At 38.9% G+C, this 72,089-nt stretch overlaps 1 protein-coding gene across 1 annotated transcript; it reads right to left on the reverse strand.

Moving 5' to 3' along the window:
• Window positions 1-21,586: 21,586 nt before the first annotated feature.
• On the reverse strand, window positions 21,587-51,803 carry GABRG1 (gamma-aminobutyric acid type A receptor subunit gamma1). Its single transcript, XM_076337592.1, has 7 exons — window positions 51,757-51,803; window positions 35,145-35,365; window positions 32,218-32,300; window positions 30,807-30,944; window positions 30,528-30,680; window positions 27,251-27,462; window positions 21,587-22,236 (listed from the first exon to the last, which is right to left on the reverse strand). The coding sequence occupies exons 1-7, from the start codon at window positions 51,757-51,759 to the stop codon at window positions 21,958-21,960; spliced, it is 1,089 nt and encodes a 362-aa protein (XP_076193707.1). The 5' UTR covers window positions 51,760-51,803; the 3' UTR covers window positions 21,587-21,957.
• Between the last annotated feature and the right edge of the window lie 20,286 nt (window positions 51,804-72,089).

Here is a 72,089-nt window from a genome sequence, read left to right on the forward strand (position 1 = left end):
TGAATCTGCTTCCAAATCTATGTCCAGTGTCTGAGCACTATCTCCTTCATATACACGTGCAAATCCTCTTCCTCGATGACAGTTTCACTGTGTCAATGGAATACAGCTGTTCTGGAAGGAAACACCTTTAGGAGGAAGCACATGTAGATCTTAAGTTCTGAGAACAGCATCCAGTAGCGGAGAGAATACCAGGAAATTAACACTGGCATCAAGTTTATATAAATTGTTTACAGTATTTGCCATGCAAAAATAATTGAACCTTCAAATTCTTCTAGAAGTCTTTGCTTCATTTCCATTGTTGCAGTTGTTAATAAAACAAGAAAACGTAGCTGATGCAAGTCAACTCTGTGCTATACTTCTCAGTCTATAATTCAAATGGTCAATACAGCATATGAGACAGGTGATACACAGAACGTAAAATAATCTGTATTCATGGAAAAACTACAGCCTGCAGTTGGACTTACAAGATACCTAAGGGAGCTGAATGCCCACTGTTCACTGTTTTGAGGAAGTGCTTTTCCATTGTAGGCATGTTGCAGCATGTGCAGTTAATAAACATTTTGGTACCATAAGCCTTAGACCACATCTTTGAACCCCTCCAGATGAGGGGTTTCTTCCTTACCCACCTCTAAGTTCTGGTAAGAGCTCCACTCCAATTTAAGTCTGAACATAAAAGTATAAAATGAACAGGAGTTTTAAAAGTATCGCGAGGCAATTCAGAAGGAAAGAATTGGTCCCATGTGAATATACAAGGTTAATTAAAATACTGGAACTAGAGGTTTTCTCTCAACTAGACCACTGATTAAGCTGATGAGAGAATATTGTACTCGTCCTCAGCATTGAAGAGCTCTCACGAAGAGTTCCAAATACAATTCAAAGCCCAAAGAAAGGTTCCTCTGAAAAAGAGAGCTTTTCTTGATTATCATAAAGAGGGTTACATTATATAATGGAGTAAAATGTCAAGTTCCCTTCCAGGTAGACGGTATTGTGGAAGGTGTTCCTGCCTATGGCAGGGGGATTGGAACTAGATGATCTTTAAGGACCCTTCCAACCCAAACCATTCTGTGATTGGCTACTCACAGGTTCATTAATTCTTTAGACGCAAACATTACAAATACACTGACTAGTACTTTAAACCACAGCATTCACAAAGAGAACAAGCGACAATGAAAAAACAGTGAGAATAACTGTCCTTTTTTCTACATTACCAAGTTGGTACCAAATGGTAACATCTCCATTTTCTGAGTTTTAAGTAATGAACAGACACCCTTTTGAAAGCCTGATGTAGTCAGACTCGTGTTTTTTCGCTTCTGTATTCCTATATGAACTGTATGAAATGTACCACTTTATGATATACAGTAGGTCCAGATAATCTCCTGGAATCTCCTCAATATCCCCAGACATTGCTTATTAGAGCAACATCTCTGTGCTCTGGAAAGCAATACCTAAAAGAACATAAACCTTTCAGCAATAGGTGTTATTTCAGTCTCAAGTGAAAGATGGTCTTTACCAGCTGTTTACCCATGTTATTCACTGACTATGGATTTTATCTCCTTAAACCATTCTTCTGAAGCAACTGCCTTCTTCATTAAACTAAAAGTGATTTGTCCAGCTGTTCTAGACACAGTGAGTATACCTTTAAGACATTGCCACCATGAAAAAGAAAAAAATTTTCTTTGTAAGAAAAATATAAATGGAAGATACAGACTTTCTGGAAAAAAAATGTATTGTGGTCTTGCTATAAAGAAAATTAAGGAGTCCAGCTTATAAACAAGTCATGTAATTAGTCTTTACTTCTGAACTGAATCAGAAAGAATAAATGTACAACCTTCTTTCCTATACCTCAAACATCTCTGTGCTTCAAGTCAGGCCAGAACTTAATTTCCTCGAGACTCTAGACATCTTTGAAGTAGAAGATACTGGATACAGCTTCTATTTTCTGAGTCCTGAGTTTATAGTTAGGCAGTCATTTAACTCCATTGCTTTCAGAAGGAACCTACTCAGAACCTTGTTGATAAATGCAACATTGTATGCATTATAAATAAAGAAAAGCATTTTGAAACAGTGAGACCTAGTAAATTTTTAAACAGAAGGTTTTACACAGTTGATCTTCTAGGGTATTCCTGTTTATTAAGAAAATTGGTGTACATTATAGGCTCTGAACATCTCCTTCCCATTCATTAATGAAGGGCTGATTCCTCACTTACGTCATTGGCAGAAAAAACTTCTTCATAGCAAAAATTATTGTTACTGGTGTTTTCAAGTAAGTCCAGCTCTTGGCCTTGTGTCACTTTCTTCAGATAACAGAGGCCCTTTCCATGGGCCTCTGTGCGCCTTCACATGGTGCACAGGACTGTGGGAGTAGAGATCCCCCAGGTGACTGCATGAGTGTGTACCCCTTCTCTGAGCACAGTGAACAGCTGCTGTCCCAGGAGCACCACAGTCACATTGCCACAGGGCTACAGTCTAGTTAGCTTTAATGCAGAGCAACCACCTTACTTCTAGTTCTGGTGTTTGCTATGTCAGCAGTAATTTGAGGGTCTGTGTGCTGTGTAGACCTACTAGCACCATCTATAACTGAAATTAGTGAGATTCTTGTCAATCACTGAGATCAAAACTGACAAATAATAAAAACTCATATTTGACTGTTTTTTTTTACTTCATATGACATTTCTAAACAAGACAGAAAGACAAACCTCTATTCAAAACAACTAAAATTCATCAACTATGAAATTTTTGAGACTAGTTTATTTTTTAATGAGGTAGCTCTGAAGATATTTTGACTTCCTTCCTTCCTTCCTTCCTTCCTTCCTTCCTTCCTTCCTTCCTTCCTTCCTTCCTTCCTTCCTTCCTTCCTTCACTTCCTTCTCTTCCTTCCTCCCTTCTCTTCCTTCCCTTCCTCACTTTCCTTCCCTTCATCCCCCAGCAGTTGAAAGCAAACATTTGAAACATCTCCCATGAAATTTCTCTGCAAAATCCTTCATTTCTCCCCAGAGAAGATCTGAACAGTTCAGCTGTCAGGTTTAGTTTATATCCTTTATCCAACAATTTAAAGCAACTACTCACAGTCCCTTAAGGTATAGGAAATGTCTTCCATAAGCTCTAACCTTTGGATCCTGAAATACTTGTTCTCTTCTTCTACAACCAATTCTTACCTCATCTCTCTCTTAGCATAGCTTTCTCTGTTCCTCTTTGGCATAGTCTCAGAAAACCTTCCTACCCTATTTGTAAACTTTCACAGGCTTCTTCATATAACCTTCCTGGTTATACTGCTTTGGCTTTTTCTCAAGTCCATGCAGAGAGACACAAAACTAATTTCTGTTTCTACTTTTCCTGTTGAGGAACTCATATCTGGGAAGGAGAAGGCATAGACACCAGTCTCTACCTTTTTCAGTCACTCTTCAGGCACTTTAAACAGAAAGAGCAGGAAACTGTCTCATTCCTTCTTTCCTTCACTTTCTGTAATAAAACTGTTCACATCTGTCATGGTTTAACCTCAGTCAGCAACTAAGCAACACACAGCCACTCGCTCACTCCTCCCCGCCTCCCGGTGGGATGGGGGAGAGAATTGGAAGAGTAGAAGTGAGAAAACTCGTGTGTTGAGATAAAAACAGTTTAATAATGGAAATAAAATAAAATAATAACAATAATAACAATAATAACAATAATAATAATAATAATATACAAAGCAAGTGATGCACAGTGCAATTGCTCACCACTCGCTGACCGATGCCCAGCCAGTTCCCGAGCAGCGGCCCCCCCAGCCAGCTTCCCCCCAGTTTCTATACTCAGCATGACGTCACATGGTATGGAATATCCCTTTGGCCAGTTTGGGTCAGCTGTCCTGGCTGTGCCCCCTCCCAGCTTCTTGTGCCACCTCCAGCCTTCTCAGTCGGTAGAGCATGGGAAGCTGAAAAGTCCTTGCCTAGTGTAAGCACTACTTAGCAACAACTAAAACATCAGTGCGTTATCAACATTGTTCTCATCCTAAATCCAAAACACGGCACTGTACCAGCTACTAGGAAGGAAATTAACTCTATCCTAGCTGAAACCAGGACAACATCTAATACAGCTTTTATGCTTTCCCAGCTGTCACGATGAGAACTACTACACCAAACATACTTTTGTGAGTAGTCTCTTGCACTAAGACTGTGCTGGCTAGACAGATCACAAAGGGATCAACAAAAAAATCTGAGTAAAAGGTTTAGAATACAGTTTTCTGGTAACAAAGGTTCTACATTAAAGATATTGCAGTATTTCAGATTATTTGGGTTTCATGCTAAATCAGGAAAAGAAAAAAGGTTGTAGACTGTAATTCTTTTTCCCATAATATTTAGGATTCTCAAGATGCAGTTTACTTCAGACAGTTTGAATCGGCTTCAACCAGTATTTCCCTGATCCTAATATTCTTTGAAATTAGTCCCTGTAGATAGATTCCCCAGCAGCTAATCATACTGTTCTCAAACTTTTATTCTTGAAGACTAAAACACCTGGTGATGCATTGAAAGGTACAGTGTCTTCCACTGACATTTAAAGTTTTGTTTAGCTCCTTCACTGCTTGGATCTTTCTGCTTTCTGTTGCTTCCTCTTTCTAGGGAAATGCCCCTGTAGAAGGAAACTGTGAAGAGACTATTCTTGGAAAGCTTTATTTGGGTAGCAAAAAGGAGTAAGGAAGCATCCTCAGTTTCCATCTCACAGTGAGGGTGTCTCCAGGTAAAATGTCGCCTTCGTATGGCCTTTCCCAAGAGAATAATGACTATTAGAATGCAGCTTTGGTTTACCACACAGAAGACTATCGTTCCTCTGCTGGACTATGAATCATGAACTAGTGGTTTACTTTCAGTCTAAATTGTCAGCTAATTATTATTTCTCAGGCAATCAATAATCCCCTTCATGAGGGAAAGCCTTCAAAGGGAATATTTTCAATCAAGAACACAAAGAGCTTAGAAATACAAAGTAAAAAAAGGTTAATCTCAGCGTGGTGCAAGCTTTCTTCCTTCTCTAAGCAGTCCAGAGTCTCAAGTAGTTGGAAAGGCCTCGAATACAGAGATTTTCATTTACCCTTCTGCTATAATCTATTTAAAACGTACAGTTGTGAACCTGACTGATTCGTATTTTAAGGGCAGCAGTCTGAAAGTGAAATGGTGACGGGCAAGATAAAACAGAAAGACAGAGAAACAGCAGTGCTGGTAAAACTGAGGCAAACACATAAGGAAAAACACAACTTGCCCAGGAGAACAGTAAAATACATGATTTTGGGTTAGCTGATAGCACTGGCCAGGAGATATTCTGCAGAATTAATTCTACAAATGAAGTTAATCTAGTATTTTTCACCAAGCAAGAAGAATATAGATATTGTCTCAGATATTCACTTCTGGTTTCATTCTGAAGTACTGCACCAACCAGCCCTGAAAAAATGCCAATATGGGCTGTGGGATTGGTGTGGAGGAAGAAAGATAGTAGTCTCCTTCCTCCCTCTGAGCTATTAGTCTCTGAGCAGAAGGCACTGCTGCCTTTCTCCCAGAAGGCAGGAGAGTGGAGTGATGTCGGGAAGTCTGCCTGTTCGGTTTTAAAGCTTCCTCTTTCTTGTTAAGCAGAGATGCTGGAAAGACTCACACTAAGCAGAGCAGCTGATCACTAAGGCTATGTATGCAACACAGGGCAGATGTGCCTGCAGCACACTACCAGCCTCAGGCTGGACACCTGGGGAGCTGCCCAAAGCATGCTGATGGTCCACCTGGGCCTCCCGCCCACAGAAATCACCAGACAAGCAGCAGGGTTTATTTGGGTCCTGTCACAGTCTCCCTTGCCTGTCTGATCCCAGTACTGAGTCAGGATGCAATTATGCCTTAGTCTGGGAAAGAAAAAGTACTAGCATAGCTGTACCAAGGATCACGGTGGTCGGGAAAGCACATCTCAGCGGAGCATGGCAGAGTATTCTTCATAATGCCAAGGGGTCCTCAGGAACCCACATCAGTTCCTCTCACCCCTCCAAAATTTTCTTTTAAACACAACCTTTTTGTCCTTCACTGTCATACTTTGCTAAGCAAGGATCAAAGGAAATTATGTAGCTGCCTTTTTAGTCTGTTACAAAACAAGAATTCCAGGATTTTAATTTTATTTTAGTGGTAAGTCATAACTTCTTGGTCCAGTCCTGCCTCTTTCTTTATCTTTGAACTTTGTTTGGGTGCCTGAAATTTTGAGCTGTTCATCTGCCTGGCTGATAGCTCAAAATGCCATACAAGCATCACTGTATAGTTTGATGGTTTTTTGGAGTATTAGTTCAGCTGATGCAGCTGAGTTTCCCCAAGGGGGGGGCGGGGCAGAGGAGACAAGAAAGAACAAAATAATGAAAATCTCTAATGCAAGTGAGGGATGGGAAGCAACGGTATCACCAGATGCTAGACCTTGCTGGGATAAGGAACTGAAGGGATTGTTGAGAGGTGAGAAAAACATTTACAAAGTCAAAATACAAACTATTGGGGAAAAGAAACTACTAAAAAATAATGTGAAAGCATTACAAGTTTTTACTCATTTTTAACTAAGGATTAGAATTTGAATTGTAGCAGGTGCCCCTAATCTCTCAGTTGTTGTGTTTTAGCCATATAGGCTATTCTACAATAGTGGCAATATTCATTCACTTGCATCTCTTTTAAACTCATTAATTATTGTATGGCTTCTAGTTGTTTAACTCCCTACCTGGCATTGAAACTTGTTTAGAAAAAGGGAGCTGTTTCAGTGAACAAAGACAATCCAGGTTGGTCCTACACAGTGGTATAAAATATCATTCTCTAAAACTGGTTTGTAACAGAATAAACATGCCTCCAGTGAAGAGTTCATGGGCAAATACGCATTCAGCATTAGCAAACCTGTCTTAAAATCTAAAGGAGGTAGCTAAGGATATTTCTGTTGTGTGTTCCCTCTACTGCAGTTAAATCAACAATTCCAGTCTCTCACTGGAAATTACAATGATGCTCTTGATCAAGTTCTGAGAATAATGTCCGGCAAAGTGGCTCCCATCCTCTTTCCTAAGGCAGCAATACGGTGGTACTCGTTCCGTGCTAACAGAGATATTAAAAGGTTTGCTCCTGGAGAGGAGCAAACAGAAATGCTTCAGGACACGAAGGCGGCAGAGTGTACAGAAAGCTGATAGATCTTAAAGGCAATCATACACTGAGGAATTCGTAATTCCCACTGATTGAATCACATACTAGATGGTCCACATAGTCAAATACCATTTATTTCTACATATCTTCACAACAACCAAGTTTTTGCAAGTTCGTAACTGCTGCCTGTATCACAGGACACTCTGGCTGATAGCAAGTGGGCGGGAGTGTTGATCTGCTTGAGGGTAGGAAGATTCTACAGAGGGATCTGGACAAGCTGGATCAATGGGACGATTGTATGAGGTTCAACAAGGCCAAGTGCCGGGTCCTGCACTTGGGTCACAACAACCCCATGCAGCGCTACAGGCTTGGGGAAGAGTGGCTGGAAAGCTGCCTGTCGGAAAAGGACCTGGGGGTGCTGGTTGACAGCCGACTGAACATGAGCCGGCAGTGTGCCCAGGCGGCCAAGAAGGCCAATGGCATCCTGGCCTGTATCAGAAATAGTGTGGCCAGCAGGAGTAGGGAAGTGATCGTGCCCCTGTACTTGGCCCTGGTGAGGCCGCACCTCGAATACTGTGTTCAGTTTTGGGCCCCTCACTACAAGAAGGACGTTGAGGTGCTGGAGCATGTCCAGAGAAAGGCAATGAAGCTGGTGAAGGGTCTAGAGCACAAGTCTTATGAGGAGCGGCTGAGGGAACTGGGGTTGTTTAGCCTGGAGAAAAGGAGGCTGAGGGGAGACCTCATCGCTCTCTACAACTACCTGAAAGGAGGTTGTAGCCAGGTGGGTGTCGGTCTCTTCTCCCAAGGAGCAAGTGATAGGACGAGAGGAAATGGCCTCAAGTTGCACCAGGGGAGGTTTAGATTGGATATTAGGAAAAATCTCTTCACCAAAAAGGTTGTCAAGCGTTGGAACAGGCTGCCCAGGGAGGTGTTGGAGTCCCCATCCCTGGAGGTATTTAAAAGACGTGTAGATGTGGTGCTTAGGGACATGGTTTAGTGGTAGACTTGGCAGTGCCAGGTTAACGTTTGGACTTGATGATCTTAGAGGTCTTTTCCAACCTAAATGATTCTATGATTCTATATTCTATGATTCTAAGTGCACCATTAATGGTTGCCTGCACGCTTCTGACTCTGCTGCCCAGTTATTGACCACTAATCCCCAGTAGTCTGGAGGACAGGTCAGTTTTGATGTATAACTTCCCTTAATGTGTTTTTTGGAATACTGTGACGATAACACATGCACATTTATCTTCATTATTGCTGCTGGGAAATTTGAAGGTTGTCTGTAACAAGATTTTCCCATTTAGTTAAATAATCATATTAGGATTTTAAAGCACTCTGTGTTATCAGAAGGCAGCAACAAATCTCTAACCTAACAAATGGTACACGGATGAAGATATTTTAGCAAATAATATTTCAAAGCCCTTCTGCACATTGCTGCAGAATTCCAAATACAGGGAATCAAACCCAGTTCTCAGTAGAGATGACGCTACTGTTAAGTCATGAACATGCATACTCAATGCGATTGACTGCATAGATTAAGTAGCAGCTACCGTTGAGAACAGTGCTGAATGTTCATTGACAGTCTGAACAATGATGGTGTGATCTCACTACATGCTGAGAAGGCTGCAATTCCAAAACCAATACTTCTTTGATGCAAAACACTGGTGATACTTCTCACCCATGTCAGAACATACAGCTCTTAGTTATAAAATAATTTTGGTCATGCAGTTGCAGCTGTAAATCAGTGTAATTCTATTGATTTCAGAGCAGCAATACTGCCTTACACTGAGACTCTGGTCCTGCCAACTTTTAAATGAAATTAGATCAGCAGTCTCGTTACACAGACTAAACTTTGTTACTAACTTTATTCTCTGGCAGATTTTTTTTTCCCACTTGTTCAGATCTTAGGCAATACTGAGCTGCACTTGTGACTACAACTTAAGTTACTGCAACTATGAAGGTCTTAGAGTCCTCCAATACTGCCTGTAGGACAAACTACAAATAAAACCAGTATTAAGATAGTGTGCTTTGTTATCAGCAACAGACCTGAAACAGGCAACAGATAAGCAGGATAAAATTGCTTTTGTGTATTATCATTAATAACAACAGAAAGATATCACTGTACTTAGTTTCACACCTCTTTCCAGAGAGTTTTCATATTCAGAGGATACTGGCCAGGTAGCTCTGCGCCTGGTTACTTCTTGAGGTGAACCCTGATCACTAAGTTCTTCTGAGGATCTATCTTCATTAATGACCATTTTATTTACTTTTTAATACTTGTGTCAAAAATATTTGTATTAGTAGGGAAGTTCCAGGCACACAACTATCACCTGTCTCCTTAATCAGTATAGTTCCCGCTAAAGAGATGCACACATTTTCCTTCTCAGAATTGGAGGTCAACAATGTCATTTGTTCTCGTTCTCTGACAGGTCCTTCTTTACAAGAAAAGCTGAGTACTTTGCATTCATTAATTCAGTGTTAATTTTAACAGCTCCATCAGTAGCATTATTGACATCTTATGGATATAAACTGAGGCACAGGGAAACTACTTATCTCAAACAAAACAGAAAATATTTGAGTCACACAGATTCAGTGGTAGAATAGGAAAAGGAGAACCTTAAAAGTCCAAGTGTTAAGGCTCATATCTAACTTTTGATTCATGCTCTGAGCATAGCCCCCAGCATCAATCTTAAGCTAGGGCTTCTCGTAGTGGTCTCTATGGTAAATAACAGTTAGGAACAGGGAAACAAGGTCAGTATTGAGATATCAGTGTCCCTATTTGTTTATCCATTGCCGGTAGGAAGCTTAGTAAAGTATCTGAACTTTTGCCAGGTTATCCATCTTAGCGTGCCATAGGGAAAATGCATTCAATAACCCAACCAGCTTTGAAGACACTGCTGCTGAGAGCTCACTGACCTCAACAGCAGGGCCATGTAAGAACATCCCAAACAAAAATCATTCTCAAGGATGTTTTGTCCTTTTTGTCTTTTGACATTCTTAAGAGAGTGCTAGGAAAGATCTGCTTATTTACCATTTCTTGTCAGATGACTTCACACCAGACAGAAGTCTCTGAGGGGTTCTTCAGACAGCAGGAGGCTGATATACTGCATCATCAGACTGCTGGTGGTGTGCAGGGAGGAAAGGTCTCGTTTCTTATGTCAGCGTCACTTTCACAGCCATCATCTCTCACCTTCCACAGTTCTCGTCTGTGAATGTGTGAATTAACCCAGGACTAAACGGAAAATGAGAAAATGAAGATGCAGAAGCAGGTAAAAGGATGGATGGTACAGTGGAAGTTCAGGAAGACACAGTGATTTCTAATGCAAGGAAAAGAACCAGGTATCAGATTTGCTGAGAAAAGTTATGAGAAGATGGCAGCTGATAGCTCTAAAGAAGGAGAAGGGGTAGGGAAACCTGAGGTGGTGTTTCTCACAGGAGGGAATACGTGAGAAAACAGAAGAGCAGCAGCTAACCTGGCACAATCCACCAGGGACTAGTAACAGATTATGAAAATTTTCAGTTTTCAATATGTACCTAACATTAGCTAGTCAGGTCTGAAAGCTGTTACCGTATGCTGGCTGCTCACTGGCCTGTGTGGAATGACTTCAGTGCTCACAGTCCCCTTCCCAAAAGAGAGGTGAGAGCATCACAGAAGTCAGCCTTACCAAGGGCAGCTCTGTTGGCAGTCTCAGAGCATGCGGACTGGGTTACTCCCTCCCAACAAGGCACAGTGCAGGACCTTAGGGCGTGAGAGGGAGTGCAGAGACAGCTTAACCCACTACTTTGGAAAGTAGCAGTTGCTTCTTTTTGACTAGGATTTTTAAATATCCACAGGTTTCATTTGGACACTTTGAGCTCCTAATCCACATTTTAAAAGAGCTATTCAATTTCTACTGCAGGTATTATTAACAAATAACAATATTGGATATTACGAAGAAATATTTATTTATAATTAATTTTGTTTCCTAATTATTACAAAGTAAAATCTAATATTAGATATTACTAAGATAAAGTAGTTAGGAACTCTTAAAAATTTACTGTCTTATTCTGATTCTGCACTGACATTTAGCAACTTCAGTCAGCAAGGCTTGTGGCCACCCCAAGACTTGGCAGTCTCAGTTTTGCAGAAAGTAATATACTTTGGCCTGTCAATGAGAAATGAATTCATTTTAGCTCCTTGCAGGCATGTATTGCTGAAATTCACCCTATTGACAGTAATAATGAAAAATGTTTACCTTAAAAATGTAGATGACAGATTTTACTTTGAAGTCTGTACATAAAGGCTTTGCTTAATTCCCTCATTCATCAGTTACTTCAATACTGTGGAAGCTAAGGGTTCGATTCTTTTAGGCTAAAAAGCCATTCAAAAACATTATGCTCTCAGAGGTTTGGTGTTATGTAATACCACAGTTCATTGTACCGTTCATACAATGGAGAGGACATCAACAATCTAAAAGAAAAAGATAAATAGATTCTGTTATACCTTAAGTAACCTTAATAATTTAAGTAACAGCTGGCAAGACATAATACCAGAGGTTGTTACCAGGGAAAAAAGAAGATAGGATGCTAAACAGAGTGTAGGTATTGCTGGGATCCCTGACTTTAATCTGAAAAGGGTGTGTAAGAGGCTGCAGAAATCTGTGGCATTTTCCAGAACTCTTTGCTTAAAGCATCTTTGACTCCATTCCCAGAGTTTTTATGTTGACTGCATCCCTCTTTCATTGCCTTTCCACACTCTGTTTAGAATGAATTAAAAATATTTCCTGGGACTGACCACACGAAGAAGCTGACGCTTACAGGCAGATCCTCCTGTGGGCCAGCAAGGCCAGAGAACAAAATGTATTTGAGGAAAATATGAGTGATTTTTCCCTGGATATTTGCTTTCAGCATAAGCCCTGCTCCTTGTCCCCTGGCACGTCTAATAGAAAGTTACAACCTTTTCTAAAATGACAAACAAGACAAAGAAGAGGGAGCCACACATCGTGGCCACGAGGGATCCTGGAAGGGGAAGGAGAGCAGGATTAGCCAAGCACCAGTGCTGGCAGAAGTGAAGGTGTTGTGGGGGAGAGCAGGAGCACTCCTCTTGGCAGTAACAAGCAGGAGATCTTTCATTAGCTCACTCCTATAAAACTGGTCCCAACCAAAATGGCTGATAAAGTGGAATTTTAGCTCCAGAGCTTTACTTCTGTGAGATGACTGATGTTCTATTTACATTATTATTTCAGGAAGGAAAAAGATGGAAAGAGGAGAGGAAAGGAGGGGGGAAGGAAAAATTTTAAAGCAAGTAAAGGCATTGCTCTCGGCCAGAGCAGTGTGCTCTATTTTTACCAGAATAACCATTATCATCATGGTCCTAAAGAGAAAAGAATGTATGGCATGCAGAAAATAATAAATAACACCAGAAAGTAAGTAGCCAGGCACTATTTATTTTTTCACAGTGTAACCAATCAACTTCACAGCAGATTACAGTAAAAACAATGCATTACAACTGCTTTACAAAGTTCAGTGTTGAAACTCTCTTGATTCTTATCAGTTTAAGAGACATCAGAGCACAAACATCTAATCTGTTCATTTTGCACAGAACACATGGTATTCAACGGTGGTTTTTTAAATTTATTTTTATTTTTTTTAAGACTATGGCTTTCAGAGTTTTACATTTACAAGATTACAGGCTACATCTCAGAAACATCTGTATGAACCATGCACCAGAGTGCAAGCACATTTCCATTCAATGCACAAGGACTAGTGCAACATGTATATGAAAATTCAGTAGACATTAACATTCACAGTACAGTCATGAGCTATGAACCTATCCTTCAAACTACTGTCAGTCTTCTCTGGCAAGAGGTTTCTGAGATTTTGTTTTTTCTAGAAGTCCTTATAACCCAGTTCTCTCCCATAATCTTATTTCAGAAATTCTGTTTTCAAAGCCTTGAGCAGCCAAGCCCCTTCTGATAATGAGGGCCAGAAACACCTCCTTTCTGAGCTTGTTCATATTATTCCCGTCATCAGTCTCAAAGTCTCATCAATCCGCAAATCAAATCAGCTTTTAGTAGCTGATGTACTGTTCTGCATGAGGTATAGTGTTGTCAAAAAATGTACATAGGGTGAAATCCCTCCATTTGCTTTCATCTCTCCCCAGACCTCAAGAAAATAAAAAAAAAAAAAAAAAAAAAAAAATCCCACAGGCAAAAGAGAACAAAAGGCTAGAAAAATCTAGCCTTGAACCATATTTGAATTTTCTGCAATATTCTATAGCAATCTAAACTTGACATTTATTTAAAACACTACCAGTGATGCCTAGTTACTCACTTTTGGAGTGCTTTAAACTGAAAGCTTAAGGGATGATTTTTAGAAAGGGCTAAACATTCACGATCTGAAAAGCAGGTTTTTTTCAGATGTCTTAAACTGCACATCAGAAAATGAGGCATCCAAAAACTAAGGGTATACTAAAAAGTGTAAAACTCTGAGTTGATCTTTTACCATGGTAGCAATAGAGTTCTCAAAATAAAGAGCAGAATCCATCTACTCTGCAAATGCAATCACAGTAACTTCCCCAGCACTGAAGAAATTTGCTCCTACCTATATGTATAAATCAACTTTTCACCAAAGAGGGAATTTTCATGCTCACCTTCAGTGATATCAATGCCTATCTTTAACCTGAACATTTGTCTTCTCCCTTTCTTCTTTAGTAAAAAGGAGTTAAATTAAAAATGAATCCACAAGACCCATCAAATGGAGCCATAATTATTTTAAGCTTCTGAACCACTTCTGCATTCTAACTGTGCAAATCTAAATGGGGTTTTTTAGGACCTTTTTGGTCACATGTAGAACATAAACTTTAGGGGGAGGGGGAGCTTGTTAAAATGACAATCAGAAATTGATGTATATGTAAAAATTTTCAGACCTTGCTCTCCAGTGTACACATGGATATATATACATATGTCTTTGCCATTGCCAATATCATTTCTACCACACTCACAAAGTCTCAGCTGTATGGGATATAGCCAAGAGCAGCATCAGTTTATCATCTCTAAAGTCTTCTGGTTCAGCCATGCTCATTAATAATGTTGTCAAATATTAAAATGATGATATCAATGTTTCACTCTAACCTGGGAGACAGACTGTCAAAATGGAGAAGCGAATAACATTTAATTTAATACCTGCAAATGCTTTAGTTTTGGCATTGCACACAAAAGATTATGGTATTTTAAGAGATACTGAAGAAGTCATGGCTTAATCACATTAAAAGCCTGTGAGGATACCTTGATGTTTCTAGGTAATTGAATATAATAATGGATGAGTGCATACCAAGGCTATTGGAAAAGTACCAAATAACTGAGTAGAACTGTAAATATCAGCACACTTGTAATAATAATATTAGCCCAACTGAGGAGGCTTCTGGAAGGAAAACTGAAATGGAAGAATAAATTTGCATCAATATTGTGTATTTTATATATACTCCTTAGAAGCAGCACTGAGAGTTACACAATTTATCTTAATGTTCCATATTTTTTTCAGTAAGTTATCCACAAGGGCTTTAATAAATAATTTTAAAAGAAACACTGATGCACAATATTGTAACATTGTCCACTGGTGCCAAAACACCATCAAATTAAATGCATGGTATGAGTGTTCTCTTAGGTAGTTAAAAATATCAGCATTTTTTAAAAGCAGAATGAAAAAAAAGGATGCGCTAGTAACGGGCAAACTGTGAATCACTGAAACACTGTGAACTATAGATGCTGAGACAGAGACTTGCATTAAGAGTGCATTTGAATAATGGAACCTCAATACAATAAATACTGAGACACATAATAAATCAACAAGTGTTATTTTTGAAGGATATTTCTGTAAATTTAGTTTTTAGACCATACATTGTAATTGTTTATAAAGCTTCAATGAAGGGGAATACAAATTATAGCAGTATTATTCATTTAATTGGAAACAGCAATTAAGAAGAGAAATCAGATTTTTCAAGACAGGAATCACTGTGAGATTGCCAGATTCTGATTCCTCAGTTTCATTTAAGGAAGTATTTATATTCTATAGCAATTTAAACTGTAAGTAAAGGTATCATAGTGCAACCCTTCATGTTCAGAGAAAAAGTCTAAGCATTCATAGTGGACAACAGTGCGAAATACAAAAGATACTGTGAAGACATACAAACCATTAAGATTTTTTTCAGTGACTAAAGCGTGAACACAGACTGTATATTTACACTGGGCCTATGAATATGCAAATGTCCACATTTACCTATCTTGGAAAATCTGAGCCATAGTGCAAGCCCCTTCATGCAAGCCCCCTTCCTGCTTCTACACTGTCAGTGGGCAGAGGGACAAACATGACTTTGTCTGTTTAAAATGACCATGACATGCTTTCTGCAGACTTCACAAGCCGAAAGATTCCTACTTACCATCTTCCTAAGGACAAAAAACAATTCAAGGGGAGACAGACTTCTTCAGTGAAATAATGACTCATCCTCACTTCCCACCCACAGTAGCTGGTTTTGGGTTTTGTTTTTAAATATCAAATTGGCAAAGGTAATATATCCTCTGCAGGGCAAGTACTGGTCATCGCTGTTAACAGTCATCAACCTTTTCAAATCTAAATGACAAAGCAATCTTAATGCTGCCCTACAGAGCCAGTCTGCCTCCTCAGCTGGATCAACTGAAAATCACTCTTCCAGTGTTTGGTGGCAAGACATCTCATACCTGCAATGCCCGGACAGTGAAACTTCAAGGGGAAACCTTTTCTTCTGAATTCAGCAAGGCTCAAACCATGATGATAAAGATCATTCTGTGAAACTAGAAACACACAAAAAGAATTGCTTCCAACCTGAAAAATGTTTGAGTCTCAGGTAGGCATGCAGAGATGTATGTAAAAGCAGCTACTACAAAGAATTACAAAAGAGAAGCCTTATTACTGTAAGCAGACTCCTGTCTCTCTTGATCCTGTCAGCTATTGGGACTCAGGCCCTGTTGTCAGTAGCAAAACTGTCCTCACTTACACACGCCATACACCTACTCTTCTGGAACTCTTTTCTTGACTAAGAGAAGGGACTAAGAGGAAGAACAGGGCAGAACAGTTTACAGGTCTTCTGTCCTACATCCCCTGTGGCTCTCCTCACACAGCTCAAGTAATGTTGATCTACCATAAGCAAAATTTGCAGGCAAAGCAAGATTTTTCACTGTGAAGGGGAATGAGATTGCCCAGGAATTTTACAGGTTTTTTTTTCCTTGAAGTGCCACGAGGCTTTTAAGATATTTTTAGAAACAATATACTGCTCGCGGGCAACAAGACCCACCTATGGAAAAAAGGGCTAGATCCTTTAGCCTATTACAGTTTTAGCTAATCTGTCTCCATGGGCTGTCTGAGGTTTTCTCTAAAGCCTTTGTAATGTTCTGGCTTTCTCAGTGAGATTTACTAGTAAATAGCATCAAAAGTTTAGTACCCACTGCCTTTTCACTAGCATCATAACAGAGCCAAAAGACAACTCCAAACCCACAATACTGCGCCCTGTGACAAGATTTAGACACCTTGCCCAGGAGTGCAATAAAAACTCTCCCCTATACCACACGGGGAATACCTCAGTGCCTCATAACAGGACACTCAACTCAATGAAACTGCTCCTGTGTAAAAGTAAACATCAAGTGCAGGGATGCTTTTCCATCGTTCTGGAAGTCACAGCTCACATCCATCTTCTGAAGGGAAGCATGTACCCTGTTTCAAATTATAGTCTAGCAAGCAGAAACCACCCTTCCTTTTAACCAGAAACTGTTACCAACCTCCCTGGAGTACACCGGCTATCCTAGTTCACGCCTGACGTGATCAAAATCCACCTTTCCCGCTCCCTGAAGGAGAGAGGGACTCAATGATTGAATGCAATCTGGGTCAGGTTTCCATTCCCAGATGCTGTAGCTCTCAAGGGGACTAACAGTGGTATAGACACCTGGGTACTGGCTCTTTCCCAGTGTCTATTGTACTAATTAATACTCAATAATTTTAAAAATAGTTTTATCATTCATAATAAAAGGAGAAAAAATATAACCTTTTTCTGATTTAACCTGATTTCTGATTTTCCGTTTGACATTTCACCAGAATCATCACTCAAGATAACTGTCTATTGCTCGTTCAGTCTGTAATTGATGTATAGGAAATGCACAGTATTTTTTTTTTTTTATTAAAAAAAAAAAGTAATTATGTTGCAGGAAAATCAAGAGCACTATCACAGATACCAGTGAGAAACCTATTAACTAAATATAAGTCACTCAGATCCACGACACCGGATTCTGGAATCACTTCCCCCCGTGACCTTTTTTCCCCATCTTTCCCCTTCCTCCACACCAGCTTTCAGTGCAGATTCTCAACGGAATGAAATATGCCCATCATAAGAAGCCAGCCCTCTGCCTCCAGCTGTAAGCTCCCATCACCTTGCTTGGACCAGAACAAATGGTCATAGCCTTGCATGTTCAGTCAGATGATCCCACCCATCTAGTTGAAACATTAACTTGCAAAAGAGTAAAATAAAGGTAAATTTTCAGGTTTTGATTCATCTGGCAACATGGCTTTACAACTGCTATTGCTGGCACAAGTGAAGCAGAAGCAAGAGATGACTGAAAAAGGAAGGACAGATCTATTCCTTTCACTGACCTAAACCACTTGGGTAGCAAGCCCATGGCATGAACCAACGCAGAGGCCTTTTCTAAAGCTCAGAGAATATTCTACCTCTCCCCATGAGTCAGTCTCCCCCACAGCACATTCATCGGGGCATGCAGACATTCACTGACCTTTTTCAGAAATGGAAGCACAGCAATTCTTTCTAATTCCTGGCCTGGTATTCCTTAGTTGAGGAATTCTACATTAGTTTCTACTTTCTATATCTATTATAATGATATACATTATAATACAGTATTATTTCACAAACATAAAAGATCACATTTAATGTATAACCGAGAGAAACTACAATGAATTAAAAAAATAATTATATTAACAACTATTTTAAAAAAATTAAATTAGATGTATTTGCACTAATTCTCAGGTATTTAGAAACAGTAAACTGAAATGATGACTAATGCAATTAAACAAAACATATCTTACTTTAGGCAGATAGATATTTAAATCCAGACTCCTCCTGTTGGGCTTTCAATTGAAAGGCCAAAGGTGTTCACAAATTACAAAGCACAGTTCATATTAATATTTCATATTAACAATTCATACCAATTTCAAACAAATCTTTTACTACCATAGCAAATAAACAACAGAAAATTATAAAAACAATGTTGGAGGTGATTCTCCTTCAAAGTCTTATGCAATCCTATGTCTCTGAATGTCAGAAAACTGGATAAGGTTAAAGCCTTTGAAGCACATCAACATGTGAATATAAAATACATTACCCAGAGCTCATGCTTTGGTTGCACTGCCGCTACATAAAACAGATTAATTCAGACACGGAAGACATGCACTGAAGATCAGTGAGGTACAATCATAGACAAAACCTTACCAAAAAATAACACACTGAGCTGTACTCACTACCAAAACGGACAAGTGGTAAACACTAATACAGAAATATCAAGGAAAAGTCTCTTTTTTTGAAATATACATGCCTAAGATAGGTGCAGTATAAAACAGTTTCCCCAGGCTTTCACCTCTCTGCCTTTATGGCAATTTCTCCTCTTGTGTCCCTCTCTTCCAGTAAGAAAACTTCTTACTGAAGAGGCTCTGGCTCACATCTTTAATGTTCAATCATCTGAGCTACTGAATACTCATTATTGAAATTAGTGCAAATTAAGCATGTGTTAGCAGCATCAGTTCAAGATAGCATCACTCTTTATGACAGTACATAAGCACACGCTTTTCTGAATTCTGGTCTAATTACAGTACTGATTAGGAGCAGGTTTAAGCATGTGCTTAAGCAGTAATGGTCAGAATAATGTAACTCTAAATACTGTGATCCCAACTATCAGTAAATGAACTTTTATCCAGGTAGGTTTGAAAAATGATTGCAGCATCTAAGTCCAAGTAATTATAGTCTCTTTTTCTTGCCATTTTTTTATCACTTAGATTTCTTGGAATCAAGTGCTTACATGCAGATTAGAAAGAAAACACATAGGGCTAAAATAACACATTTATTACATGCCATGTTACAGTTCACTGCATTCCCATTTCTATTTGCGCTCACAGTACTATGGGAAACTAAAATTATTTCATCAGAAACAAACGAAGTACACAGAAAAGTTTGTCAATAGACAGAAGCAAGTGTATCCATAAGCCAAACAGCCATAACATCCAATAGCTTTAATACTCCATTACATTGTTTCATAGAAATTAGAGATGAAAGACTTCTTATCCATCCCTTGCCAATTCAGGATGTTTTCTGTTCTCCAATTCAGTCACTGGAGGCTGATTGGCAACTGACAACCACATGAATAGAAAAATCTAACTAGATGTGCCAGAGGAGAGCAGGCTGTGAAATTTGTATTTCCCCTTGTGAACTGCCAAGTTCTTTCAAGTTCCTTTTGTTTAAAGGTAAATTAATGAAACTCAGGAGCTCACAAAATCTGGGCCTTGTATTGTATAGCAAGTAGACTGCTTTTCAAGTACACATCCAACACACTGCTGCTGAAGCCACCTTCTTCCTACAGAGGAATGTGTTTAGTGTGCTGTCAAAAAGCATCAAACTGCACTATGGAATAAAACTGACACATTTCCATTGTACTGAACATTTTCTGAAAATGAGACTCTAAAGAAACAATAAATTATAGTCGATCAGTGTTGTTAATGATGCCACACTTCTATGCTCAGTATAACAGTCAGAAGTTGGTGCTCAGAAAGGTCACGCAATAAATAATGTCAGCCAACCTTGACAGCAGGCTTTCAGATTCTCTCAACCACTTTCATATTTCATCAGCTAAATACTGAAATAAAGTTTGCATTAAAATGGGATCTTCTCTGTCACACTTTCTTCCAGAATCACTGCACATAGTCTTGCATTCTCTATTAAACTTCGGGGCTGAACACCGCAGTAACATTTCATCTGCAATGTGTATTGCATATCATATTATGTCTGGTACCAACTAGAATATAAAAATACAGTAACCTTTTCTGAGAAATTCAGAGGAGGGAGCACATTCAATAGATTTTTTTTTTTAGGGGGGAGGGTCGTTCATGTATCATTTTCTATTATTAGCCATTAATCATGTCTTTATCTCCAGTACCGAACATCCTTACCTACAGCCAAATGCTAATCCCATTAATCCTCTTTAAAGATCTGTAAGGTCTTCTGTGTAATTCTGACTTTTACTTAATGCATATCTTAATTTTACAGTGATTTTTGCAAGCTCACTTGAGACCAGTTTCTTTTTGAGACAGGAGGAAAGACTGCACTTTTCCATAATAAAGACAATGGATTTAAAAATAGAAATGAGATACTAAATGCTGCCAGCCAGCAATAGTCAACACAGAGAAGTCAGTCCAGAAAGGCTACTACTGAAGAATTGCTACCAAAGTGAATAGAAGCTCTGACCACAGAAAGGCTAGAGAACCAGTCCTATGATTTTTGGGGGGATACATTCCATCTTGGAGAAGGATCTGCAATGCATAAGGATTATTTTTACTTTCCCTCCACCCACCCCCCACCCCCAGTAACAGGGCTTTTCCATTAGAAACAAACAAATATCAAGGAGGTAATTACACAGCAATTCATACACAGGTTCAGTAAATTCATGCCATTTGGCTTTGGCTCAGTGAGTAGCATACGCAGTAACAAGCAGAGTCTACAAAATTATACTGTATGCAAAGTGGAGCAGGTCACACACTACACTCTTAGGGCTGGAGATTTAACACAGTGGCTTTGAATACGATGACTATAGCACTGTTACAGGTTTTCCAAACTCTGATGATACAGATTCTACCGAATGTAGAGTTATGACTTTTTCTCTGGTCCTGAGTATGAATCAGACAAAGGAGAGGGGAATGGGGAGGACGTGAAGAGCATTATGCTTATCGGCCAGAATCTCAGTTAGCCAACATCAGTCTGGTTTCCATGAAATGAGCAAGCAATGGCAGCTGGGTAGGAATTTTTGAAAGTTGTAGCCCTCTTGGAGAACTTTGAGGAACTCACAACAGTGAAGTAATGGCAGATGGAGCACCGACATGAATGTAACCTAAGATTGAAAGCCAAAAGCCTATATCAATGGTCAGGATAAGACAAGCTCAGAATTACCCTTGGAGTTTTTGTGATACATCAATTTCTTGCTGCTCTAATCTCTGCATTCTGTATAAATCTGAATGTGATTAATTATGACTTAATCACTCTTTTTAACATATTGCAGAGAACAAATGGCTGGTTGAAAAATAGAAATGTTCCATTTCAACTTTTTTAAATCAGGGATTAATAAAATCATCACCTTACGGATGAAATGGATGAGAATAACTAATCCCGTTTTATTAAGGCTTTCTTTGTAAAGGTGTAAGAGGTGTTACAAAATTCATCTGCATTATCATTTAGGATTAAAATTGAAAGCTTATGTAGAACTGTCCAGTTAAATAACATAGCCTCTTGACTCTGCATTTTGTTAGAGCTGGACAAAAATATGTGTGTGTTCAGGCAAGTTAAATCTTAGGGATATTTATTTTTAAATTTTCTCTTCAAAATACCAATATCAGTTCTATAGTTGATCACAAGAGGGAGACTACATCACCATATTTCCTCTCATTGTTTCAAATTTTTAAAGCATCCAAACAATTTGAGTCATTTTGGACCAGCTCTAATCTTTGACTGCTCACTGAAAAGTGTTGATGACTGTTCAATTAGCATTTTTTTCTGAGTTTGTCAAACCTCTGAAATTTATAGATAAAGATAGCCAATCCAGTAAACAAGATTGAACAATGCAAAGGCAGTTGGAAAGAAGATTCGAGAATAGGAGTCAATTTTTGCAATACGGATGTGTATCCTTCCTTCTCTCCAAGATCCTGTGCGGCAGTCTTCAAAACAACAAAAGAAGCTAGCACAGTCTTTCCCTTCTAGGCACTCATATCCATAATCATCATCACGTTCAGGGAGATGATTAATGTTATTAATTGGAATTAATGTTGATCCAGGTCGAACAGCAATTGCAGGTGGTTTCTTAAGAAAAACAAAAAAGAAAAATATAGTTTTGCAGGTTTTTTTATCCTCACATTAAATAATTCCATAGGCTTTCCATAGCAATGGCCAATATAAGCACATTCAGTACAATATACAGAAATTCTAATATTGAAGAAAACAGTTTGGGACCTTTGCGAATTATGAACTGCTGTATATAATTAGCTCATGCAGGCAAAAGATCATGAGTGATTTTCACCTGCCACAGTGAAAACTGGGTTGTGCTGGGATTTGGGAATAGTGGATAATTAGTTACACAGACGGGGTTAGCTGATCCCATCTACACAACACAAATGAACATTTTGAAGTCAGTCACAGCTTGACAACTGGGTCACAAGCAAGTCCACGAGCAGGCTATAAGCACCACTACCAAGGGAATGACAGTTCTCCCATCATTTGGAGTCTTTAGAACGAGACTGGATGTGTTTCTAGAAGCTACATTTTTCACCAAAAAAAAAAGCTAATGGGATTAGTATAGCATCACTGGTGAAGTTTAAGAGACTGAGACACATAAGGCCAGGCTACGTCATCTAACCCTCTGACGTTAAATCCCTAAACAATATGCCCCGCCTTTAGAAACCAAGACATAAGACTCCTTAGGAGAATGCCATTGAAGTCAGTGAAACTGATTAATTCAGCTCTTAATTCTTACTTTTACTTTCTGTGGGCATAACTCAACCCTCTTGCAGTCTGGTAAAACTCAGTGTAATAGATGTTAAGGTTCATAAATAATTTTCACAGAAAAAATCTGGGTGCCTTATTGCCTAGTACATACACTGTTTGCTGTTCCCTTTCTTGCGACTTTTGCCTTTTCACCCTCCTTTTACTTGCACTACCACAGCCCATCTGTCCCCCTTTTATTATTTTGTTTCCACACAGCTCTTCACTCTTCATCCTTGTTTTCCTGAACATTTCAAAAGACATTATCTTTCTCTATCTGTCCTTTTTTTCTCTTTCTAAATCTCATAGCCTTTTTAAACTACTCCATAATCCTCTTTCTTTCAAACCCCCTCACCTTTGGCATCTCTTCTAAAATCTTCAGACTGAAGGTAGGGGTTACATCAACACTATTCTTACATTGTCTTCTCTCTTTTCTCCCATCTCCATATTTTGTCATGTAAGGAATAAATACAGCAGGAGAGGATGCAGTCAGAAGAACTAACTGGGTATTGAAGTGTAGAGAAGAATCTCTCTTAAACAATTATACATGATAGGCAATGAAAAGATATGAAGAAAATATGAAAAGCAGGAAGCCACATCATTTAGATTCTTGTTATGTTTTAGAGTCCTGTTGTCCCACTTCCAGGGAATTACTTTGGCCAGTAAACAGATCTCTATACGTTGTTAAGGAGGCACTCTATTGCTGCAAGGACATTTTACCCAATGTCTCAAGGGGTGACAAAGCAGTGCAGTATCCACCACGTTTTCAAATGTCTTTACCAGATGAAGTTTCACACAGACTGCTGTTTCAACACTTTTTAGACATGATGACCTAGGGAGCTAATTATCATTCTAAAGGACCTCATTATTCTTTTCCGGTATGATAAAGTACTGACAACACTAACAAACAGCAGTTACATGCTTCTACCCTAATTTGAGATATTACAAACAGGGCTTATTTTTATAAAACATAAAAAGTAAGTTCAATTTTTTTTTTGAACTTACAAAATCATTATTTTGTTGAAGATATATAGGGAAAGATGTTTATTTCTGATTCACGCCTACTCTGGCTTTACAAGAATTTTCTGACTGTTGGTTCTGCCAGTGTAAGATTCATGGTATGATTCATTTCTACTAGTGGGGTAAAACAGGAGTCCCCAACTCAGAAACACCACGGGAGGAAGAAAAAAATAACAGTACTGCTTTTCACTGCTGATGTCACCAGCACAGACTGAAGCAGGCTACTGAATTACAGGTTTGAAGAAGTTGCCTGAGAGAGACAAAAAGACAGTGCCATCTTATAGACGTAACTACCTACAGGGAATACATAAAATGTGTGTAAGAAAGAGACAACATGAGGGAAAAGGGGAAAAAAGACCAACACCTCACAAGAAAATGACCTTATATCAATTGGCAGACACTTAAAAAAAACCCCCAAAACACATAGATAGAGTAGTACATGCTGATTGTTCATGTACATGCCTACTGATATTGTAGATAAAACTCCACGTATAGTGAGAAGCATTTATAATACAATCTGATAGGACCAAAACCAAATTATTCTGCATTAACACTAGTACATGTACAAAAGAAAGCCATTGTCTGTGGAGATCATAGCACAGGTGACGCATTCACTTCAGGTGAAATGATAATCAGAACAAGATGCACAACTAATTAAGTTTAATCTTTCCTGCTCAAACTCATTATCCTTACTAATGTGGATTTACATAAGCCAATTCATACTACCTTTCTTGAATGATGCCAGCACATATTTTGTAAAATAAAACTGCTATAATCATTTATAAAATCTCACCATTTTTTCACAAGATCATTTATTGAACCTTCTTGGCATCAGTTCCTGGAATAATAAGCTTTTATTGCATTTTGCGATAGAAATAGAAGACCTATGCAAGGCAAGTTTTCCAAGGAAAAAAACACCTGTAAATGAGAACTTTTCAGAAGGAATTAAACTGACTATTTTCATTAAATTGGTTTTTTGAGTTACATATCCATAACTACAAGAGAAAAAGAATTAATAGAAGTCTTTGACAAAGATAAAGTGGGGGAAAAAAGAAAAAGAAAAATATGGATTTGTAATTGTATGACTTCCCATTAATTAATCAGATGGCTTCTTTAATTGTTCTATTTGGAACAAGAAATTTTATAGCTTTTTATAAAACATCACCAAAAGAATTATTTATCAAATTAGAATCCTTGCATCTAAGTATATTAAATTTAATCCCCCCCCCTTTTTTTAAGAGTGATCTCTTATCTAATACGGTCTTATAGCCACAACGTGCTTAAACATGTTTAAAGAATTCTGTGTGAAAAGATGGTTGTTTTTCAACTACTTAGAAATAAAAAGCATGCTTTAAGAACACAGTAAAACACAACAGAACAGTGTTTTGAGTATTATATTGCTAATTTTAATCTTAGTCCAAACTCCAGCTATTTGACGGTTGGACTCGATCTTAGAGGTCTCTTCCAACCTTAATGATTCTATGATTCTATTTATTCAATAGGTGTCATAGTTTCTCTCTCACTATTATTCTGCGTTTTAAATTGTCATATGCACTGAAAATCTCAAAGCATTTGGCAGATTATTGCACAAATGGCTGATGTGTGAACAGATTCTGGAAAGTCTCGTTACTCCACTCAATAGAGTATATTTGCAAACCACTTCAATGGCTTTTGATCTGCCAGCAGCTGATCTTTAATATCTCCCTGATTTAAATAAGCAGTATTTCCTGCCCTCTTCCTTTTTTCCTTGTTGTGCATGCTGAGAGCAGACCTATTTCAGCTCCCTGTTCCCTATGTGTTGTTGAGACCTCGTTGCAACAACCTAAAACTGAATCTGTAATGCTAACATTGGGAATTCCCCCAAATTCTGCAGCCTCTGTTATCTTTTACCCTCATTGCTCAGCTGTGGCCCTTGCCAAAGCCTATTTTCCATCCTTTCCATTGTGCTCACATTTGCTTCTACCACTAACAGGAAGGAGGCTTGAGGTTTCCATTTTCCAGTTCTCTCGGCTGTGCTGGATTCCCTGAGGATCACAGTGATGTACGACCAAGGCAGCACAGGGCAGTATTAATCCTTCACCACTAGCCTTGTCCTAAATACAGAGCTGATGCACTCAGACCAGCTCACCATATGAAATGTAAGAGCTCTCATTTCCCTAGTATTAAACCACAGCAGCCCCGCAGGGCACCCATAAAACAGCCTCCCACAGCAGCGCTGCTCAAAATGACTGCGCCAGCGCTTTCCGACACTAGTCGCAGAATGGATATGGTTCATAACAGGATTTCTGCATTTCCATATCTGGGCTTCTATAATTTCATTTCAACTTCTGTTTGATCTTACACAGGTGGTATTCACCCTTCACCCGGAAAAGACAACTGACATTATGATTCAGCTATGCTCCAGCTTCCTTTGATGAAATGATCTGGAAGGGGGCTTTATAATATTGTCCTTCTTTTTATTCTCTCTAAAAGATGACTACAATCAAGCCTCAAATATTAAGACTAGTGTTCGAATGAATACGCTATTTAACGCCTTTACCTCAATGTTTTATTAGTTTAAAGATTAGCTTTAAACATTTGTACTGGCTTCCAACAATAGATTCTTTGGAAGTTCCAGTATTCTTACTACACGAACAGAAAGCCTCTTAAAATTGAGTAATACTTGTTCCTGGGATATGTGGGGATTCACACCATACAAACATCAACTTGTAAAAGCAGAAGGTTCATTTTACCAGAAAGAAACATGGAAGTAAATGAAAAAAAAAGAGTTAAAGTAGAATTTCTGAAGTGGAAGGGAGTCAGAATACTGACCAATAGTAAGCACTTCTTTCTTTGCGAAGCTAGCAAGGTAAGACCCAAGTTAGGTGATGCAGACCCAAACAAATCCTCATACCTTCAGTCCATTTACATTATCTCTACTGCTACAGTCTTATCTATGGCTCTTTGCCAGGTGCTGTTTTCAGAAGCACTGTGCCCAGACAGAACTGTCTCCGTGGGCACACATTCCACGGACAGCTCTAGAAGCACCAAGGGCTTGGGCATGGCATGGAAGCATGGAATATTATATTAAACCACCCTCTAGCTTAGGCTCCTGTGTTCTCATTCACATATGAGTGGAATGATCTAAAACCTTTGTTCATTCATAGTATTTACAGAAAATGAGTACAAGCCCCCAACTGTAAAAAAAAGATAAAATAAATATTAGTGTTAATTATCTTTGAACATTAGCCCTTCTACTTAAGAACCAGTCTCTCAAATTAATGCTACAATAAAGAGCATTCTGCATTTTTTTTTCTTCTTGTTTGGCTAAACTTACTGATGGCTTAGATTTTGCCTTCTTTTCTTTTCCTTTGTCCCCTTTTCTGTTGCTGGTAAAGTAATGCAAGGTGCCATACTCCATCAAGGCAGCAAACACAAAAATGAAGCAAACTGAAACAAAAAGATCCATCGCTGTCACGTAGGAAACCTTTGGGAGTGACTTCCTAGCAATTGTACTCAACGTTGTCATGGTCAGCACTGTTGTAATGCCTGTTTGAGAAAGAAAGAAAAAAAGACAGGAAAAGGGAAGTGTATAAGTAATCCAATCATATTGTCACAAAAAAATCCTCAAATTAGCCCTTAATTCATTCATGAGGCATACAAGAACCGAGCCACAGCAGGGTTCACTGCTGATCACACCCACACACACCGGTGCTATTGCAAGAAGCCATCCCTATGGATCCAGTGGCCACCGTGGGATCGTACAGAAGGCAGCACATTTCACTTTCAGTTTAAATCCCTCCCATTTTCCACACACACTGAATAAACAAAGACACAGAGAAAGTTTGTGTAATTTTATAAATCTGTTAGAGAATGCACACATAAAACAAATACAATAGACAAACAGGTACAAATAAGCACACAGATTTTATAAACACAAAAAAAGTCCTTTGGCTCTTGAAAGATTAAAATGTACAAAAGGACACATTCAGAAAAAAAGGTGTATTATTTATCAGTGATTTCAAACTTCCAGAAAACATGAGAAAAAGGAATAATGTTTTCAATTGTGTGCTTCTGACATGTAGCAGATCAAACCAGATGACCTTCATGGCCTTTCTGGTCTCATTCTAAGTTATTAGGTATTTTTTCAATACTAGAAAATGTTTCCCTTGATTCACTTACATACAAGTTAATTAAAAGAACAAGCCGGCCTTAATAGCGATGTGTTCAGAATCTCAACTATAGCACTCTTCACTGGTTTAACATTTAGAAGGTGTTAACACTTTCTTCTTATATTGGATGCTTCAGGGAGATGCAAAGCCTTTTTCACAGTAGTCCAAAATTAAGATGTGACCTTTCCTTTGGAGAGCAATACTTGAACACACAAATAATTTGTTATTTACATGCACAGGCTTATTGCAAAAAATATGTTACACCAGTCTAAGGCTGTCTATGGCTTTTAAATCAAAGCATGGAATCAGGGGTCGCTATGGACTGATCCTGCAGCAGGAAAGCAGCGGTGGTTTTGCATCAGATTTCCCAATGAAATTACATGCCTAAAAGGGCAAACAGATAACCACACAGTTTTTCAAAAGTGCTTCACTCCCACTACATGCTTTTGAAAATCAATTAGGCATTTCTCTGCATAATTAAATATCTAAATAACTTTAATCATCTCAAACCTTTTGCTTTGGGAAACCACAATCTGCCAGGATCTTTCAAAATATACAGAAGAAAAAGGCCCAAGCCTTTTCAGTGTACCGGACCCCAGCACAGCCTCCAGGTGGGAGTTGACGCCCACCATTCCCCTTACTGACTTCTGTTCAGAGGGGACAAAGGGAGACATGGATTTTCCCAGCCCTCTCCACTATGTGAAAGGCATACAGGGGGCTGTCACAGGGAGCAAACCTTCCACGACTGCTTGCCCCGATGGACCTTGCTTAGTTTTGGCTTTCTTGTCTTAATTTCTCAGTCTTTTTCTATAAAATTGTGTCTATTCGACTGGTATTCTGTTTCTTCTTCACCAGAACATCTGTATGTGAGAAAAGTCATCCTACAGTCTGTCAAACGATGGCTTCTGCATGTTCACACAAAAAGAGCTCAGAGTTAACTGCAGGGAGCTGTAAATATGATATTGCAAACATTTGTAGTACATCTCAAGTAGATGAAGGTTAGTACTGCTGAAGTGGGAGCATGAAAACTCTAGCTTAACCATGAGATCAAAAGCAACTTTGCTAGGTTCATGGCATAGAAAAAGTACTCTGTAAAAAGAACAAACTGGGTACAGAACTAGCAGGATACCAATGCAACAGTTTTTCCTGTTATAGTTAGTATCTTTCTAGAGAGTACCCACAATGATGTCCAATGATTAGTCAGCCAAAGAAATCGTATAATAAATTTCTAAATCAAGATTTGAAACTATCAAGAGATGGTTTCACATATTTATTCAAGATTTTCGGCTCACTTCACTAAACTTTGCAGTACTTTTAAATAGCATAAAGTTAAGACCCAAGACTCAGGTTTTCTTCCCTTACCTTTTCATTAGGCTACTGAGCCATGCTCATTTTTGCTTACTTTCTTTCTTTACCCATTAATCTTGCAGGCTTGACTGCACAGTGGTCCAGTTTCAGTGGGAAAAGCAGGGAGTTAACCTCACCCTTCTGGTAGGAAACGCTCCTAGAATGTGGGAATGGTGTGTTCACAATCCTATAAGCTGATGAGGAAAATTAACTCACATCTCTCACTTCCTAAGATACACTCTCAGCTCTTGCTATTTCCCCCAAAATAGGTCATACTGCTGTCACCAGTTTTACTAAAAGCATCTGTCACTGCTAAGCTCGAAGTTGCTAGTGTGCGTCCTCCACGTGCACTCCATGCACCCCTGCCTATCCTGCATTATGTGGGGACTACAACGCTTCTCCAAGGCAGTGCATGAATCCGAAACAGACAAACGTTGCAGACTGACACCATGATAAACAGGTCAGCCAAGATGACACTAACACAGAATTATCTCTGTAGCCGAACTTGCAACACACTTCAGTACTGTCTGTAGTAAAAACAGGACAGTGAGTCAGTTTTTGTAAGTTATATGCTTAACTGCTTGAAGTGCAACATTTTGTTGCAAATTTTCTGTCCTACCCTGGGCTTAAAAGAACAACTGAATCATTTCTATTATTAAAAATACAACAACAACAAAATCCCCTAAAAAAAACCCCAACAGATCTTCACAGTTTTCACCTGTGTAGCAATGGCATCCTTTGTTCCATGATGCTAAATTAAGTTTAATCATACTTGTCAGACTAATGATTTCCATATTGCCATCCCTGGAGATGACAAAAAGAACATAAGGGAGAAAAAATGTATTTATGGGAACAACAGCAGATCCCCAAGGCTTGGATCAGGATATCCAGATTTCCATTCTCAACACTCCCTCCTTAAGCCCTGCTGCGCAACCACAGCAGGATCCTCCTACTCTTAATCTTGCAGTTCAAGAGAAAGGGTGACCAATGGTCACAATCTGAAGGGGAATAAACTGTGGTTGGTTTACTCCCTGCTGCAGATTTGTATTCCTGGGGAGTACCAGACCCTTCAAGGTTGAAAAAAGGCATTCTTACCCAGAGAAGTCCTTGCAGGAACTGCATCCTTATTGATCCAAAATGACACCCATGAAAGAACAACTGTGAGTATACAAGGAATGTATGTCTGAATAGTAAAATATCCCATACGTCTGCTGAGATCAAAGAAGATTGTCATAATAATATAATCACCTAGAAATTAAAAAAAAAGAAAAAAATACTTACACGACATTGAAAATGGTTTTCAGTTCTATCTTCATCTGTTAGTCTTGTTCTACATAGATATTACATGAAATAAAACTTAACACTTTGCCTTACCAGACAAGGTATGAGAAATTTCAGTTGTATTTCGTAACCCTACAAATGCAAACTGATACAATCTCCAGTATTTTGGATCTGCCACTTCAACAGAAGTTTTCTTCCATTTGTACTCAATTTCATTTCTGGGGTATCCATCTAGAATAAAACAGAGAAAATCAAGCGTTCAGCCACAGTATATACCAAAGCATGTTTTGTGATGTCTGGAGTTGTTTATAAACTAAACCAGGGCTATACATAAAGTGGATCAGAAAGAAAGCCAATCTATAGTCCACCTGATACACTTAAAATTTAACCACAAAATATCTAGCATCAGTTTTAAGCCTAGCTAAATGTATGATCGATCAAAAACTATGCAAATACAAATGTTTAGGAAATATCTACACAATATTCTGGAACTTAGATATGAAAAACTCCCTCAGAATCATCACTATGAATTAATACACAAATGTAATATACATTATAATTAAAAGACCACAAAGAGCTTAAAAGGACAGTCACTTATTAGTACATAATTTGATAAAATTCCTATTGTCATTTATTGAAAATTTCTTTGTCTATTATTCCCAGAATGGATTTTTGTGGCCTGATTCACTGTCCAGTACTTCAACTTTAAGGAAGTGCAACCCTTTTGATTTTCATGTGCCTCACACACTGCCCCACATTATCTTGCGGAAAGGCAGAAATGAAATTAAGCAAGAGTCGCTTGTGAGGCACAACTATTTAATCAATGGAGCTACCAAAGCACATTTAGCTGGAAGCACTGAAGAAGGAAGTACTAAATGAAAACATTAATTTAAAAAGAATCACTGAAGTTTGATTTCATTGCCTATTAGGTTTCACATTTAGGAATAAATCATTTAGTTGTGTTCAGGTGGTTTGGGTTTCTTTTGCCAGTAATAGCACAATTCCCTTAGGAACATGTTGGGGGTTTTTTGATATAGTTTATATTAAAGAATGTTTCTTGCTCACATAAATAAGTCCCACTGAAAGGAGAAGGACTTCTTTCACTGATTAAGCATTTACAGGAACAGGTTGAAGAAGACAGATCTTATTTTTCCTTTTAAGTATACCACATGGAACCAATTCAAAGCTGGCAAGTCTGGCAGGCATAGAAAATAAAGTTCTTCCAGGGCAACAGATTTCTCTTGACTAGAATGGGCATTGTGTCAGATTCCTAAGCAATACGATTATTTTTAAAGTTGCAACTAAATGAAATGCATGTAATTCAACTCATTCATTACTGCATTTAATAATGCATTAAAAATGCAATAAATCTAATCAAAACATAAACAGGTCAATTCTTTCCTTTACTACAAGGCTTTAGAAAGTAAATACTTGCTCTCTTGCTGCCAGAAATTAAAGCCTGAATGTAAAGAAAAAAAAAATAAAAAAGTATTTTACCACCTACAGCTTGAAAACTCCAGTGGACAGGAGTGTTCATCCATAGGAAAGTTATGAAGCTGAAGATAACATTCAGCATTAATCGTCAGCCTAATTAGAAAAGGAAGGGGGAAAAAAAAAAAAAGAAAAAACATTATATTCAAGCATCCAGACACATCAGACTAGATAGTAAAGAACATGCACAGAAATCAGTTTTGCCAATTAATGGAAGTTACGCATAGCCAACTGTGTATCTGCAAAACACATCCAGCATCACTGCCAAAGAACAAAAATTCTCATCATATGCAACCTGAGGACCTGCACTGTTTCAGCTGGCATTTTGAGCCATATCAAAAATTTCAATTGATTTGGGGGGATCTCTCAGCTCTCTACCAGAAATAGGGGATAAAAGGGGGGGACTGAAGGCAGGGCAAGGAGGGGAGTTTATGAGAGCAAATAAAGGAAGCTTCTGAAGAACACATTTGTCAAGTCAAATTGCATTTGGCATAATTGTATCTGGTGGCTATATACACGAGAGAGAAAGTGGGGACACTTGGGCTTGCTCTATACTCATGGAAGCAGCTCTGATGAAGACAGTAGCACGGATAGGAAAGAGCAGACTTGATATTTCTACTCATTTAATGTCTAAGGCATTCAAGTAATTCAGGCAGCTAATATACACTTTAGGAGTAGTTTAGGACTCATAATGGTTTCAACTGAATCACTTGCTGCTTTTGAAAACACTATCACAGATTTCCAAAGACCTTCCAGGCAACCAGTGCAAAACCCAGTTCTGCTAACTTTCACTAGGAAACTAGAGTAAGGGGCTAGACTCCAAACTGCCTTCTTTGCATTCAAAATAGCTCCTTCTTTGTTGGTAACACAGTGAAGAAAGCCAGAATGTCTTCTAAAATCAACTTTGAAAATTAACATAATGCTTACATACTGGACTGTATGCAATACTAGACAAAAAGGGAGGGGAAAGGAAGATTCTGCCACGCGCTGCCAGAAAGCCCTGTAAGTCTGTGAACAAAGTAGTTCTTCTACACAAAGCATCACTAGGACCTTTCTAGAAATCTGCCCTGACCAAGACAGAGGTTTATAAGGGAAAAGTGTATTTCTTGCCGGGGGGGGGGAGGGGGAGAGAGAAAAAAAACCCCACATTTCCAAGTAAAACACTTGCATCCCTCTGAAGATGCTTTACAATTTGCCAACTATGGTATATGTATTTACTGCCTTTGTTTTCCATTTTCAACCTTTGGATAGTCAAATGCTTCAAGAAAAAGAAAACAGAAACAGACTTATATTAAAAGCAACACAACTAGATCTGGAATCACTGATGGGTGCAACGGACAGACCAAGGACTACCCTCAGAGGAGACTCAGTAAGCCTAACAGAATCACCACGTCTGCTCCCTCAATTATCAACGGGGAAAGAGTGGTGGTACAGGGGAGACCGTGAACCTGGAGCACTGTCAGATCCTATTATTGTTCCTTCAATAACCAACATATGAACCTCTCAGTGTTACTCCACCTTAAGCCAAATTCAGGCCATATCCTCACCTATGCAGATGTTTGCATGTTGCAGTGCTGGGTGAATACCTGCTCTGCTGTTTTGTTATTAGCTCATTGCACTTTATAGCTCATACTCTAGCACAAAAATTCTAACCTATTGCTCTGGGAGAGCTCACATGTTTTTTTTGGTTGCATTTGTTTGTTTCTTTGTTTTACTTAGACCCTGTTTAAAAGAAATTTTATATTGAAACTGAATGGACAATGGAAGGATAAAGTCCAAGTATGATTCTAGAATTGTTAGCTACAGAAAGAAAAAAAAAATTAGCATGTGAACAGAAGAAGCTCTCGAGATTTTTATAAACTTCAGCATAATAAACTGTTTAAAAACTGTTCTTCAGAGATATTTGTATGCTCTCAAATGAAACATATTAAGAAAAAATTGAGTGAAGAGAATCTTTTTAAAACATTCTGATTCTTCTTACTTCTGATACAGAAGACTTTTATAAATTGTTCATACAACACAACTAGCCTGCATATGAAAACAGTGTAAATGACTGAAAAGAAAGTAATTAAAAGGTGCTACTTTTTGTTTAAAATAAATAAATAAAAAAACCTCCTAAGAGCAGAATCAGATTTATGGCATCCTCTGCATGGACTGCTTCTTGATCAGCTCCTAATTTATTGCAAGGGGGTTTAGGCATACTTAAACCTGAGATGACCCTAAAATGCTTTCTGTAGACTACAGCCTTTCAAGGACTGTTTGATAAGTGACTCAAAAATCAGTATAGATAGCCAAGATGGTAAACTTAAAACCAGCCCAAGCATCCCCCATTTGCCAAGAAGAATTATCACCAGCATGTTTGCTTATGCCTAATTTGGATGAACAGATTTGTTGATTTTAATAGCTTGCAAGGGTAAACATGTGAAGAAGTATATGCAGGACTGGGGCCTTAGCTTTAATCAAACTTCTTATGATTTTTATTATCTGAAGCATTTCACCTTTTACTTACAGAATATAATTTGGTGGAAGTTAGATACAGAAGTATTTAGAACAAAGTCTGCAATATGACTATATGACTTTATGCAATATGCAATATGACTTTATGACTATATCTGCAATATGTTAGTGACAGACCACCACATCGTGCTACATGCTACATAACATCTTTTTTTTAATCTTGCCTGGACCTAAATGAGATTAAAATTTTCTACCCCCTTCAATTGTCTTTACCCAGCTATCTAGGCAATATATTTCAATGCTATTAATTTCATATTTTTAATCATCAAATCATCTTTCTTTTTTTTTTTCTCCTTTAGTAAACTTGCAAATTCCTGTGGTCCAGAACAAAAGACATCCCAAGGATTTGATTTACATTCATTATTTTCATATTCCTGGTCATAATAGTTTTTATTTTTTTCTACCCAGTTAATAAAAACCCACCTTAGAGTGTATAATACTCTTCCATCACTCCAGATTCGAAGCAAACGATTTGGAGTTGTAATCCAGTGAGCATCAGATTTCCTTGAGTTCCGGAAGAAAGTGTCTGGAATCCAAATTTTTCCAACCATGTTGCTATTAAGCATAAGCACTTTCATTGAGCTGTTAAACTTTAGGCGACTGTCATACCACGTCTGGGCAAAAATTATATCTATGGTGTATTCCTAAAAACAGAGAAACAACCATACTTATGTATACATTTACCAAAGTCTGCAAGCAAAGAATTTTTAATTCATATATAAATCTAAGGCCACTTCTCCTATTTTCTTTTGTATTACCATTTGCATAGCACACAGCAGCCTGTAACCCCAAACTGAGAAACTACAGATGAAAGACCTACACAGCCTTCTGTCCCTACCTCCTCTCCCTTGACACACATTGATCAGTTAAGGAAGAGGGGACGTGATGGGAGCTTGCTGTAACATGGAGGTACCCGCATACTGCAACCACCTCTGGGGACCCTGGGCAGAAATTTAAGGGCAACCTTAATACCTCAGGGCTAGACTGTTTGTTAGGGCAGAGATTCTACATCTCTTAAGAAGCAAACCAAATAAACTTTCTATGTTTTTTCCCCAAACTTTACAACACGCAATTTAAGATCCTTCAAGAAATTTCAGATTTTGAAAAATTCATGAATATGCAGGAAGTAAACATCACAGTTTGCAGAACTATCCGTTACCATCTGCCTCATATACCTACCTACAGACACACCAAAGTATACATAATCATAATCAGGAAGATTTCCCTAAAGAAGTTCCACTTTACTTATTAAAGCCTCAAGAAAGCTCCTTTTGTGATAGAAAGTCAAATTCCTCAGTAGACTTATGGCCAGAAAAGAAAGGTGAAAAATAAAATAAATAAATAAATAAAAGGAAAACCCACAGCCTTTTAATGAGACAATTCTTGACACAGTAAAACTTTAGGGAGATAAACATTACAGATGCAATGAAATACTGTTTTTCAAAGAATCCAGCCAGTTGTTCCTGCACTCCAGACAAAGGAGCAAAGCAGCAGCCTCTGTTGTATTTATCACAGCTCCAGATCATGACTCTGACCTTAAGGGCAACAGTCTCTACTTGACAGCAGATGTGATCTTTCCTGCATGGCTGCCCCATGAGGGCTCCAATGAGCAACTCAGCAGCTCCTTTGCAGGGAAAAAGAGCTGGAGACCAGACGTAGACTCTTGGTGCTGGTTGTTCACCTCTCAGTTATGGGATGAGTGGGTAGGGGGAAAAGAGAAGGAGACAGTGGTTCAAACTTTCGTTTGAGCCAAAGGGGTCGCTGCTAGTTTACTTGGTCAATAAAAATGCACAATGCAGTCAATTCTGGTTTTAAATAAAATAAAAGTGGAAGGCTTTGCTGTTGGGGGGGGGGGGCAGTGTTCATTTTACTTTTAAATAATCACAGCAGCCAACTGTACGAGTTACAGACTCCTCACTCATTTCTGCAACTGATACCACCCATCTCCCAGGAAAGTTTATGACATTTTGCACTTCATCCTTCAGAAGTGCCAAGGCAGATATTCCAGGACTACCTAAATCTCTCTCAATTTTCCCACCTCTCCAGGTGGGAGAAGAACAGGTTCAGGAAATAGATATGCAAGAGGGAGATTTGCCCTTGCTCTGTGATGTATGACAGCTGAATTACCACCTGGACTGTGGTAACTTAGTGACTCTCAAAGGTTACAAATAAATAGCGTATGAGGCAAACAGTGGAGGGAACAAAAGGACTAATCAAAAATGCATTTTAGAGATGACTTTTCTCTGAAACTCTGCTTATTCCTTGCATTGCAAGGAATGGAATGCAATTCCTGCATTGCCATCAGGGGAAGATTCTGCAGGTCAAAACAACTCCTTCATTATTTTATTTCTGTAAACAATGTTCAAGACACCTGTGAAAACCCAGGGCCTGTTTAACCTTAAAATTCACCTTTCTGTGCTCATCCATAGTGGTTACAACTGGAAAGGAAACTTGCCTTGCAGTAGTGTAAACAAGAGCCCAAGGCAGTGCACCGGAGAAGTGTTTTAATGGGCTTAAATGGAACAGAATGAACAAAGATTTACATGTTGCCTTTACAGTACAAATAGGAGGAAAAAAAAAAGTCAGTGAGTGAAATCAACAGACACGAGCAAATGTATGGAAAGAGCAGACTATCTGAGTTTGAAGGTGCTGCTCTAAGCAGCCACTTCACAGTAGCACTGCATTATCTGAGAAAAAGAAATTTATCAAAGTGTCATTACAGTCAAATCTACCCAGAGCAAGAAAACTCAGGTTGCCATAGAATACCAACCACCTTAAAAAATTAAGATAAAAAAGGAAGAGGAGAGCACAGATTATTTTGAACACACAAAGCAAAGGAACAGCCTCAGCAGACCCAGATGCTTGTATTCTCTTACCTTTCAGTATTAAATGTGCAAGTTTTTATCATACCCATGTATTACAGGAGTTGTTTAAAGAACTTTTGGGGAAAAAAAAACCAACTTTGTTAAAATCCTTCATGATACATTTATCACTGTTCAAAAAGAATCTAATACATAATAGTTTAATATCATAAAATTAGTAACTACTTGTTTCCAAGTATCTTGCTGAATGTATAACAAGAGATCCAATTGCTAGCCTCTTGTCACATACCTGCAGAGGGTGGTCCTTCATTTGTAACTTCAGCACCAGACATATCCCTCTCCCTCAGGAGTCAGCCAACCAAAGGCATAACCCTACTATTCATCCCACCTGAAAGACATGGACTTGCAGCCTCGCAGTGGGTGGCAGCAGCAGTCCACCCGTCTCTCCAGCAGGGACCCAGAGTCAGTGCTCTCTGATTTCTCCCAAGAACATTTATTTGGCTTCTAACATCTGCCTTGCTGAACGTTGCTACCTACTTCTTCAGCATATCTATTTGTCCTATGCCTCCCTGAGACCTCTCTGTTTTTGAGGGTCCATAATACATCCTGAGGCTTCATACAATGCATCTCACATGGGATCACATTTTCAACCCATTATACCTAAACTGCCTTTCACTCAAGTGAACTTTAGCATAATGTCCAAGCACATACATGTACTCACATTGTAGAGGTGCAAGGCATTTGAAAATGGGACTCACATGTATATTAGCTTCCTTTCTGAACACAAGTTTCCCTTCAGAAGAAGCCAGATGGCATAGGTCCAAATAGACCCCAAGCAGTCACCAAGCACAGGCAAACATATAAGATGATCAGACAACTAAGAGGCTGGCACCATGCAGCTGTGACAGTATAGATGCTTGAGAGCAACAGCCTGAAAGGGAAACTATGCTAGGGGGATTATCAAGAAAGTTGGATTCTTTCTGAAAATCTAGTTTTGAAATGGGCCTGAAATTTTCAGATTTTACGAATCCATACACTGAATTCCCTTAAATTTGCAGTTCCTGAACAATATTTCATATTTCCCTATAAGAAGGGGAAATCTGGGTCTCTAAAATGTGTTGAAAATGAGGCAGAAAAATCACTATACTGTCTTTTATGGAAGTACTTTGTTTCCAAAACTAGATGAATAAAAGCCCTATCTTTGTTTAAACATCATATGAGCAAGCACAACAGCACACCGTATTTATACATCATACTTTCAGTGCAACAAATCTTTCTGAGCCACTATTTTGTTTTCCTTGTTTTCTTACAAAAAGTTAAATTTAACACTCTTATCACTACTTCTATTAGTCTTTCATAAAACTCACCATTCAATGCCACTTTGTAACCGTAAAAATTGGTTTACTACTCTCTCTTTCAAATGAAACTAATGATAAAATAACCATGCAGAATAAAATGGAATCAATCTGTGGCTGCGTTAGTCACAGCCATAGCAAAATGCGTGCTTATTCATATTTAGCCCCACAGAGTTCAATAACCATGGCACACGTTAGCTCATATTTGGCATTTGATTAGATCACTGAACTCTTTTTTGCACAGCTGGCATAAAGAGCCCACCTACTTAATTATTTACAGATAACTGCAATCCTCCTCCATCTCTTTCCTCTCTAAAAGATCATAACAAACTTCGAAGGCTGGAACACAGTGACTAATCAGAGATTACCATTAAAGGGCCAGGCAGTGAACAAAGTGTGAATATTGACAAGCAGGCGTATAGTCTCAGAGAAAATAATTTAATAAATAAAAGCAATTACTTCAAATGAAGTAGGAACAGCTACTGCATGGGAATAAATGGAATCCTCAACAGCAGTTTCATTGTCATGCACAGTTCAATTACAGTCAGACATGAAAATGGGCCAGTAGATTCATTTTTTTACTGGAAAGCTGTGAAAGAAAGGGAAGCAGATACCATCCTACACGATTGTTTCTCAGCACAAACTGCATCACACCAATGGAAAAAAATCTCACAAAGCAGAAAAACCATTTTTCTTGGATATTTTGTCTGGCAGTCTCACAACTGATTTGATATCCCACAGTAAAAAGTGTGGAGAAGTCAAACAATGAGTAGATTCTTGGCTCGATCACGTTAACTGCAACACATTTTGTCTGAGAACAGGAAAAAAATGACTTGGTTTTCTGGGGCCAAACACAAAAGCAATAAAAAGTCCCAAAACCAAACTCGGAGATGAAAAATTGTGTTAGCCAACTACAGGCCTGCAATACGGTTCATTACCAGTGAATTTCAGAGAAAAAATAATAAATACATCCTCCTGTCATTTCATCTTTGCTCAGAAACCCACCCCAGTTTTTCTCCCAGATTCAAAATTTCACCTGAAGGGCACCTGGAGTTTTCTGGAACGCAACAAGCTAATTCAGAAATCTGTTTCAGAGGGAGCCCCTGAACTCAGTTTGATTACCAAGTGTGACATGGCTTCATCTTATTCAGTTATCTGAGCTTTGAGATATTTTCCCCATGTTTCTTCATTCTATTCAGCTTTCTAATTCCTTAAACTGGAACTTTATGTGAGGCAGGCAGGGAATTCTTCAGAAAAAAAGTGAAGAATGGGAAACTAAAGAAAACACTCTACCAACCTATATGTTTTGACATTGAGATGTGTTTCAACATCAAAGACTCAGTCTAGTACGCTGATTAAGAGGTTTAAGCAACAAAGAAAGTCATAGACAAAACTGGTAACCACATGTTTTCCTAAGAGGTAAGCACCAAATAAAGCATCAAGCATTAGCCAATTTATCTTCATCTTGCCAGTGTGCTGCCAATAAACACTTGTAACCTTTACCTTTTCCCTCACCCAAATATCTCTGGACACCAATAAGGGGCTATTAAGTAATTTATTAAAATACTTAACCTATCTTTGATATATAACTACTCTTAACAAACCTTCTAAAATGTGGTTGGTCTCCCTGGTGGGTTACTTTAAAAGCCCTTAAAAAAGATTTTTGAGCTGCTTCAGGGCCAGCAACGGTTTCAGAGCTTTATCCCCATCGCTGGGACTGAAGCAAAAGTAGAATTTCTTGTTTTGGTAAACCATTTTAGTTTGCTCACTAGAGCAGTCTAAACCTAGTGAACTTAGGGTGAGATCTAAAAGATCCAACAAATCACAGTGATTCTGACATGTACATGTAATATTACATTAATGATACTGCAGCTGTGGAAGAGGTGGGGGCTGCAGGAAATACACTGAACAGAAGTGCACAGCATCTGCTCCCACAGTCTTTTACCCAGTCAGATTGTTATAATTGTACAGATAATCAAACTGGAGGATGCAATGAGAACATAAGCACAGGGTAAGTGGAAATATGGCAAATCATATCTACAGAAGGTGAGAGAGTACAGAGAGACCTACATAGTCACAATACAGAAAAAATCCATCACTCTTCACATCATAATTTGGCATCTGTGCTTATCTAGTCCTTATTTTGAACACGCAAAGTGACAGATGCAAACAACAATATGAATAAAAGGCAAGATTTATTTCAATGCTTTGTAGATTAGAAACTATAATTAAAATCTTGCCAATAGTCAAAAGATTAGCTAGAAAAGTAAATAAAGCACTTCAGCAAAATCTCTGCTTTTATTTGATCAGCTTAGATTTTGGGCATTTGAAGAGAGCATAAGGAGAGGAAGTAGATTATATATATAATCGATATAAATTCCCACACTGAAAATGATATAAAAAGTTTTGCTTTGCTTTTCAGTTGGAACTCGAACTTTTCAGCCACTGCCACTCATAAACAAACATTAAACTACAGAAAGAAACAGAGAAGACAACTCAGAACAAAAAAATCAGACATAAATACATACATATATATTAAAAACCCAGGAGTGAATACTGATATGGATTAAAGGTTGGGCTTTGAGGTTGTCAGTAGTAATTTATCAACTCCATGACTGTACTTTCTAAATTCTGCAGCTACATCTACCTTCCTGTAACTAGAGAGACTCAAGCAGTCAAAATTGGTCCCATAAACAACTTTAGCAATAAAACTGCACATTACTCAAGCATACATGGTTTTCTCCAGTTTCCTTTTATAAATCAGCTATAAAGTCTCAAATGCAGTGCTTCACCTTTCAGTATAGTGCAACTGCTTTTAAAGCAAGATTAATTGCACAGTTATTGTTTGCTCTTTTATTTCCATGGTTTTCCTGTCATGCTCCAAAATCCCAGCATTGATGGCAAGGAGACTTACCTGGGTTTGCTTTCTACCCTGCAACTCCTGTAAGATACATGATCCTAGAGGAAATACAGCACTCCTATCACTTTAGCTTTCTGGTTGATGAGGCAGTCATGCAACTCCAAATATCAATCATCTGCTACACTGAAGATATAAGAGCATGGACAACTGTTAAGAACTGCCTGATAGAGCCTCTATTTACTTACTGGTCCTAAGGGCATAACCCTTTGTGGGGCTAACCCTCTACAATAGAGACACTACTGTTATTCAAAAAGGTGAAATCTCATGCAGCGCTTACTGTATGCTAATGAATGACAAACTCCAAAAAGTGTTTTAGATGTGCATTCTCCATGGTGGTTGAAATAACCATCCAGAATGTATGAGACCTGATGAAATTTAAAATCATACAACAACAGAATAAAAATAATAAAGGCCAAGATCAACAGGCAGGGAAGCTACATTCACTTACTAGCAAAAGCACATTGCATTTCCTAATACCTATTTTGTCAGTGCTGGCACCCCTGCTAACAAGGTAGTAGGGCAAACACTCTTCCCAAGAGTGGGTCTGCTTCCTTGGCAAGCAGCTTTGAGGTGCTGCCGCAGGAAAGGACATCCAGACCATTCCCTCCCCGCGTGTAAAGTGAACTTCCCATAGCAGGCACCGTGAGAAGAAAAATCCTGTTCCTGTAGCTGCCCAGCTTTTAACAGAGGACGAGGTCTTGTAGTGTCAGCGCAGGTCCTGGCACCAGCCATTGTAGGGGCAAGTGAACGACAGCAGCTTTCCTTTGGAGCACAGCAGCGAAGGAGGCAATGATAACCTGTATGGTAGGAGCCATTGTCGAGGACAGTTTCTGTTGCAACAAGCTGTTAAAAGCTATCGTAACAATTAAAGCACATCCTCTGCCTTTTTTCCTGAAACCCAGTTCAAATCTAAGCTAGCCGAATTATTCCCACAACTGGAATGCAGCATCACAAATTTCATACAGACAGACAGATTAGGAATTAATAACAAAGAACAGGTGTGTAATGTTCTTCAAGATATTTATCATCTATCTGACACAAAGATAAGAGGTACAAGACAAGGAACTAAATGCAGCTTGTCTGAGCTGCAGACATAAGGGAGACAACCACAGCAGAAGCAGACAGAAAGTATTTGGAAAGGATATTAAGGCATTGGAAGTAACAATAAACTGCATGACAGAGCAGCCAAGCAGTCTGTGCAATTTTGGGGGGAAAAGCAGAAGTAAAGCACTGTTTGGGTTAGCTTTAGCACTAGTCAATACCTTTACCTTCTCAGTGAAGTACTATGTGGTGCTTGTATTAACATTATTCTTGGTTTAGATCATCTCAGATAACAACTGAATTGTGCAGGCACTCAAATTCTGCTTATACAGGGGACACATCCTCTGCAAGGAGCTTACGGTTTGAATTTAACATAAAAGACATAATTTGGGAAGACAACGGGGACATAAGCAAAAGGAAACAGAGAACCCCATACTACTCAGAATTGCAGGTAGTGATTTTAACACAACAAAAGCTTAATAGTTTGTGATATATTGTAGCCTCCACAGAAAGGGGGAAAAAAAAAAAAAAGAAAAGTAAGTTTAAACAGGAACATGATGAGAAACAATGAAGCGGCTTTGCAGACATTTATCAAAAGTTTCTTTCAAGCATAAATGGTAGCTTGGGAGAAAGTGGTATGAAAAGTTGAAAGGATGGGAGCAGAAGCTAGTGAGATCTGAGATAGGAAATGGCTTCTTGGGGGAAAAAACCAACTAAAAATGGCTGGGAATAAGCTTTGAAGTGCCTTGAAAGCAAAAGGAAACTGTTTATGTGTGAGGTCCACTGAAAGAGGAGACAGAGGAAAAACCTGAGCAAGAAATGACTCAGTAGAAACAGTGGGAAATTCTCTCTGTAGGACATCTCTAGGTAGTAAGAATGGAGCAAGACTGCAATTGGAAAGGTTACAAAAACATGTTATAACAATGGGAGTCTGGACAAGAGATTCTGTGTGATGGATTAAAAATTAAAAAAAAATAAAACCCCTCAAAGTTGCTTTGCAATCAGAATTTGCAAGACTCCAACTGAGACCCTACTCCTTGTTCTAAGATCCATCACATCATAGAAAATTTTTAGATTTCAGGCGTCAATGACATACAAAATAGTGATCATCCACAGCAACTGAGAGCATGGAAGGGGCAAAAAGTGGGAAGATTTAAAGCTATGATTTAGCCATATTGAGCTGACTAAACATCTGTGAGCAGATATGAGGGACGCAAGGCAATATTCTGGATTGGACAAAAGGAGATACAGAGAATAGCAGGCAACTGACACAAAAAGGTTGCTGATTTCATGCATGAAACTACCAAGAAGTAGTTGAGAGCAGGAGAAGAGAAGGTAACCACGGAAGACATCCTGTGCAGAAGTACCAAAGGAAGAGCTTTAAGAAGTACATTCACATCAACACTTAAGTAGATAAAGTACTGGGAACACAAGAAAATAAGGTGTTTGCTCACAGCACACTGACAGACTGACCACAGATAAAAAGGAAGAAGCCTTTCAGAATTATTTTCTAGCCCCAACCACGTCCACAGCTCAGGACTTCTGCTATTTCTTTAACAAATTAGCCTTATGCAAATACAGAACGCTAACATCTGAAATCTCAGATACTTCAAAAGCAGTTTGGTTATTGCTCTGGCTGTGGATGCTAAGAATCTGAGATGATATAAACTGGATTTCCAACCAGTATATGCTGGCACACTCTACTGATATCAGGGGAGTTAAGTCAAAGTAATTTTTTTTTTTTCCATTATTTATATTGAAACCATGCCAACTGTGGCTTAAGTGATACAATGGTACTACACAAAACCAGTGTCTCCTAAAGCATGAACTAGTCTAACACAAAATTTAAGAGTGAACCACAGCACAAAAAGACTGCAGCCTTAGATTAGAGCATTGCTAAATGGCACACACAAATGAGGGCATATTTTACAGCAAAGAACATAGATTTTTCTGGTATCTTGTGTCGAAACTTAACTACCTGTCCTGACTTCATATCTATTAAGGGACAACCAGTAAACAGCAGCTGAGAATAGGACAAGTACCAAATGCTGTTTAACGTGGGGGCTGAAAAGATGGCTGTACTCTGGTTTGGTTTCAGAAAGTTACTGCAATATTTGTCTGGCATACAATGGCTGCCTTTTCCCTCATCCCTCACCATTCCCTTCAAAATGATCACAGAAATTGGGAGTGACCCAGGAACTGCTGTGCTGAGCCAGTATGAGCAGAATATTGCCTGTACTTGGCCCATTCCCCTGAAACCGAACAGGGCAAGCTTAGAGCTACCTTGCAATAGCAGTAGGCAAACTAGCTGCCTGCAAGAGCCAGGCTAATCAATTTAAGCTATTTTTTTCAGAATAAAACAGAAAACATTCATGAAATTGTATTTGTGAAGTATTACACAAGTTCCTAGAGCTGGTAAAATAGGAAATACTGACATAAGGTTTTTGACACTTAAATATATTTCATAAAGAAAAAATGATGCTCAAGCCTACTGAAGGAACATTTACTCAGCTGCTGTAAATAAACACTGTGCTCATCAATCTCAAACACTCATCTGAGTAGCAGTCAATTAAATCTGATCACTTACAGTGCTGACAGGCACCAAAACGATTTGAATCTATCTTTCCTAATCAAAATAAAAGAGAAAGTTTGGAAAAAATTTATTATTCTTGCTTAACCCAAAGAAGATGCTGTATGATAAGAAATAGGTAATATTTAAAGACTTACTGGTACTTCTGTCCTGATTTATGAACAAATATTCCTGCCACTTGAAAGAGAATGGAACCAGCTTGCATAAAATGCACACACCTGACTCTCCAAAAATTTGCCATGCTCGCACGCTGAACCCACGCCACCTTAGGAAACCTCATAAATTCTCAAACATGGGCAGGAGTGCATCCCTCATGCTCTTCCTCTCAGTCTGTCATCATAAACCTCATAGAGACAATGGTTCTCCTCAAAACAGTCTTCTTCAAACATGAAAGCAATTCCAACCTCCAGGAAAAGCTTCAAATGCAGTTCACAAACCACAACAAGCCCTATCAAGCCGTGTTCATCCAGTCCTGAAATATTGCTTGTCATGGTTTAACCCCAGCCGGCAACTAAGCAGCACACAGCTGCTCGCTCACTCCCCCCCCGGTGGGATGGGGGAGAGAATCGGAAGGGTAAAAGTGAGAAATCTCATGGGTTGAGATAAAGACAGTTTAATAGGTAAAGCAAAAGCCGCACACACAAGCAAAGGAAAACAAGGAATTCATTCACTCCTTCCCATCAACAGGCAGGTGTTCAGCCATCTCCAGGAAAGCAGGGCTCCATCACGCGTTATGGTTACTTGGGAAGACAAACGCCACCACTCCGAATGTCCCCCCCTTCCTTCTTCTTCCCCCAGCTTTATATGCTGAGCATGACATCATATGGTGTGGAACATCCCTTTGGCCAGTTGGGGTCAGCTGTCCCAGCTGTGTCCCCCCCCAGCTTCTTGTGCACCCCCAGCCTGCTCGCTGGTGGGGTGGGGTGAGAAGCAGAAAAGGCCTTGACTCTGTGTCAGCACTGCTCAGCAGTAACAAAAACATCCCTGTATTATCATCAACACTGTTTCCAGCACAAATCCAAAACATAGCCCCAGACTAGCCATTATGAAGAAAATTAACTCTATCCCAGCCAAAACCAGCACATTACTATACACTGCAGCATTTGGATAGCACTGTGATTTATTATGTTTATGTTTCTTGTATGGAACTATGTTCACTTAGACACACAGCTCTCTGTAACAGACAGACAGGGACGGAGGGGGAGAGAGAGAATTCATATTTTTCCTTTTATGCACTTCTTACTTTGGATTTTTTCCTATTGTTTTTGTTAAATCCTTAAGTCAACGTGGCACGGTTTACACAGGTAAATTGAAGTACATGCCTAGGTATCTGCAGGATCAGGGCCTTGCTAATTCCAGTATCTATTTTTGTCTCTTTCTAAGCCTCATCTTCCCTTTATACTAGTTACTATTCGCTCAGTAACAAAACATTTAATATCATTCAAAAACAGTTAAAAATACATTGATTTACAGAATAATGCACACAAAGAGTGTGCATCTTTGAGTACTGGATTTCAGGGTAGCTTCAGATAATGTAACTTTGGGTCATGATTATTTATATTCTAGTGTGCTTAATGTAAATTACCTGGCACTGTAAAGTAAGAGTACAAAACCTTCAAACCTTCAATACAAATTTAGTGACTAGTAGAATAAGTGCAGTGACACACCTGACCGCAAAGCACCCTCCACAAGTACAATAACATTGAGTAATCTGTATTAGGATACTGATCACATTGATACTTGAATACCTTAAAAAAAAATAATTAAAAAATCTGCTGCTAGTTACTGCAACTTGAAAATGAAATGGAATTTAGAAGTCAAAGGATACTTAAAATTCACCATCAGCACATTCTACACAAAGTCATAAATGGTACAATATGACAGGAAAAATTGTATCCTAACAGTGTCCAGGCTGTGCAGTCTGTGTACCAAAGTAGCACCTTGTGTATTCTGTGAATATCTGATTTGCTCAGTGGTTTAGCTATCTTGTTAAAAATAAGAGTGCTAGGCTTCAAAGAATGGCCTTCAGCTTGCAGTCACGGTAGCCTTCATTGGATAACTAGCAAAGATCGTGCGACAAAAGCTAAATCATCTGCAGAAGAAACAGAAATATTGGGAAATAACAAGGAAACCGAACTGTTTCAGTGAAGTGCAGTCCTAGAAATTTATCCTGGAATTTTCAGACTGATCCTTCTAATACTGAGTTCCATTAATAAATACAAAAGCTGAATAGAGAACATCATCTGCATCCACAGCAAGGGAAGAAAAAAATATGTAGCCCTCAAACACACTAAAATGGCAATGATAATATAATGTTTCAAAACGTTAAATCATGACTTGGAAACACATGAAAGAGCAAAGGAATTTTAAAACATAATTTTGTTTCTGTAAACATACATATTTATATATGTATACACTTACACACAGACAGATATAGACAGAGGTAGAGCATTTTCTTTTGGCTAGTTTTTAATCTATCAGTCATGATGTCTATGCGTCTCTACAGAAATGATCTGCCTCTTTCTAACCCTTTCCCCATTTTTGTTACTTGACTATTGCTCCACTATTTACTATATGGAACTCGATCAAATAGTCAACGTCTAAGGACAGGGAAAGTAAAAACTTTTCTTTTTGCTCTTCATCTTTGGCACAATGACGCAATACTGCTTCTTACTTAAGGAACTGCTCCTGTATTCCTTCTCCAAAAATTTCTCTCATTTGGGGTAGCAGTCTTTTATTGTCATGAGAGTTTTGATCAAACAGAGATTACAAGATCAGGTATTCTCTTAGTTAAAGGAAGGTAAAAATGTCTTGGAGTGCTGCCATGCCTCTCCCAACCCACTGAATTGCACACTTGCATGGTCTTGTCAGACCACAAAAGTTGTGGCACTGGCATGGTTCTCCCCTGGACCCCTTGGGGTACCAGTAGCACAAAGAGTTATGTATTTATGAACACATAGGGTTTGGGGGATGAATACAGGACAGAGAAAGCTAATGAGGCCCGCAGGCAACATGGATCAACATGCATTTCTACACAGGGGCCATATATCAGTTTCTGCTACTTGTACCACCAAACAGAGTGGGGTTTTTTCATCTTGGTCCTAGTTTGGAAGGAAAGATAAAGGCAGTAAGAGCCTAGTACATCTACATTAAGTGCTCAACTGAATGAGCTTCCACATAGAGGAAAACCAGGCTCTAAATATTCATCACGTGTAAATTCTGCTAAGAAATCCCTAGACCACTGCAGAGCTATTGAGGATCAAGACTTCGGCCATAAAAATGAACTTAGCTGCATTTTATGTGATTGTTGCATGATGCATAGCACAGGTTAGCTCTAAAGGACAGATGCAAAAATCTTTAGACTTAATGAGTATTAGAAGCCTAAATACTCCACTGATCCAGATGTTTGTTAAAAATGTTTACTCAGGTTGCAGACACCTAAAGAGATCACATGCTGCAGAAGAACAGCTCTCAAGCATGGGGTGTTTATACCATCTAGAATTTTGTGTAGACCTTTGTTAAATGGTAAAAGCAAAAACAAAACAACCTTCAAAAACAAATTCTAATGAATGTCATACATACACTTAAAGCATCCCGTTTATGAAAGTGAAAGTCTATCAGATAGTAAGAGGAAAATAGACTGAATTATAAAAATAAATCCGTTTCCTCTCATATGTGTCTTCTGACGCTTTCAAACAAACATACTCTCTTGATCTGCTGCTTCAGCATCATTGTTAGAAAAAACACTCTCTACATATTGTATCCAATTTGTATCCATATTGTATCCAAACTAAATAGTTAAAAGACCTCATTTGCCAGAGTGAATTAATGTATCTGGCAAATGAGTAATCCAATGGGGAATCACAGATACATGTTCTCACATTAAGTGATCAAATGAAGGGCTAAGGACAGCTCTTGAAATAGAAGCAATTTTTGGATTATTGGTTAACAATCTCAAACAATATTGACTCCAGGGGAAGTGCCTTCCTAATGAAACCAACCGCTCACATAAAGCAAGCTTACAGGGTCAAATCTCTAATTATTTTTTTGCTGAGAATGCTGTTTCCCAGATTAAAAACATCTTTTTTTTGAAACCTTAATCAAATTATTTGCATATATATGGTTTTATTTATTTTCACAAACATTTGATTTTTGTAGTGATGTTAGATGCTCATATGATCCAGGTTCCTGGAGTCCAAGCCCAGTGAAAGCAATTGCTCTTTTATGAAGGCCATAGTGCCCTTAGACTGTAATTTAAATTGCTGAGTAGTTCTCTGCGCATTTTTAAAAAGCATAGAATAGTTTTTAAAGTTCTATGTCTTAATGACATTTACCTTATTACCCTTTGGTGACATGCTTCATTGTTATCTTTTTTTAAAACAGAAATCAGAAGGTGAGAGGGATAAACATTCAGTTGATGTACATTATAACCGTTCGGATCCTGCTCTCTAATGAAGTAATATGCCTTTTCAACACGATGCTATCCTTACCTTGGACTAAAAGCCAGTATGACGGGCTTTTATTAGCGCCATGGCAAAAGCATCACCCCCCAGCTCTAGGAGAGCTCTAGCAGATGTGGGGAGACCTCTAAAGGAGTGACATGAAATAGTCCCACGGCTGATACTGTCATTACTGCAAGTGCGGTGCATGATAATGCTGCCTCCCAGGCCCTGGGCTGAGCAAGCAGAAGGCAGCTGTGGGCACAGGCGAGGCCATGGTACATAGCAGCAGGGAGATTGCCCAGGGGCTGCAGAGACAAGAATAGGGCATGGGAGATGGGGCAGGGCTACCCTGCAAAGCCAGCCACATGCTGGTTCATTAAAACTGGAAAACTGAAGCTGTAAGCGTTTCTCATTTTCAGTTCCAGTGTATGCAATACCTACTGGCCACAGGCTGAAGGACTTACATCGGTTACCGGAAAAGGGAGCCTCTACCATTTGCTATATCCTCCTTACAGGTAGCTGCCTGTCTACACATTTTGCTCCCACAATAAGTTCCTTCAGAAGAGGATAGGATGGAGAGAAGCAAGAGAGAGAGACTGCAGCAGGAAGACAGACAAAACCAAAGACACCACTTATACTGGACATGGAAACTGAAAAGTTTCCCCCACCCCATCACTCTTCTGCTCTTTCGTGCATTTCTTTACGTACAGCCCTGGCCTGAGACATAGACTTCCCTGCCACAGCCCCAGGTAATGACAACCCTACACTTGTTAGACCATTATGCTGGAATGAATAGCCTTTGTCACAGATCTGCATCATCTACTTTTGGCACCTTTATCCATAGTATCTAAGAACCATTAGTTTTTCCTGCTTGGCTTTCCATCGCGGAAAGTCGATATTCCCCATCCAAGCATGATGACATACGTGTAAGATCCTTAATAATAATCCAGAATTACTGTGCTTTCACCAAACACTCATAAGCCCCCTGTGCTGGCATACTCCAGCCTCAGATTGAACAAAAGGCTTCTCTGGCATGCAAATTCAACACTGTCAGCAATTCTGTAGGGAGGAGGAAAAGGAAAAAGGCAGGAGGGGGCTAAGCTCAAACTCAGCTGAGGGCCAGTCCCAGTCTTAGTCCTGGGCAGCAGTCATGCAACAGGCCTTTCTAAAGCCTCCAACACCACCGTTTCATACAATGCACATCATAACAGAAAATCTAAGTGGTTTAAGAAAAGGCCACAGGCTCAACTTCCTCATAAGTGCTGTTACTTCAGTGTTGGTACCTAATAGATAGGTCAGATCACAACAGGTCTACCGGAAACTAGATGAGATGCATTGCTTAACTTCTGAAGAAACCAGCTATGTATACACACTGAAGAGGACGCATAAAACTAAATAAGACATGGAAAAAGGAGGACAAAAGAGTTAATTTCAATTTTTTCTTTTTATGAATTTGCAAAATAATAATAAATCACTGCATTGAAAATAGTTTTATTCACAAATGCTGGGTCAGTTGTTATTTTTCTTAACCTCTGAAGAGTCACTCCAGGAAATTATACTGGGCCAGAGATAAACCAGGTATAAACAAACATAGTGAAAGTGTTCAACACAAACCAAAATAAGGACCTGATACAATGTTCTCTGTGCGGTCTCAGTTTTTTTAAAGAAGAAATATATTTTAAAAATTACAACAATTTCAAATAGAAAGTCTAAAGGTGTTTCTGTAATAATCACAATCATACCCAACAGCATAAGAATACACAGTAAGAAATAAAGAAACTTATTTGAATGAGATCAGAATTATTTCATAATATTAACCCGTAGCATCATTCAGATAATGTTTTCTGTCAATAATCAGAACTTACCATATTGATTGGGTCAACTGGGCCAATGCTGTTAACATAGACATCTGTTTCAATTACCGTAGTTCTCACTAAAAAAAACAGTAACCATAATAATTACATATTTAATTAACTCTGTACATTGTTAGTGTAATTTAACCTATTTACTAAAACAACAACAAATCTGATATTCTTTTATTAGATTCAGAATAATTAAATCTCTGGTTTGTTCATTCTGTGAAGGATCATATATGACTTGGCTCCCTTACTCCATACGAATTGCTAGAATTACCAATATGAATTTTTTACTTCATAATGCAATCCCCACCTGCGCTTTGTGAACAGATATAAGATAGATATAAAAGGTATAAAAGGTAAAGGAAGGGAAAAAAAACCCGAAAAACAAAAACAAAAACTGCCTTCCAGCATAAAAATCGTAAACAGAAAAAAAATGTTTGGAAAAAATTGCTCGTCAACAAGCCATGAGGTCTGGGAGTAGATGTGTTTATCAGCTGTAAGGAATCAATATGCGGTGCTTTCTGTCAATTCGTACTGAAAATGTGTAACAAAAATAAAATAACTTTTCACCACAGATTTCTTCAATTCATGCAACTATAGCACACCTAAGGATTACTAATGTCCTTTCATCAGCTTGATTAATACACCAAATAGAAAGCTCCTCAAGTGAAAGTCATTTAAAAATTAAACTTTTCCAAACTTATTTTTCTTTAAAAACACAGGGAAACCACTCTCACTGGGCAGACAAAAATTAGCTGTTTTAAAAATATATTCTCTTACAGAATATACTCTCTTACTTTGTACAATTACAAAAGGGCACAAAGTCTAAGTGACCTCCCATGAAAGTCACACCTGAAGTACAGGTGGCACTGATAATTCGGTTTTTTCCTCCTAACTGGTTTATAGGGGAAAAAGGTACAAATGAAAGAGGTCAGGATGCATTTTAACTTCATTAATTTACCAAGGATTCTCTTCTAGCTTGTACTGGAGAGTCAGAATGTGGACACAAGAGGACATATGTCCTAGTCCCCAGTGGAATGAAGAGGGTTAATAATAAAGCTCTGCTGGTCTTTCTCTCATGATCTGGCACGTTAAAATGAAGCATCTCTGTCCATCTGCAGATGGAAAAGGGGAAAGGTACAAACAACAAGGCACTTTGATTTCATAGGAGAAGGACCCTAGGTCATCTGATTTGATTTCTTTATACTGCAACTCATCACAGATCGCCCAAGTGCTCTATAAAAAACCTAAATCTTAAGTAAGAGGATTTTTCAAACCTCAAAAATCTAAAACTCAGACCGACACACAGAAAGATACAGTATCATTAACATACTTGCCAGCTACGATGACAGGCAAGATACATTTCCTAAATATCCTAAGATACCTTTTCCCTGCCAATCTCGCTTGGGAGGAAATTCTCCCCGATTCCAAATCTAATTACTGGTGTGACCCTGAGCTGGACAGCAAGAGACACCGGTGAGGCTGCACAAAGGATCTTCTGTATGACCACAGAGCACAGAGTCACTTGATCACCATCCCGTCCCCAGTATGCTTCACAGAAAGTTTAAACAGACTCTGGAAACCATTTTTTTTTTCCTGGGGAAAAAAATAAGTACTTCCTGAACTGCAAATGTTTTCAATATCTGCAGGGCTCATAAGGGAAGGGGGCCAACGCAAGAACTCATATCCACAGAGTAAAAAAAGTATATAATGCATGTGTGTATATACACATATATATAATATAACATATTTTACATATGCCACATCTCGCAAACAGATACCCTCTTCCTTTAATTTTGCAACCCTACTTATCTATATAACAGCAACCCCACTGCTAAACTAGAACACAAGGAGGTGGATCAAAGTGTACCTTGCCTCAGTGCTCAAGCAATGTTGAATCCACTGTTTTTTCCCCCTATTAGTAGGAAATGTTTCATTCTCCTTAGTGTTAGGGAATCTTGTTTTGTTCTGAGGTTCAAGTCTTTGCCTCCAACTTTCAGCATATATCAAACCTCTTCTTCAGACACAAGTACCTACACGCAGTGATTAAGGACACCTCTGAAACTTGCCTTCAGTATGCTGAACAGTTCATACCGCATACTGCAAATGCAACCTACAGATAATCTGTTCAGCTTTAACTTCTAAACTTGCTCCATTGTTTCCAGATCCATCTTGAAATGTGGACACCAGGACTGGAAATTTTTGTAACAGTGTTATCAGTGCTGCTTGAACATTTCCAGATTTCTACTTGTGTTCCTTTCCAAAAGCAGACTTATCTCAGGACAACGCTCAGGGGATGCATAGCTAAGATCTTATACTACACAAAATATCTAAGTTTTCCCCTAAATCATTACTTTACTATGCAGAATCTCTCACCTTGAAATATGACCCACAGGCTTTCTCCCCCCACACCTCCTTTTTTTCCCCCCTCTTAATTTTTGTGTCCCCAGTTTTACTGAAGGAGCAAATTACTACTCTGCAGATACAGCCTCTCCCTTTCCAACAGTCTTTGTGTCATCTGTCAACTTTACTACAAAAATTCATCGCTGAAATCATTCAAAATACCATTATTCTTGATCAAGACTTTCCTATGAGACCCTACTATAGACAGCCCAACCACTGATATTTCCTCATTAACAACTAAATTTTGAGATCTGTCAGTGAGCCAGTTTTTAATGGGGGCTGTGTCAATTTTATGAAATTCCAGCTTGCAGCTAGCACTACTTGATCTGCCACAAGGGCTCTCCTGTAATGTGCCATGGAGTTCAATTTGCCTTTTCCATACTGCTCTGAGTGAGATTATTAGAGCTATTAAGAGCTGGTGAAGAGTCTGAAAATCTGCCTCTGTTGAAATTATTTTAATTGACCCAAATGATCCAGAGAAAGAGGTCCAATTGAAGAAGACTGGAAGAGGCTGTTTTGTTATCTTAGTTCTCCTGTATGGTACAGAGCAAAGTACTTCTGTGAATTAGAAGAAAGAATTCATTCTTCTCGTATTCTTGAACTAGAATTGATACAAGACCACGAAAATGACAAATGCTGGAGGAAAACACATTCTTGATACTCATTTGACATCCATGTAATTACTATTGCTCATTTACTCTCCACAAAGAGCTAACAGAGAAAGATGGTTTGAGAAGATGTTTCTACAGTGAATACTTCTTATTTTACTTTAAAAATGTGGTATCAGCCTTGAAACCACTAGGAGTAAGGCGGCAGCTATTTAACACATCCCGCGTGAAGTGCAAAACAGTACTGTAAACTTACAGAAGCTTCTAAGGAAGGGGAGAAAGAGATAGCACGCTTTAAATATTTAGCCCGAAAGACAATATGAGCCAGGCTAGAGTAAAGTAAGAAGGTGAGAGGACAGCAGATTGCATACTCAACAGAGAAAGAGAAGAGCACCAAGGGGCAGCTGCCCCCAAGGGATAGCTCATCAGCTCCTAACGTAGCTGAAGCACACAGGGAACCTGTTTGCTGAGCCCGATCTAGAGAGATCTACTCACACTTTCTGATTTCCTGCTTTGACACTTTTCTTCACTATTCTAAACTTCTCTTCTGGTTTAAAAGGTTTGACTGGTATTAAGCATCATCTAACACAAGCACATAGCTAAGGACAGGCTTGTCCCAAGAAATAAATATAGTAAATAAGTGACTCTTGTGCCTGGAATTCAAGAACAAGAATGAACTTCCCGACAAGGAACAAGACCTGGAAAGAAGTCTCTCTCAAGAGGCACGGACCACTGCCTTTCTAGTAAGGGATGATGCTGCATAACCCCCAGGCATATTCTGAACCCCAGTTTGAGTTCAAAATCTGTATTTTGAAAAATGTTTACTCTCGATTAGAAAAATCAGAGTGATAAAAATCTACCTCAGTCATTGACAAATTATTTTAGTAATTACTCTCACTATCAAAAGTGCCTCTTTTTTAGCCTGTATTTATCTAGGCCCAATTTGCAGCTTTTGATATTTGAAATATCTTTGCCTGTTACATTGAAGAGCTTTCCTTACCAGTTATTCTCTGTTTATAAACCCCCATCTCCTGACAGAAATTATTATCATTATTGTAAAAGTGCAGAACATTGCACTTTTTATTGTTTAATATTGCTCCATTTTCATTACTCCAGTCCCCAATATTACCCAATAGCATGTTAGTCCATCTAAATTCACTAACCAGTTCCCTTAGATTACCACAATTCCCCATTTTGGAATGAAAGTCTAAGATATATCACCTTTTTTTATTGTTACTTATCATGCTATTTAATTTAAACTAAGACCACTTTTGATAATTTCATCCAGGCTTATTTTCTTTGAGCATGTTTTCTATAACTCCTCATTAATTGCCTAAAGAAGTATCTCTTCTTGGTGATAAAGCAGTTATTCAGCAAATAAATTAGGCAACTACCACATTCAGGAATAACAGAGGCCTTCAATTTGTAATAGTTTTTAATGGAATAATACAATTCTCACAACCAGTTATCTAAAAGTATTACTTATATGGCTATCTATATTGAAAATTCGGCCTCAAGTGTCTACAGCAGGTTTCCAACTCCATCTCTGAAGAATTTTTTCAAAGCGATTTTGATGAAAGCAGAGCCCTGTTCTCCACACTTCTTCTTTTACCTTTTTATTTAAAAGAAACCCATCTTTAGCAAATACTGCTACCCCGCAACTTTTATTATTTCCATCATTTTCTATGCAGTGCACACATCCAATACCTTTAACATTCACTGTATATGCTTTTCTACATCTTCCTTTTGTATTTCAGTTTCCTTCAATTCTTGCAAAATATTCTTCATCTCAGAATACATAACTCTCTACCTTTACCTGATATTTTCCTGCTTATTTGGGCTTATTATTTTCCTGCCTATATCATCCTTTCATCAATGATACACTAAGAGCACCTGTTCAACAGAATATCCCCCTAATATCCTTATCTTTTCAGAATTAGTGCTTCTCTTAGTCTCTTGAAAGTCCACTTTTTGTTCATGTATCCTTTATATCCCTGGGTACGTGACTTTTCACATTAGTGCACTGAGATGCAATTACTTACCCATGCCCTGCTTATAGGGCAATTACAACTACCCAAATTTCTCTAGGTATCCAACTTCTCTATCTCCATGAGCAATCATCCTCACCATTCTTAAAAATTCTATCAATGATGATAGAATTTCCTCAAACTGTTGATTGAAAACCCCCCATTAGAGTTCTAGATATGTGATGATTATTCCCAATTTTTAATTAAACTTTCAGATTGATCAGCTGTGTTTCACCCATACAATACACAACATTGGACATGAGACATAGCTGGAAAAAATGTGCTGTACATTGATAGGCTAATATTAATATATCAGTCTCCCTAAGGTGTGAGAGTTGGAACAGTGTGCAGCCAGAATTCTTTCCTTTAAAAAGGAAAGTTGAAAAATAACAGCTAGGTTGATGCAGGACTGAAGGTAAAACAAGTGTGGTTATAAAATCAGGTAGCAAAAAGGTAACATTACAGTGAGAATAATACTGCTTTTTTAATATATCAACACTCCAAGGTTGTATCTGTAATTAAAGGGATTTATACTACAGATAAGAGACTTCATCTGGTAACTACTATTACTTCATACTGAGCAGAAGGTACTTTAATATCAGTTCCTTTATGCTCCAAACACCTCGAAGAATTTTACATAAATTGAGTTAAAGACTAGTAAGATTAATAAACATAGCAAAGGGTAACAGTTAAGAAATCACTACAACTTGTGGATACTTGAATGAGACAAAGAGAAACTGACAGTGAGGTTTTCTCCTATTCAAATTCAGTATTGCCTCTGACATTTCAATTTTCATTTGGCCCTCCTTTATCATCTCCCTCAACTAACTGCATGTTTAACAATGAAACCCCTTATCTCACTCTGATATGCTGAAATTTTGTGTCAACATCAGGAAGAAAACGAAATTCTGCTCTGGTATTCAAACCCAAAAAGTCCAGGTTCAAAACAAAAAATGTTGCTATTGTAACTGAGCTTTGTAATTCAATAGTAAGAATGTTCTGTGGGATATTATTGCTTTGAAAGATAATTAGAATTCCAGTTCAATAACCTTGTTGTACAAGTACTGACATATACTCTGAAGATGTGGAATCTGACACCAGATTTTATCCACATAATTGAAGTAGACTAAGATGAATGCACTATAGCCTGATTTTGTTTTTCTATCTGTTAAATATCTGCTGCAGTTACCAAGCAGCTGGACAGAATGCGATGCCTTCACTCAAAGTTGGAAATTTCATCTTATGTTGTCCAAAATTTGTGCTGTGTGGCAGAAGTCCGCAACTTCCATCCAGAAGAGAGTCAGTCAACATTTGTTCTCCTGGCAACAAAGTGAATATTCCCAAATGTCTCCTGTTCTCATCTGGCTGATATTCATGAACCTTATGTTTTAATATATTGGATGGAGGCAGGTCCCAAATAGTAGAGATCAGATTGGTACAGAAGTATTGCACCACGAGAGCAAAGAAGAAAAAGAAAGGGAGCATTTATGTGAGAGAAGGTAGAATCAAGTGTCTTCTTTCAGGAACTGATAATTGGAATCCAAAAAGTTCTACATTGAGTTACTCAGAAAAAGGCAGAGTTCTTGCCCTATCACGAGTCAGTACATAACCAGGAAAGTGAAGGTAAGGATGACACCAAAATTCTTCCGTGCCCATCTAAATCCATTTGACATGTCAGAATAAACTCCTCTTCCTGTATTTTCCTTCTCTTATTTCTAAGTTTTATGGGGAGAGAAGAGAAACAGAATTCTCTTTTCTTTCATCCCCACCTACCAGTTAATCATTAGAAGGAATTCTAGTGGAGACAGTTTATTCCCTCATAATCCCTTTGCTGTCTGTTGCATCAAGCAGTCGAGGGGGTGGAGAGGGGAAGTAATGCTATACATCTGTCACACATTGAGAATTTAAGGAAATATATGCTGGAAGACCTTTATTATTGTCTAAACATTTGCAGTAATTCAATTAAATGAACATAGAGGCAAAGACTTACAACACATTTCATGAGATTCACATGTGATTGTATCATGACAGGGAGAGAAAAATTGCCATTCAACATCTTCAGGGTAACAGTCAACAACAAAACAGAACTAAGAAATTTGGGGAAGAAAACAATTTGTCAGAAGCTTTCAAAAGAAAATACTTAGTTTGAGATTGCATCTCTCTGTTCTCCTACATAAATGAAACAAGTCTAGATTATTGTATTGTTTATCGCATAAGCAGCTTACAGAATTACATGGCATTCCTTTGATCGGAAATGCCAAGTATTTAACAAATAATTACATCCTCCTCCTCTCTCTTCACAGTTCAGGAAACAAATTCAGAGAAAATAAATTATTTTTCTTAGTTTGATCCAGCATGTATGTGGTAGACAGGAGCTGGCAAGGTTTCCTCTATTCCATGATTTCAACACAAGATTCTTCCAAATATTTACACTTAATAGTTATATGCAAATTGATGCTTTGACTGTTGAAAGACAAAATTGCCTTCCTACTAGCTGCAAAGTTTGATCTATAGTAATGCAGTCTTTCTTCCTATATTCATCTAGAAAAGATATAGTCCTAAGTTAGCTGGCGGCTCACGGCTTAGACAGGTGTACTCTGTGCTGGGTAAAAAACTGGCTGGACGGCCGGGCCCAGAGAGTTGTGGTGAATGGAGTTACATCCAGTTGACAGCCGGTCACGAGCGGTGTTCCCCAGGGCTCAGTTTTGGGGCCGGTCTTGTTCAATATCTTTATCAATGATCTGGACGAGGGGATCGAGTGCACCTTCAGTAAGTTTGCAGACGACACCAAGTTGGGCGGGAGTGTTGATCTGCTCGAGGGTAGGAAGGCTCTGCAGAGGGAGCTGGACAGGCTGGATCGGTGGGCCCAGGCCAACTGTATGAGGTTCAACAAGGCCAAGTGCCGGGTCCTGCATTTCAGTCACAACAACCCCATGCAGAGCTACAGGCTTGGGGAAGAGTGGCTGGAAAGCTGCCTGGCGGAAAAGGACCTGGGGGTGTTGGTTGACAGCCGGCTGAACATGAGCCAGCAGTGTGCCCAGGCAGCCAAGAAGGCCAATGGCATCCTGGCCTGTATCAGAAACACTGTGACCAGCAGGACTAGGGAAGTGATCGTGCCCCTGTACTCGGCCCTGGTGAGGCCGCACCTCGAATACTGTGTTCAGTTTTGGGCCCCTCACTACAAGAAGGACGTTGAGGTGCTGGAGCGTGTCCAGAGAAGGGCAACGAAGCTGGTGAGGGGTCTGGAGAACAAGTCTTATGAGGAGCGGCTGAGGGAACTGGGGTTGTTTAGCCTGCAGAAAAGGAGGCTGAGGGGAGACCTCATCGCTCTCTACAACTCCCTGAAAGGAGGTTGTAGTGAGGTGGGTGTTGGTCTCTTCTCCCAAGTAACTAGCGATAGGACGAGAGGAAATGGCCTCAAGTTGCGCCAGGGGAGGTTTAGATTGGACGTGAGGGAAAATTTCTTTACTGAAAGAGTGGTTAAACATTGGAAGAGGCTGCCCAGGGAAGTGGTGGAGTCCCCATCCCTGGAGGTATTTAAAAGACGTGTAGATGAGGCGCTTAGGGACATGTTTTAGTGGGCATGGTGTTGTTGGGTTGATGGTTGGACTTGATGATCTTAGAGGTCTTTTCCAACCTTAATGATTCTATGATTCTATGATTCTAAGTTATATTTTTAGATTCTTATGAAAAGATTCTTTTTCAAAATCTGAGCTAAGGGAAGAAGAGAGCTGGACTGAGTTGTTTCCTCAAAATACACACTTACAATGCATTTTCTACAGTAAGAGTAAAAATATCTAGGAATAATTCTTTAATAAAGTCCTACAGACTCAAGATCAAATTTTTAAATAACCATGGCTGGGTTATATCTACAATTCCTTCTGTCAGAAGATCTTAGTTAAACAAAGCAAAATACAATTGCTTTTTAATGATTTATTATAGATTGCCCACTGTCCCAAAAAAGCAATACTTTACATAGGAAAAAGAGATTATAAATAGAACATAAAAATTCTACTCTTGCATAGAACATTATTTTTACCAGTTCCAGAAAACCATTGCATTTTATTGCTGTTATATTTAGCTTGCTATATTAAGTTTTAAACATTGCATTAAGTGGATTTTTTGCCATCTTTGATGAAATGCAGGCCATCTCTGGTTCACATCTTCTATTTACTGAATTATTTTAAGGGCTTACCCCCAATATCTGGCCGAAGTTTATTGTCATATCCTTGAAGTAAGGAGTCCAGTATGTGAGTTACATCCCCACCATGAATCTTTGGTGCAAGGACCCATGTCTTATTCACAGTTAGATCTTCATCGTCCTCATCATCTGCTTTATCAGCTCTACAGTGAGTGAATAAAAAAACAAGGTTAGGACAAAAACACCCCAAACACTGAAACTAAATAAACAAGAGGTGAAGAAGAAACTGATAAAATATTGAGCAGTATTTAGAGTACTTTATAAAAATCCAAATGCATTCCAGTGCCAACAGAAAGAGGCAGGCCCTTATTTAAAACACCAACATTTTGTTTTATGGCACTAGAGAGTGTAAGCTAATAAACATGTCAAGAGAAGCATTAACACATCACCCATACAGAAAAACTCAAGCCATGAGTCAAACTCATAAAAGCAGCACCAGGCATCCTCTTACAGTCAGCCTTTTCCTGTTTTAAAACACAAACTGTAATTCCCAAGCTTTTCCCTACATGTATTCCATTTTCCAATCATGGTACTGTATTGGGTTTGCATGGCAAGGTTTTGGTAGCGGGGGGGCTACAGGGATGGCTTCTGTGGGAAGCTGCTAGAAGCTTCCCTGATGTCCGATAGAGCCAGTGCCAGCCGGCTCCAAAATGGACCCGCTGCTGGCCAAGGCTGAGCCCATCAGCGACGGTGGTACAGTGACTCTGTGATAACATATTTAAGAAGGGGGAAAAGTTACTGCACAACAGCAATTGCAGCCAGAGAGAGGAGTGAGAACATGTGAGAGAAGCAACTCTGCAGACACCAAGGTCAGTGAAGGAGGGGGAGGAGGTGCTCCAGGCGCTGGAGCAGAGATTCTCCTGCAGACCATGGTGAAGACAAGGTGAGGCAGGCTGTCCCCCTGCAGCCCATGGAGGTTAACGGTGGAGCAGATATCCACCTGCAGCCTATGGAGGACCCCATGCCAGAGCAGGTGGATGTCCGAAGGAGGCTGTGACCCCGTGGGAAGCCCACACTGGAGCAGGCTCCTGGTGGGACCTGTGGACCCGTGAAGAGAGAGGAGCCCACACTGGAGCAGGTTTGCTGTCAGGACTTGTGACCCTGAGGAGCATGGGTCATGCTGGAGCAGTCTGTTCCCGAAGGACTGCACCCCATGGAAAGGACCCGTGCTGGAGCAGTTCGTGAAGAACTGCAGCCTGTGGGAAGGACCCATGTTGGAGAAGTTCATGGAGGACTGTCCCCTGTGGGAGGGACCTCACATTGGAGCAGGGAAAGTGTGAGGAGTCCTCCCCCTGAGGAGGAAGGAGCAGCAGAGACAACATGTGATGAACTGACCGCAACCCCCATTCCCCATGCCCCTGTGCCACTCGAGGGGAGGAGGTAGAGAATTTGGGAGTAAAGTTAAGCCTGGGAAGAAGGGAGGGGTGGGGGGAAGGTGTTTTAAGATTTAGTTTTATTTCTCATTATCCTACTCTGATTTGATTGGTAATAAATTAAACTAATTTCCCCAAGTTGAGTCTGTTTTGCCCATGATGGTAATTGGTGAATGACCTCTCCCTGTCCTTATCTTGACCCATGAGCCTTTCGTTATATTTTCTCTCCCCTGTCCAGCTGAGGAGGGGAGTGATAGAGCGGCTTGGTGGGCACCTGGCATCCAGCCAGGGTAAACCCACCGCAGGTACTAATATTTCTAAGAGATGCTTAATCATGGTAATATATACATCTTGGTGTCAAGAACATTAACAGAATCTCCTTCCTAGTAGCCTCCATTCTAGCTATGATATAAAAAAATAAGACTTCTATACTTATTCAACTCCATTCAAATTCTAAGAAAACAAACAAACATTACATCCATGAGCTATGACTAAACATTCACCAAAGCTGCAGTCATGTGTCCATTATGTATCTGCATGTATATGTGGTATAGTTAAAATGCTGTACCATTCCTTTCAGTTAAGAAGATCATTTGTTAACTACCTATTTTATCAAGATGAAACAAATGTACAAGGAAAACACACATTCATTTATTGCCTATCTTTTAATTAGATAAGCAGCAATATATAGTTTATCACTAAGTCATTAGAAAAGAATCGCAATATCTTGGTTGCATCTGCAGATTCACTCAGATATCACTGAAAGGTCAAAGAATGCCTGGAAGTAGTTTTCTTTCCCTTTGAATCAAATGAGTGTGGACTTAAGTATTCCTCCAGTGCTAAAGTTTGCAATCTATATTACTTATCCAGCTTATTTCAGGGAACTGCTATGGGCTTCAAGTCAAGCAAAGTGCATCACACTGATAGCAGTAACTCTGACAGTCACACAACGTATCTTCACAAATGGACACTGGCTAGCAATTATTACAGAGCATATGCAATCCATATAAATCAGTTCCAATGTTAGTATAAGCAGAGATATTCCAGTAAAAGAAAGGAATTAAATTACTGTGCTTGTACCAATTTGTATTGTACACTAAAACTAAAAATGTTACTGCTGTATTATTAGAAATGGATTTAAGGGCTTCTAAATTACACAGACATACACTGCCCTCAAAACTAAGGGTGGAATTTTTCAGTAAATTTCCTACAGGAATGAAGACCACCAGAATGTTCCACACTATACCTTCATTGGGAAAATACAGAAAAAGTCAGGAAAGGACAGAGTTGGAGTAGGCACGTTTGGCTTTTTACTGCATTCCTCTGGGAGAATGCACCAAAACAGTCTGTATTCGTAAGACCTTGCATCACCTCTCAGATAACACTAGCAAGTCTCACTGAAAATGAAGACTATCATGGCTGTGGAAACTGCTCAGTGGTTTTGGCATGCCTGCTTAATTTGGGAAGTGCAACAGGGAGCTTGCCACAGCTCAACAGGTTCCCAGACAATGAAAGAAAGGTATGAAAGTCCTGAACTAGCTTGCTGCAAACAAGTCGCAAGAGCCTATTATAGCTGAAAGTAACATGCAATCTAAATACAAGGTTCACTGACAGCTTCCCCCGTAACAGTCTGAAAAGTGCCTTCATTCTTTTAAATTGAAATGCACCGTAAAATACTTAATCTTTACTGCACTACATAGACATTATAGAAATGTCAGATATTAAATATTTAACATCTCCCATTAGCGGGATCCCACTAATGGGAGCACTAAAAGAAGTAGGAAGCTAAGTTTTGTAAATGTACACTCTTTTTCCCTCAAAGCTACCTATTGCCATCTCTTTCGTGTTTCGCTACTACTTTTTTTTAATATATATTTTTGGTCTGTTTGTACTTTATGTCATCTAATTACTATATAAATTAGCTTACAGTTGCTAAGAGTGCAGAGGCAATCCCAGCCTTTCCCCAGGGGCATTAAGATGATGAGGAGTAAAATTTAATTTATAAGCAGTTCTCTAAGGAAAGAGACATGCCCACTATAAAACTGACCTTTTCTTCTTCCTCTTTTTGTCCTCCTTCCCACAAACAGCAGAAAGTACAGCAAAACCACCAGAGCACTGTACAGACCCAGGGCACCTGACTCTTAGGATCAGCCCAAATATTTGCAGAGAATTTGAATAATTTTAACTCTTCTTTAAAATGTGCCAAAGGCCATCGAGCACGCAATGAAGACTATAATGTCTCTGCAGTGCTGATGGCACCCAGTTCTACACTTTTGATTCCTAAGCCATAACCACTGATGTGCAGCCACAGGACTGAGATAAGACAGGAATGATGCTGGCCGGAAAAAGGAAGTGACCGGAATATATAGAAAGTCTTCTGTATGCCCTCCAGTGAAGCAGAGCACACACCTGCCAACTTGAATTCTCAATCCAGAGGTTTTTGGGAGGAGTTGCATAAAGCAGCTAGCTCCCCAAAAAGAGCACCTAAACACATGATGGCAACAGGACAGATACTGTGTACATATTCATTTCTATGCATCTGAATTACTGATCTTTGTCACACTAAATAGACTTGACCCACTCTGTTTCAAAGGTAGAAATCCCTTCAGAATTACACAGTCGGCAGGACCAGTTGAAATGGTGTTACCAGGATCTAACTGAGGTTGCTAGACCATGTTCTTTAAAGAAACTTTCACTTTGGAAAATAAGATGGTTCAGAACTGTTGATCTTTTGTCTGAGTTTCTGTGTGTCTCACATTGCAAAGTCCAGCTTTTTCCGCAAGGTTTGGAATGGGGTAGAAGGAAAGATAGAAGACAGCAAACTTCATTCCAAAGCAGAAAATAAAATGTTAAATTCAGGTATGCCGTTTCAATATTTAGCAACAGTTAACTTGGGCTGAGCACCTTTTTACTTCTTTGCAGTTAAAATAAATCTAACAAACCCATGAAGATTAATGTCAATTAACTCCACCCTCACTTTAACAGCAGCACTTTCCCCTCTCTCTCACAACCCCAGGAAGAAAGGCAAACTTAATTAAAGAGGAATTCTTTTCCTTTCCAAGTTCATCTAAAGGTTATTTCACTATACACAGAACATAATACTCGATCCTCTCTCCATTTACTGTAAAATATTTTTTTTTCAACAAAGTTCACTCAGAAGGTCTTTTTCAGAATGTCTGTAGAGACAATGATTTAGAACAAAAATATGTCATCAGACACTCAAACATTTCTGTTCCATGGCACGATGCTATTTTACATTTATTACTGTGGGTGTTAATCCTAATTTTAATGATTTTATAAATAAGAAAGAGACCTAACTTCTTAGCATGCTTGTTATAACACTTCAGCTAGCCTCATAAACTCAACAGTAAACTGCATGTATACAGTTAACAGTAATTAGGCAAAAAGTGCCCTAATTATGCTCTCTGTCCTTCAACTAATTGGAGACATTACCATGACTAATAAATCCCTGAGCACAAGTGACTAATGACTAAATAACTCTTTTCAACATCAGGCAACATGCTCATCCTCAGACATTAATATCATAGGTCTTTGTTCTCCTTTAAGTACGAGAAAAACCAATCAGATGAGCTTTAAGTTGCAATTAACGTCTGTCAAGTTATGTAATGAACTGGAAAAAAATGGATATAGTGAGAGTGCTTCTACTGCTATTTGCATCATGCATATCAAAGTATTACATGTAGAACTACACATATAGCATAGGTGGAAGTATTTAAACACAGGTAGGGATTAATTTAGTTGTCCATTCCCAGGCTTCTATTCTCACCCAACACACCCGAGAGTACCCAGTCCTACAGGTGGGGTTGATTTGTAGGGAACCTGTAGACTTCTGGAGAAGCAGTAAAGACTGGGCTGCGAACCTTAGTTATCTTCACCAACATTTCATGCCTGTGCACAAGCAACTCAATCAAGCCCTCAGTGGCCGTGAGTTTTAAAACAACATTGCACAGTAGCTCTGTCTATTTGGACATACAGTGTTCCTTCCATACATGGAATGCTCTGATGACCATTTAATTAATAAATAAATAAATAAGAAGGAAAGACAGTGTTTCAGATAATTTCTATACTGAAAGAGCTGAAAGGAACATAACATTTTCCTTTTCGCCTTACACATGCCAATGAAAACCGTGAGACTAGTTGTGTTAGTTCGTTTAGCTGAGGATCTTCTCCAACAGCAGCCAAAAGCAGTTGCTTCGGGAGTTTTACCAATACAGGGGTAGGGCACAATGACACTTCTCTAAATCACGAAACATGCCTTAAGACAGCGGTTATTCAGTGGCCATGCTTCCCAGCATATTACATTTATGTCCTTTGTCTAGGTATAATACAATTTAACTTTTGTTTTCCAATACTTTAAAAAAAAAAAATTACTAGTTTTCTCAACTTTCAGACAAAATGGTAATGTTTCCCAAATTGTAAACATGGGAGAATACTTTGTTAGCAACAATACAACTTCAGAGGTTTGTCAAAATACTGCAGTTAACCAGACAATGCTTCATAAGAAGTCAGTCAACAGACAAGGTTTCCAGGGAAGGTTTCCAACTTGTCAGACATCTAACCAGACCCTACCTTACGCCAGAACACTGAACATGATACGCTTGTATGTGGTAAAGAAGTATATTTCATCGCCCCATCAACAAGAGTTCAGAGGTCATCTGACCTAGCCAAATCTTACACGTGAAAAAAGACCTAGAGCATTACTGAAAAACAAAGCATGGTCACTGACACCCCCACATCCAGAATCAGACATTTTTACAGACGCTGGTGATGATTCTAATTCAGAAGTTAAAAAAGCAAGTACTTAGGCATGTGTCATGCGCATGACCAAGGTATAGGACCAGATATAGATGAAAATCTGAACTCTAGAAGGATAAGTTTAAACAGTGCTTGAGACAGAAGAAACTTCCTTACAGAGAGTGAAAAATGCAACTTCAACGTGGTCGAAATCAGCAATTACTCTTACCTCAGCAATTTAAAATACATATTTACATATTTGCTTGGATCTCCCTAAGATAAAACAAGGGCCTCAAACAGACTTGTAGTGTCCTTCAGAAGCTGAAAAAGGATTGCGACTCCTGCACACACACAAATATTACTTCTTTTCAGTAGCAGCAATAGCAGCAGGACCACATAGTCATGACTGCTAGAACAGGACACAGTTACTTTTTTTTTCAAAAGATTTTCTTGAAAGCTTTCTTCCACTGCTAGCTGTCGGTACTGGATGGTTTAAACACCTCTCAAGATTTATCTTCCATACTTGATGGTTGACTTCATACCCATCAGTTCTATTACATTTCTGCAGAAATGAACTCCCTTTTGCATTTCATCATCAGCTTCTTCACTGATATGCTTTATTCAACGCAGAAAAATTCTGTGAAAATAAGCGTAACTGCAAGCAAAGAAATGCAGCTACTGAAAATACGTCTCCAGAAAACATTACTTGCTTTTCTTAATCCTGCAGGATATAGAGTCACTGATGTTGTATTCCTTCATCTTCATCCTTCCTAAAAGGGTTTAGACATTCTCTTGACAAAAATCTCTTTTCTCTTCCCCCCATCCATTCCATCTCAGATGTTTTTATCAATCTATTGCCCCCTCCTTCTGCCTTGCTAGACTCTGGCACATTCTTTTGTGTGTCAAAATGTATTTCTCTCTCCCACTGAAGTATGTTTTACTTATTCCCTACATCTTTTTTCCAGTATACCTACCACATACTGTTAGGTCAATTTTTCTTCTGGATGCACGTACTGCCTTGTGCTCTTCACCATCTCTAATCTCATATTTATCTGGCTATGTATAATTTCCTACCCTGTTTCCTCTTTCCCCTCTCCTTCCTGAGTTTTTATGGAAGGGATGAATCTGGACCTTAAGTCAGTAGTAAAATTATCAGGGAAAAGTGTGGAAAAAAATATTAGAAATTCTTATACAGAAAGAAACATTAGATTTTTAGGATAAGCTACATAAAGAAGTTCACTTAGTATTAAATAAGTAAAGCTTTGTTTAAAAACAAAAAGAACAATCATAGCACTAACAGAATAAAATCAGGTACCTCTGCTGTTCATTCCCTGTAATGAAAAGAGTTGGCTACATATTTGAGTGTTTAAACTATCAGACTTGTGATATCTTAATACATATCACAAGCATCAGGTGATCAAGCTCTTTTGAGTCATTACAGCTTTGAAGTACATCTCTGAAAGATATGAAACATTTTCTCCCACACACAATAACTTCAGTACAATTAATTTTAGTCCCAGTAAGACTTTCACTTAAAAGCATCATCACATTTCTTATAAAATGTTCTTCAACATCTCTGTGATACAAATATAACAAAAACTTATCTGAACAGAAATTACCGAACAATACAATCAGACGTAACTCTGAACACTTAATAAAGGCACAACCTGACGGCAAAGAACATTTATAGAAATCTGAATTTCTAACATTAAGAACAACAGGTATTATTAAAGATATATTCCAGAAGAACAATTTTGTTCTGGGATCCACACAAATTGCTCCCCTCCAAGTCAACTTTCAGATAATGCTACATATTATTTGAAATGAGACACTGGTCAAATTTGTTATTAATTCAAATGGCTTTTAAAGATCTCACAAAAATTATCATCTGGAATCAAAGCATCACGGATATTCTTTACCCATCAGTCCCCTCATATAATACAGAGTTAATTTTCTCTCCTTGAAAGTTCATCCAGATATTGATATGCTCAGACCAGTATAACTGCTGCCTCTACTCCTATCAAGTTGCAGTCCAGAAATCAATTGAAAATTTTCCTCACATCTATCTGGCCAAGTACAGGTAGTTCTCTGTGCCAGTTCAGAGCTGCTGGATTCTCAAACATATTCAGCTTGATTAGTACAGTGATCACACTTAGTAAAAATAGCTCTTTACCTCTGTATGTGGTCACAAAAATATTCTTCCCAGTTTTGTAGACCTGATGGAGACAACTACCCACTTCTGCACCTCTCTTTTTTATACTATACAATAGAGAGCAAGAACGTTGCACAAGTAAGATAGCAAACCATACTAAAAAAGAAAAAACAACAGCAAACAAAACCCAACTGAAAAAAAAAAACAATCTGATTCCTGCCATTTTCTACAGAATCATGCAATTCAGAAGGGATCTTGGAAGTCGACTTCTACTGAAAGAAGGGCCAATATTGAATTCAGACCAGGATGCTTAGAGCTTAGTCCAGTTGGGTCTTTGAAAATTCCATGGACAGAGATGCCACAACCTCACTGGACAACTTGTTCCACTGTTTAATTATCCTCACAGTGAATTTTTTCCCTTAATACCTAGTTGGGACTTCTCTTGTTGCAGTTCATCGCCATTGTTACTCATACTCTTAACATGCACCACTGTGAAGAGCCTGCCTCTGTCTTCTCAATCACCTCCCCGTAAGTGCTGGGGGCTGCTGTTGAGTCTCCCCAAAGCCATCTCCTCCCCAGGCTGAACAGCCCTCTCCTTATAGGGCAAGTGCTCCTGCCTGACCATCTTGGTAGTCCTCTGCTGAGCTCCCTCCAGTTTAAACCCAAAACTGGATGCAGTATCTAGATGCGTTTTCACAAGTGCTGAGCAGAGGGAGACAATCACTTCCCTCAACCTCTTGAGTGTGCGCCTGGTCACACAGCCCAGGAGCCTGCTGGTCCTCTTTGCTGCCAAGGCACCATGCTGTCCACCAGGAACTCTAGGTCTTTTCTGGCAGACCTGCTCCCCACCCAGCTAGTCCCCAGCCTGTCCTGCTGAGGGGGGGTTCCCACCCAAGTGCAGGACTTAGCATTTATCCGTGATGAATTTTATAACGTTCCTGTCAACCCGTTCCCCCAGCCTCTCCAGCTCCCTCTGAACAGCAGCCCTGCCCACAAACATACGAACTTGGTAAAAACAATCTCTCAACATGGAAAAAAATAAATTGTCTTCAGGAAAGGCTATGCTGATATCATTATTCCTGATGCTCTGAGCAGTTCTTGTTCCACCCCAGACAAGCAAGGAAATAGGATACACTTCTGACTTCTCTTTCCTCACATCAGTTATTCCATTTTCTGATTACAAACTTGCAGAATGTGTTGTGTGTTTTGTTTTGGCTTACAAAAACTGGGTAACTTATTGATCGTTAACACACACATTCGCAGTGTAAGTACACCTCTTCCTCTGTTCTGAGAAAATCATTACTACAATATCTTAAAGCAGCTCTTTGCCTAGGAAAGTACTTGAAAGTACCCATTATCTTCAGTAAGTAGGTCCTTCCTTTCTTCCAGTACAAACATTTCTAATGCTAAATTAGTAGGGGCCCTTATGCCAACTATATTGTAATCTTAGAGATCAAGAGCATTTTGTCGTAAAATTTTCAGATAAATATATATTCATCTTCCTCTACATAATGTCTTCTAAGGAAAGCTTTCCAGCCATTGCCTGCAACAAAAAATAAAATTTATCAGGAAGATAAAGTAGGCCTTAGGATAATCTGTACTGCCTTGACTGAAACTGAAGTGTAAACCTGCTAAAATTCTTAGGGAGAATTATTTCAGATGGATTTGAATGAAACCTAGAAATGTAAATTGGTCTTATCTTCTCAGTTGGTAAGTTTTACCTTCTTTGTGGGTTTTGGACAGACCATGCAATCAAATAATTAAAATGTGAACAGCCATATTCCACTGTTCATCCAGACAAAACAGCAGGGAATAAATGAAGACTCAGAGAACAGAAGATAAAAGGATAACGATAGCAAATTATAGAGCCTAAGTAGATATAACTGAAAAGGGACAAATGGTATTAAATAAAGGACAAAATATCCCCAAACTGCTAAGGAAGGACATGATGATGAAAAAGCATCACCTCTCTGGATATCTGAAACGTACTATCCACAACAGTATCAGATCTCCCAGGAGTTTCAGACTAGGATCGTCACACAAAGACAGACACACATAAATCCATGTGCCACATGTCAGTGCCCCATTCAAGAGACTGCAGATCTCTATCTACATTTGACTGATGAAAGGTTAATTGTCATCAAGTTCAGAATGAACTGATATATTGTTGATGGGATAAGTGCCTTGATCCAAGAAACTTTCCATAGTGGAACTAGGCTTAAAACAAACCTAACATAAATGAATGCTGAGAACCATAACCTCAATAAAAAGCAGTTACCCTAATTAATTGCCATCCCACAGTCACTATAACGTTCATCAGATTGCAAAGTCAACTTTGTTAGATTTCTACTTTAAAATGTCACCAGCATCTCAAGAATACATAAAATGAGCTCTCCTTTATGAGGGATTTTCAGTTATTTAAGCTGCTGGTATTTCAACATATTCATGTGAACATTTGTTCTAACACAATTCATTATATATTTCCTGCAAAATCTTCAGGTAACTAGGAATATCCTACAGCCCTTCACAAAAACAAGCTTATTTGAAATACTTGCAAATACTTGTAGACATGTGAGCAGGTACCAGTCTCTTCCCACAGGAGGCAAAGAAATATGTATAGACTGAAGTAGCAACAGAAGCAGAGACTTGCGCTGAACTACGCACCATAATTGTGGCATATAAGTGAATCTTGCTGTTGTGGTTTAACCCCAGGTGGCAACTAAGCACCACACAGACGCTCACTCACTCCCCCCTGGTGGGATGGGGAAGAGAATCGTAAGGGTAAAAGTGAGAAAACTTGTGGGTTGAGATAAAGACAGT

Source organism: Aptenodytes patagonicus, chromosome 4, assembly GCF_965638725.1.
Source record: "Aptenodytes patagonicus chromosome 4, bAptPat1.pri.cur, whole genome shotgun sequence".
Lineage (NCBI taxonomy): Eukaryota > Metazoa > Chordata > Aves > Sphenisciformes > Spheniscidae > Aptenodytes > Aptenodytes patagonicus.

Excerpts from the sequence above, each read along its gene's own strand:
- GABRG1 (XM_076337592.1), bottom strand. Across the intron at positions 32,301-35,144 it reads AGAGTATTATACACTCTAAG|GCTGACGATTAATGCTGAAT; the intron begins GTGGGTTTTTAT and ends TTTTCTAATTAG. Across the intron at positions 22,237-27,250 it reads AGGCAAAATCTAAGCCATCA|AAACCACCTGCAATTGCTGT; the intron begins GTAAGTTTAGCC and ends GTTTTTCTTAAG.